The 72,089-nt window shown below is 38.5% G+C and overlaps 2 protein-coding genes and 1 non-coding gene across 3 annotated transcripts in view; 2 read left to right on the top strand and 1 right to left on the bottom strand.

Moving 5' to 3' along the window:
- LOC110153213 (cilia- and flagella-associated protein 47) overlaps positions 1–12,643 on the top strand; it is a gene marked incomplete at its 5' end in the record, with an annotated part of 12,815 nt that extends 172 nt beyond the window's left edge. The window contains 40 exons of the mRNA XM_055166813.1: positions 1–74; positions 155–268; positions 342–567; positions 656–715; positions 797–934; positions 1,005–1,086; positions 1,154–1,249; positions 1,345–1,531; positions 1,614–1,699; positions 2,237–2,353; positions 2,414–2,548; positions 2,853–2,965; positions 3,161–3,308; positions 3,567–3,655; positions 3,749–3,829; positions 4,185–4,228; positions 4,304–4,443; positions 4,573–4,669; positions 4,775–4,995; positions 5,063–5,195; positions 5,331–5,458; positions 5,543–5,608; positions 5,702–5,845; positions 7,051–7,224; positions 7,319–7,430; positions 7,555–7,587; positions 7,663–7,757; positions 8,116–8,291; positions 8,376–8,483; positions 8,597–8,705; positions 9,045–9,149; positions 9,417–9,573; positions 9,655–9,717; positions 9,928–10,075; positions 10,317–10,483; positions 10,538–10,739; positions 11,724–11,740; positions 11,918–12,065; positions 12,182–12,350; positions 12,440–12,643. The exon at positions 1–74 is cut by the window's left edge and continues 27 nt beyond it. Of these exons, the coding sequence (XP_055022788.1) occupies positions 1–74; positions 155–268; positions 342–567; positions 656–715; positions 797–934; positions 1,005–1,086; positions 1,154–1,249; positions 1,345–1,531; positions 1,614–1,699; positions 2,237–2,353; positions 2,414–2,548; positions 2,853–2,965; positions 3,161–3,308; positions 3,567–3,655; positions 3,749–3,829; positions 4,185–4,228; positions 4,304–4,443; positions 4,573–4,669; positions 4,775–4,995; positions 5,063–5,195; positions 5,331–5,458; positions 5,543–5,608; positions 5,702–5,845; positions 7,051–7,224; positions 7,319–7,430; positions 7,555–7,587; positions 7,663–7,757; positions 8,116–8,291; positions 8,376–8,483; positions 8,597–8,705; positions 9,045–9,149; positions 9,417–9,573; positions 9,655–9,717; positions 9,928–10,075; positions 10,317–10,483; positions 10,538–10,739; positions 11,724–11,740; positions 11,918–12,065; positions 12,182–12,350; positions 12,440–12,643 (4,906 nt within the window). The remainder of the gene's footprint in view (positions 75–154; positions 269–341; positions 568–655; positions 716–796; positions 935–1,004; positions 1,087–1,153; positions 1,250–1,344; positions 1,532–1,613; positions 1,700–2,236; positions 2,354–2,413; positions 2,549–2,852; positions 2,966–3,160; positions 3,309–3,566; positions 3,656–3,748; positions 3,830–4,184; positions 4,229–4,303; positions 4,444–4,572; positions 4,670–4,774; positions 4,996–5,062; positions 5,196–5,330; positions 5,459–5,542; positions 5,609–5,701; positions 5,846–7,050; positions 7,225–7,318; positions 7,431–7,554; positions 7,588–7,662; positions 7,758–8,115; positions 8,292–8,375; positions 8,484–8,596; positions 8,706–9,044; positions 9,150–9,416; positions 9,574–9,654; positions 9,718–9,927; positions 10,076–10,316; positions 10,484–10,537; positions 10,740–11,723; positions 11,741–11,917; positions 12,066–12,181; positions 12,351–12,439) is intronic.
- Positions 6,002–6,072, bottom strand: trnag-gcc (transfer RNA glycine (anticodon GCC)). Its single transcript has one exon. It is a non-coding gene; the product is annotated as a tRNA-Gly (tRNA).
- A 6,432-nt stretch (positions 12,644–19,075) lies between the features above and the next one.
- Positions 19,076–45,117, top strand: LOC110153323 (transmembrane protein 47). Its single transcript, XM_020917209.2, has 3 exons — positions 19,076–19,440; positions 39,330–39,470; positions 44,744–45,117. Exons 1-3 carry the CDS (start codon positions 19,212–19,214, stop codon positions 44,920–44,922), a joined length of 549 nt encoding a protein of 182 aa, XP_020772868.1. The 5' UTR covers positions 19,076–19,211; the 3' UTR covers positions 44,923–45,117.
- Positions 45,118–72,089: the final 26,972 nt, after the last annotated feature.

The raw sequence follows: 72,089 nt of genomic DNA, 5'->3' as shown, positions 1-72,089 counted from the left end.
TGACAATTGTCTATTAACAGTTTGGCCGTACCTGGCATTACATCGCTCTGAACAACAAATCGTACTCAAAACAGGTACTGTAGACCATACATAGCTTAGAGGTATAAAGTCATATTCTATACCAAATGACACTGATATGTGTACGCATGTATAGGTGCCACAGCTGTCGAGGCTGTGCTTCAGAATTTTCACATACAAAGTGTAGGATCTTTTTCTTCAATCTCAACCTTTGGTCTCTCCAGCTCCAATAAAAAGCTATCAAGTTCAGGTAATAGTTGTAACCATTATGTTTGTATGTATTCAGAGTTTATATTATTTTGTTTTACATTGACTTCTGTCAGACTCTTTTCCTGGGAGTACTGATACCAGTGATCATAGCAGTAGTGAGGAATTGGCCTCTTATAGCAGAGGAACCTCAACAAACTGCGGTGTTCCAGAGTTTTATGCCTCCAACTCAGAGCTGGGCCTCTTCTACCAGAGTGTGTTGGTTGCGGTGGAAAGATGGTTTAGTTTGTTTGGATGGGCTAATGGACCATATCCGATCTCTGTCCCACATACTGTGAGAATGTAAGACCACTATTTATTAATATGTCTGTATGGAAATGCAACATTAAGACATGTTTTTTGTTTTGTTTTGTTTTTTATCTTTCATTAGAGTTGAGTCAAAAATTCAAACAAATACTTACAATGGGAAAACTCCAAATAAGGGCTTCAGGTCTGTATCTATACTGTATTGATTTGTGTCATTGTAAATTTCACTCTAGAACTACTACTTACAAATTGATGTGGTGCTTAGGTCTGTTGTGGACCTGCTTATTCATCTAACTGGGAAAGAGATTCCTGGAATTCCCCACAGCCAGTCCATTTCAGATGATTTGAATCAGCGTACACTTCAGCTCATACAGCAGTACAAAGCCGTACTTAAATTCCTCAGGTAAATGACAGTAGACCTGGGTAGGAGTATCTTTGTCTCAGCTTTTGGTATGAATATGCTGTGTCCACAGTGTTCAGGGAGCCTGCCTGTCTTACTTGAGGCCAGAGTACTTGTTGGACAAGAGTGAATTTATACACTGGTGCTCTTTGCAGGTACAACTTAACCCTGTTAACTCACACACAAGCTGACTCCTTATTGACTTTTGTCTACTGTCTACAGGTGAAAGAGTGCACAAACCATGTAGACTACAGTAGTATTAACTATGAGTCGATGAGCAAACGTTCATGGACGGATTTGCTGCTACAAATTTATAAGGTTATTGTATGATGTTATTGTAATTATGTATTTGTAGATGTAATTACTACATATTCCCTGCCTTCCAAACTGAAATATCTTTTCTTGTATCTTAGTTGTTTATCTTATGCCGTGTGTCATTCAAAGAATTGACATGCAATTCAGCCCTGAATAAAGTGGCACCCAGCTGCCTACAGCCAGAAGCCAGTAACATCTACTCTCCCTTTGAACTCCAGTTACTTTCATGGCTTAATATGCATTATGAAAGCATGAGGGAAACAGTCTGGACTGCTGGTATAAAATATTGAATCACATCACAAGTATTTTGCAGCTAAGTAGACCAGTATTTGATAATTGCTTTGTCTTATTTTAGATGGTGCAGCACCAGCTCGCTGGATTGTCAATTTTGATTTGGACTTTACAGATGGGCTTGTGCTAGCAGCTCTGCTAGCTGCCTATTGTCCTTACCTGGTCAGTGTGCTCTTGTGTCTCTCTAATCCTGTTCATGTAGTGCAGATTTTCAGTTTGCTTTGTGACAATGAAGGATTGCCGTTAATGTTGGCAAGTGGCACTGTGATTGATGTGATAGGGTTGCAATTAGTTCTGAAATTGATTAGTGTAAGCTCTTATCATGTTAAGTACAATTTGTGTATGATGTGGTTGAATGTGGTGGCATTAGGCATGGCAAGTCACTTTGGAAAAGAGTAAAAACAATTTAGCAATTTAGGGTTTAAATGGTCAAATCTGCAGTTTCTTAAATTTAATTAATTTGTTTGGAGGATAAGCCCCTTGAGATGTCTCGCCATCTCGTTTTCAGGAGTTGTCCTCATAGTAACAACAACAGAACACAGATACAGTAGGGCAGACAGGAGGATACATACATTCAAATAAACATAGAAAAAAAAAAAACTAAATCAACACAACCATACACACACAATTCTATAAATGTCCGTCAGTTTATGTTTATGTCTCATTTACAAGTAATGGATTTAATATGTATCCCACCAGATTTGCAGTCATTTTAGCAGGATGTACACAAAGCCCACCAGCATGGAGGAGATTCTTCATAACAACATCATAGTAGTGCAAGCCTTAACTACACTTTCTCTCAATATTGATATTTATGTAAGTAAACACACAATATAGTAAGTCTACTTGTTCTTGCTCATTTGTTTCTATATGTAGCCCACAGACCTGTCAGATCCCAACCCTGTGCAGATGTTAATGCTGTGTGTTCATCTGAATAAGAAACTTCCTCAGTATCAGCCAACACAAACCATTACCTTATCAGGAGAGTTACACAGCACCATTAGCAAACAGGTACCTGAAAGCACACGGCACTCATTTAGATTTTAATTCACAGAGTTTAATGGTGATTACTTTCTGTCGGCGAATCTGGTTCAGGTTAGATGAATGCATATTGAAAAACTGCAGCTGTGATCCAAAGATGAAGTACATTAATGGGATTATGAGATTATGAACACTGCTAAATACAGATGACATTTGAATTATGCAGTTGAGAATAATTGCTGTCACTGATTTAGCCAGATGAACAGGTCTGTTAGTGTTTTTTATTTGTGAGATGTTAAAACTAATTGTTTTTGTCTGTGTTTGTGTATTGCAGGTCCATTTGACTTTACCAACAGCAAAGCCTATCAAATATAAAGCGCTACTATTAGGAGAGGATGCCTATCTCTTCTCTCTATCTCAAGGGTCATCTTTCACATTTTTTGACAAGTATGTTTTCAGTTGAAACTGGTTATAGGTTAAGAACATTTCAAATAATATATATGTATTTTTGCAACAATTCAATATTTGGTTGTTGTAAAAACAATCAGCAAATGCGTTCTTCCTTTTATAATTGATATGATTATATTTTTATTACTATGTTGAACTGAGATTTTGTATTTGGACATATTTTTGTTTTTGCAGGGGAAGTAGTGATCTGACCATCCAGTACAGCTGTGCATTTCTGCAGCCAAAGGAGGCTGCCCTTCTGCTTGTTTCCAGCTCATCATTTGGAGCACATGGAACGCTGGCTTTTCATCTGAAGACGTGTGTAACACACATGTCTCCCATGGTACGCTCTGAGGAAAGACTCAGGGAAAATGTCTGACTGTTTACTAGATAGCAAGCTGCATGTTATTGGCACGGGGCTGGCACACAAAAGGGTTTCATTTTATAATGGTTGACAGACAACAGTGCTCAGCGTTTTTAGTTATTACCCACTGTCATCATAATGGGTTCTCTGTGTCTGTATTCCCAAAAGCACCACCCAGTGTGCAACACAACAGCACATTATTGTGAAAAATATTTGTTCTTTTTCTCCTGTGTTTAGAAAACTGTCAAGTGCACTTCTCCTTGCTACCAGCTCAAGTCAATCCAACTGACAGTTACTAATCCTTTCAAAAGTAATGGCGACTTCAAGTAAGTGTGGGCAAAGACTATGTTGTAGCATTGTTACATCTATTGTGACAGGAGAGCTCATATAATAATTGTATTTTGTAATTTTTTCTTTAGAGTGAAACTTGTTGATTATGTGAACAATCCTCTGAAGCTAGAGAAGCCAAACCAGCAAACGCAAACAACCTGCAAACCCATGTAAAAGCATGATTTTTTTTTTAACAATAATGAAATATTCTTATTTTGCCCAATGGGAATTAGATTCACTCAATAGAAATATATGAGCTTTGCCAGTATCGCTATATGTAAAACTGATGTCTGATTTAATTTAATCTTGTTCCACATAAGATCTTTGAGTTGACATTAAAGGTGCCTGGTTAGTATGCGTCTCTAACCACCTGAGACATCTTCAAAGCTAAAAATTTCTTCACTTCCTCGTCAGACGTAGATGGTGATGAGGTCGTTGCTGGTTCTTCTCCAGCAGGTTCAGGAGTGTGTTACATTGGAATGAATAATAATTATGTTCTCACTCTTCCTTTTCTCCCTTTACAAGTCCCATAGTGGAAAAGATGACAGAGGGGAAACTGTCAGATCCTCGTAAGTTTGAACACAAGGATGGATATCTGCCATAGCTTGATATTGTTTGATTATTTGTTCTGTTTATGTGTTCAGATGTTGAAGAAAATACTGAGTTCCTTTGTGCAGTGAAGAGTGTTTTTCTGAAATCGGGTCAAGAACATGCTCTCAACATAGACTACTTGCCCTTTAGTCTTGGAAGCAGATACTGTTGTGTGCTGCTCACGTGTCCACAGGTTACTTTGACATTTTGTCTTAACTCAAACTTTAACATTAACTTAAGATAGATTTATCTTGTTAACTCATTTACCATTTAGAAAAAAAATATTACAAATGACTATGCAACTGCATTTGTAATTTTTTAGGTTGGAGATATTGTGTACATGATGAAAGCTACAGCAGATTTACCCCAACCTCTGACACTTTCTGCAAAGCCAAGTGAACATGTTAACTCCAGTGCTGGTAAGATTTGTACTTTTTATCATTAATAATAATAAGAATTATAAAAAACGAAAATCTCAAAATATGCTGTCCAGTGATATGGACTTTTACTTCTCCTTTTCTAAGATACATGTCCATTAGTGTTAAGTCTACAATGCAAAGTGGGTGAGGTGTGCAGAGAAGTTATCTGTTTGCCAATAATTAATATGGCCTGGGAGGAAGCGCTGGCTATATGGGGCCAATACACAATGAATGATGATGAGCACAGGAGGCGGTCTCTGACACACACTTTACACAGTAGTAGTGTGAGAAGAGCCATAGCTTTGCACAAACTTAGAAAGCAACAGGTATGCATATTCGTCTTAGTTAAATCTGCTATGTCTACATATTTTAACATATTCCTTGTACTATCAGGCTTGTTTGAAGGAGCCAGAAAATGGGATCGTGTACAACTTGGAGGTGTCTTTACCACAATACTTCACGTTACCAAAAACGGTTACTATGCCTGTAAATGAAAGCCACAAAATACCATGGGTGAATCCTGCAGGTACATTACTACAGGTTCTGAATTTAAATTTCAGTTCTGACAAATTATACTAGGGTCTAGATTGACAGTGTTATCACTGTTATTTTTCATGTCTGTGTATCCTCATTTTTATGTTTTTTGCACTGTGTTCAATAGACTGCCGGTGTGTTGAGATCCCACTACGCTTTCAAGCTGATTCAGTGGGAACATTCACATGCAAGATGGTCCTTAGATCCTGGTGTGATACTAGAGTCTACATGCTGGAAGCCAAGGTTACATCACAGGTAATATAGTATTCACTTTGTTATAATATGGAAATTATGTGTCACTTTTCCCATCTGTAAAGGTTATGTTTGATATTTGTACAGGAAAAAGCTGCACATCTAGACTTCACTACACCAGTGCACCACTCAGTCACACAATATATACCACTTGTAAGTCATTCATTGGAGTAGAATTCATATGATTGTATGCATGTTTTATAGATTGTTTTCTAACAAGACTAACATGATTAAATTTGCTTATAGCACAATGACAGTGATCAGGATTTGATAATGAAAGCTTCTATCTGTGGAGATGACTTCTCTGGACCAGAGGTTTTCTGTGTCGCTGTGGGTACTAAAGCATGTTATCCCCTGACCTTTCACCCAGCCACACAACGCATTGTTATGGTAATGTGTATATCTTTTCCTTTGAACCTTTGCAGTAGCATTAGTTTATGGCAATAACTTAAGGATTACTTTGCTTTGCTTGTCATATTGTCCTGCACTGTACTGGGTTTTGTTCCCTGTAAGTAAAACAGATGTATAGAAGAAAACTAAAGAATTTGCATTGGCCGGGAATCGAACCCGGGCCTCCCGCGTGGCAGGCGAGAATTCTACCACTGAACCACCAATGCATTGTTGACAGGATGTAAGGGGGGAGGGGCTTTTAAAGGGAACATTCCTGAGGCGGTCCTAGGCACCTGTATTAATTCATTGGTTAGACTGCATTTCTCTGTTGTTCTTGTACTTCTGCTCTCCTTGTGTGCATTCTTTATCTACTCAAGGATATCTGTCAGGTTAGCAAACTAAAATGCACTGTGTAACTTTGTCAGCTGCAACAACAAAGATTCAGTAGCTAAAAGTTTGGGGGAAAACAGAACTGTGGAGCAACTCCTGTGTCCAGGGCTGTTTCTAGGCTTTGGGAAGCTTTGGCAAAAAGCCTCTATTTGCCAAACTTCTAAATGCCTGCAATATCATAATTAATTGAACTTGAAAAAGTCTGCTGTCAATCATGCCTTTCCAATGTGTAGCAGTCAAAAATAAAAAATACCAATGCTTTTAAAACCATGTGCAAAATATATACACGTTATTTTAAATTATTACTATACTAGCAAACTTGTGGCAAACAGTCTAAGAGATCATCTCCACATGTTATACATGCTATCTTGATGTGTTGCCCGCTATGACTAAGACTGAAGCATCGGCTTTAGCCTCTAGAAACAAAGAAAGCATCAGCAGTCACCTCCGATCTTTCTCTGTAAAACCATCAAATCAGGTTAGAAATGTAGGGGTAACACTGGACACAGACACAGACAAACTTTAACAGCCACATCACATCAATCAGCATTTCAGTTTTATCCTGCTAAAATCAATCTTATTGAAGATATGAAACAAATTTGTACTCTGACATTCAAATCCAGGTTCAAAATTGTCTGTCAGTGTTCAGATTTAGGCTAAAAACTGTTCTTTTAAACTGTGCACACTTCTCTTTCATAAAATAATTGTTTTTAGGTTGTTTATGTTTTTATTTGTATTGTGATTTTAATGTCTTAAATAAAATACTGTGTTAAATACTGTGCTGTGCAAATAAACATTTTCCCTAAATCCTCTAGGGCAAGTTGATTTTACATAATGAGTGTAATGGAACTGAGCACCTGTTTACCCTGAAAGGAGTAGGAGAGTGCCCCCTCCCTGTGGACCACCTCTTACTACGCTGTTCTGTTGGAAGAAGCACTGAGGCACACCTGAATGTTCCAAACTACAGCAAGACCAAACTTGCATTGAAGGTATACACATACCCTAACCATATAATGTTGTTGGACAGAACTCTTTTTTTTTTTGGTTCCATTTAATTTATTTATGCACTTTGTGTGAATTTAGGTAGAGACAGATCTATCCATGATAAGTGGTCCCAATTTTGTGGACATTAAACCAGGTCAAACTGCACCCTACAAAGTGATTATATCACCATCAAAACGAGGAACACACAAAGGTATGTTTCTGCCATAAATGTGGCGATCAATGTAACTGGTGTTACAGTAAACAAAATAATGATACATATTGAAATAATATTGTCATATAATATTAATTGAACACTTTTTCTGTCTGAGTTATAGGTTGTGTGTCATTTGTGGAGATGCTCAAGCTAGGTAATAAGCTGTGGTTAGTAAATAGAAAACAACAAATAATGTTATTTGTGCTTTTCACACACTGTCATTTCCCAGGCGAAGAAACCCGCTATGAAGTGTATTTTACCCTAGAGATTATTTGTGAGGCAGCAGAGCCTTTGAAGAATATAAATGTTCAATGTCCTATTCAGGTATGTTTATCTTGTAAATCCAAGTGCCCTTTTACTGTTCTACATTTTTCACCCAATGAAAAAAAGAGCACATTTAGCAGAGGATGGTTTCGATCCATCGACCTCTGGGTTATGGGCCCAGCACGCTTCCGCTGCGCCACTCTGCTGTAAGAGCCATATAGTAAAGGCCATTGTTACATGCAGCCACAGCTTCATGTAGCTCTTAATGCTTATTGATGTATATTGAAAACAATGTAAGAAAAGTCTTATATTCAATGCTGAGTTTAATATTATGGTTGAGCTCATGTGCTTACATTCATGTACATTAAATTATGACACATTGATTATCAAGGTGAATGCAAAACTATTGTGTTCCCAGAGTAATGTTGCCATAGAGATCCCCATTAATAATCCATGCGAAGACCAACTAGACCTGAAGGTTTTTCTTGAAGGACATGGTCTCAGTGGTGAGAAGTCCTTTTCACTCCCTCCACGCAAGACTCTGACCTACAAGGTTATCTTTTCCCCTTGTGTGATAGGAAAGAGCACAGGCTGGTAAGTGTTAGTGCACAATTGCTGTATACATTTTATAACTTGAATTGCAGTGGGCTAAACTTTTGTTTTGATTCTGCTTTTCAGTGTTGCTTTTCAGCCTGAGATAGGAGATGAATTCTGGTATCACCTGGATCTTTATGCCCTTCCTCTTCCTCTTGTTGTGTTACCTGAGGTCAAGTGTCATCTGGGAAAGTAGGTTGGCCACAATGCTACACACCATTACACCGTTTCAGAACAACAAATTTACAAATCGATTAGAACCATATATTTAAAATCTCATATATGTATTTTTATGTACAAATCAGATGGACCAAGATAACCCTTCCTTTAGTTAATCCGACATCTGAGCCAATGGAGTTGACCATATCAAATAGTAACCCCCGAAATTATACACTAGACATGGATTCCAACAATGTAAGTATGGACACACTGGGAGCTACTATCATTTATTCATTTTCATGTATTTGAGGGCTCACTAGAAGAGATTATGAAATTATAAATACTATAATTATTTGGAGCAATTCATTAGAGGCCTTTCATTAGCATACACATAGAAAATGCCACTGTTGTTTTGCTTTATATAAGGCACTTAGAGCATGGTATATTATCTTCTTTTTTTTTTTCACATAATGTTTCTTAGGAAAAGTGTTTGGATATAAAGCTTTGAGTTGCTGAGCTGTGCAATGCAGCGGCTTTGTCTTTAAGAGCATTTATCCTTTGTTCCCACATCACTGTGTCCTGTGTGTGCCTCAGCTTACTCTGCAGCCACACTCCTCCTCGCAGCTTGGCGTCCGATTTAGTCCATCATGCATCGGGGAAAGAGACCACAAATCAGAGATCACTTTTTCATGCCCTCAGGTAATCACACACAAACTGCTTTATATAAATCACCATCCCTGAACTTTTCAAAACACTTTAAACAGATGGTCCCATTTTATTTGGTGCCTTGTTGCTTCAAATCATCAGTATTAAGTCTTGAACAGTTATAAAGCCTTATAAAGCCCTTTATTGGCCAGATGTACCTTTACTCAAGCAAGCATCTTTATTGCTTCCAATAGAATCAATATTTACCAAATGGCAGTGTTTTGTTTTTGTCCTGTCTTTTCCTTGTCTTAAACTCTCTAGTTGCAGCAGTGGTCCTTTTCACTGAGTGGATGTGGCCTTAATCCAGAATGTGAGGAGCCAGTGAGCATTTCAGCCAAGATGGGCTCCAGTGCCTCCATCAACATTCCCTTCACTAACCCCACTGAGCTCCAGGCTGTGCTTCATGTAACACTGACAGGTCACAGGCTCCTCTCTAATGGACACATTCAAAAAGATGGGTCTAACTACATACAGACATGCTTGTTTTGTTCTTTTTCAGATGAATATCCACATGAGAACCAAAACTACTATGGTGGTTTTACTATAATGAGCCATTTCAAAGGTGTGTTGTAATAGGCTAGGGATAGTCATGACACCAACAAATCATACCATGATTTCCTCTTTAATTCAAGTTCATGTACACCTCTTTATAATGATGTAAAGGCTTACCTAAACAAGCCTAAAGCTTATCTATATCATGCTAAATCATTACAACAATGTGTAATACATGTATAACAGGCATGTTATGAACAGACTGTATGTGGTGACACAGATGTACAGATAGATGCTGGAGCCAGCATTGATGTTCCTGTTGTGTTCACACCAACTTCCATGAAGATTGAAAGAGCTCAACTGTGCATCTTTATGGAATTCCCTGGTAACTTTGGCATTAGCTCACCCTCCAGTGCCCATAGTCAGAGGTTTGTTCTTTTTATATTTGAACACATTTACAGATGCAGTAAGCGTTTGAGGAAACAAATCAAGTAATGTTTGAATAAGTGCAGGGAAACAAACCATTAACTTTGCTCATTCATATACTGTTCATCAAGATGATTTTGATGAGTTTCTGACTGTTTCTATGTAGAACTTCTGATTTAGATCAAGTTAGTTATTCCATACTATAAAAGTTAAGTTTAAAATGTGTATTCACCTTTATTTTAGGTCAGCTCAGGATTTGTCCACCATCTGCTGGATTTACCCACTCTGTGGGATTCCCACAGAAGTGCCTGTTGAGAGCCCACCGCTTGGCTTAATTCGGTGTGAAGCGGGCTGCCAGCTGGAGAAGAAAGTGGATGTACTGCTTGCAGGATGTGTTTTGGGAAAAAAAGGTTTGTGGCCTGGAAATTTATTGTTTTAAAAATAATGTGTTTTATTTAAAAGAGACAAAACCAAAAAAAATTCCATGTTTTTAAATGCAGTGACAATGGAAGACTTTGTATGTGAAGTACACTTAAAGCATGAAGAGCTTGAAGCTGAGGAAAGTCTTTGTGCTGTCGTTGAAACAGCAAAGAAAGATCTTGACTCTGGTGAAGTCAAACTCACTCTTCATCTCCTCTACAGTCCACTTGAGCCAAGCAAGTCACAGTAAGATCATCAAAATCTGTTATGAAAAACACATTTTTATGTACTGACACATTTGAACAGTGGACAGCCCACAGATGAAGAAAAGTCAAGTTGTTTTTTTTATCTATTATTCAGAGCAAATGAAAAAATGCATATGCCCTTTTCACCAAAGAGACATAGAAACAAAGCAGAATAACAAACATGTCATCTCCCACTGTGAAGGAAAGCAACTGAAATATGCCAACAATGAGGCAGACAGCACTTCCTTTAATATATACACATCACTCAATAATAACAACAGGAGACAGTCTGTGTGTTGCCTCTAGCCTCTGCTGTGTGAGGTACTGATAATGTACTTGAGCCTTTCTTGGTAAACACTGCATTCATTTTTTGTACTCTCTCTCACCACAGCTTCACACTGTTCCCCTTACTGTCTCCTTAAGGTGTACTTGTCTGCATTCATTTATTACTGTCTGCATGTGCTGACTCTTAAAAGCTAAAGGTTGCCCTGGCCAGCATCATGTTCATCGCCTCCAGTCATGTTTAACATTGCTTTAAATGTAGGTCATATTCCTATACAGCTCACATTTGCTGTACTTTGACTGAAAAATGAGCACCTTTAGTTATCGGTCAGAATCGTTAATGATAAGGCTGTGAAAAGTACCCCGTGCCCCTGTCGTCTGTACTGTACTGTGTGGCACCCGCTGTGCTCAGAGCGCGTTCATTTATCAGCTGCTGTCTTCATCTGTGCAGTCCATTAATGAGGCGTGCCCTGGCAGAATCAATACCTCCGAGAGCTAATGACTTCTACATGAGCAAATGATGGGAGTGTGGGGCCGCTATAGGACCCTCCATTTACATGCTATTCTTTTACCATGGGCAAAGAACAACTAATATATGACTAGAAAAGACAAGATGGGAGTCAGATAATACATACTTACACTTTACCTACATTTAATATGTTTTGGTGATATTGTGGTTAGTTTTTACTGTAATACAATGTAGCAAGCACTCAGAAGTAAGTACTGCATGCATAGAATGTATTTGCAATATTTTATCTTAAAATATTATTTAAGATGCCTGTTTTTCTTCCTCATCCAGTTTGATCAATCACATTCTTCTAGCCAGTTCTGAGCAAGAGTGTTACATTTTCCATTGCATAGATTTTATTATGTATCCGTCAAGGTGCCAAGCATCAGTGATTGTGAAGTGTGTGTCCGGAGGCACTTGGGAGTTTCCAATCACTCTGATTGCTACAAAACCATTATTTGATGATGTCATCCACATTGAGGCGTCGGAAGTTGGGAAAACATCAGCTGTGGGCTTCAGGCTAACAAGCACTTCAAGGTCTATTTAACTAATTAATCATTTTCCGTGATTTGAATTATATTGGAATTCATTTTAATCAAATATTTGAACAGACATTTTAATTATGGTGAGTTAATTTGTGATTTCCCCTGTAGGAGCCCAGAGCCATATACTGCAGTGTTTGTGCCAGGGAGCAGCATTGAGTTTACAGTGGCTCCTGCTTCAGGGATGCTGCCACCCATCAACTCGACTGGTGCACTCATCACAGTGTCCTTCACGCCAAGCTCAAACAGCAGGAGGAGCAGAGCCAGACTTCAAATCAAGGTGCCCTCAAAAGCTTCAATAGAAGGGATGTTGGTGTTTCAAAAGAGACAAATTGTAGCTGGATAACAGGTAGTTGTGTTGTGTTTCAGGCAGCAGATATGCTCTGGACCTATGAGGTAAAAGGAAGTATTCTTCATAACACACCTCAGAGTGCTCCTTCACAAAGCAGTGCATCATCTGAGCCCCGCTCCTCCATTCCTCACTCAGCCAATGTGAACCAGAGGAACTTTGTGGTTCGCAATCTTCGTATCCCTGGTTTGGCCAACTCATCTCCACTTAAAATCTATAGATAAATGTAGTCCATTTGTGTTTAGCCTTTTTGTCACTTTTTAATTGTACCTTATCTTACTGAGACCTGTTATGTTAATTGCTCCTGTTTAAATGTTTTATTTTCTGAAAATTGACCCATCAGTTTATATCACCTCAATACATCTAATTAGATTCCTCTGAATCTAAATCATTAAAGATTGTATGCAAGAACATATAGTCCACATTTCTAATTAAACTGTGCCATAGAAAATGTTGCTAGTTTGCATTGTAAACCCTAATCTGCATTCACTTCACTGTACTGAGATTTAATTAATCTAATTCTGTGTTTTCTACTTTTTTAGAGTTGTAGGGTTATTTATGCTAACCTTACAAAGAGGATTATGATTATGACAACATACCTTAAGTTTATGCTGAAAATTAATACAGTATTCTTGTAATTGTTAGCCTAATTTTTTCCCCACAATCATGTTCTCTACTTCACTTAGCTTTTTTTATCAAATCACACATGCAGGCATTGTCTTCTTTTTTGTACAAAGCCTTACACTAGGGCTGAGTGAATTGGGTAAAATATCAAATTTTATTTTTTCTGACAAGCATGGCTGTAACAATTAGATTGGCAATTTATGTTATAATGATAGGATTCTATCACACATTCAAATGAACTGACCATAAAACTGAAATATATAAAACTAATGTAAGAATTACATTTTAGAACATGTTCATACAGTTCTAAACTATGTTTTTTTATGCAGAAAAAGACAGAATATTGTACTGTTTGTGCAGGAAATTCTTGTTCAAAAATTGCAACCCTTGTGCTTTGCTAATTGAAATTGAGATTTTGATTTGATTGCGTTTAATTTAACCTTACACTGTAACCACTGCTAAAGAACTGCAAAATGAAAATATCAAAAGCCTTTCTTCCAATTATCGGTTAGTGGGTCTTGTGTGTTTGTTAGCTTGTAGCTTCCTGTGCATACACGTATAGCGCTGTCCTATGGCTCACCTTGTGCCTGTGGAATTATTCACAAGGCAGTTACGCTCAGTTATGCGTCCATTAAGCACCATCTGCAGCCTGCTGGGGCAAGAATGGAGGGAGGAGATGGCTACGAAAGGAGAGGAAAGATAGAGAGACTAAGTAATAGACTTGAAGGAGAAGAGGAATAGGTGAGAGATGTGTGATGGAGGGAAAACAGATGAGTGCAGCAGATAACAGTAAAAAAGCACAGTTGGGAGGCAGTCTATATAGTTTGCATATTTACTGTGAGAGAGGCAGAAAGAGTGTGCCCATGTCCCTGTGGGAGTGTCTGACTGAGCATGCACACATTAGGTTTAAGTTGATTTCTGTTTGTGGATTACTCGGTGGGGAACACTGCCCCAGCAACAGATGAGTCAAGCCATTCGTAATTGTAAGTGGGGTCTGATATGTTGCCAGTGGTAACAAGAGATCAGACACACAGTAAAATCATACAGCGATGGCCAAATATCACAACATTTGAACACAACAAATATAGCACAAATAATAAGACTAGTAAAACCCCAGGAGGCTGCTATATGATGTGGATTAATACTGTAAAAGTCAGTGAGTGAGAAGCAGCATTGTAATTCCTGCCCACCAACTGAGTCTTTAGACCTCACCCAAAAAGATTTAAAAGTGTTTATTGATTGTTGTTCAAAATGTGCTACAAATTCCCTGAAAAGAATTTTGAATGAAATTTGAAAGAAAAAAGCTTGACTCACCCTGTCATTTGTTGTTTTATTTCTTTTTTTAAAATACTTAATAAAGTTTACATACATACAGAAGACAACAGATATATGAAGCTAAATATATGGAATTATTTGGTGAAGAAAAAAGTGAAATAAATAATATCTTTCAACAAAGCAAAAGCTAAGGGGCTATTTTTTTTAACTTTTTTTTTCTTTGCTACAAAATTCCATACATCTTACTTAATATATCTGATGTCTTGAATGAGAAGGTGAGTCCTAACTTTTGACTGCTAGTGTGTGTCTTAGTGTATTTTTTCCGCTTTAAAAGGCAACTCCAGTCTATTTGAAAGATGAAGTTTAGATGTTTAATAAAACTAGGTCACAATTTCCCTCTTGAATCTTTAACTAGTCATTTTTGGTTTGGCAGAGGAAAGCTTATACTTTGGCATTAAATCTTCAGTTTTATCTCTGGGACACTGGGACAAAACTGAGCAAATGTATCATTCCATGCATAACAAAATGACACATGCTGACATCTGCTTTCTTTATTAGACTTGTAAATTGCGATTTAAATAAAAGGACAAAAGTAGCGAATGATAATATTTTGAATAACTTTGATAGCATTTGACAGCTGAGCCATATGGGGCTGCATGCACTAATCCCGCTTGCTTCCCGCCATTCCTAAAAGGATTATCTACTTGGATGCTTAATACTATTTCATTTTCATTCTGTCACAGGGAGTCATATTCCCATACATCAGTCACACTGGGATTCAATTAGCACGCTGGTAATTAAGCAGGGGGCTCTCACTCCCTGAAATGCACACAAAACAATCTGACAAGCTGCCAGTCGGAGTCAGCTGAGAAATATGTACTCGTGTTTTTTTTTTGGTGTAAAAGAGCGCGTGGGTGATAAAACATTGTAAGATATTGTCTTTTAACGTCTTGACTCATCATTGAGGGAATTTAACAGGTGTCAAGGAATACGCAGATACACCCACACTGCTCCTTTGAAAAATGAACTCAAGAATTTGGTTGGATTCACTTAAAAAACTGCTGTTTGTTAAATCAAGTCAAATCTCTTACAACAGTAATAATTTTATGTACCACTTTTTGAGTTGAGTACGAGATTTGCATTTTAGCATTGCAAGTAGTAGTAGTCTCAAGAAAAGTCATACATTGTAAAATTAACAAGAAGTTACTTTTTTGTACATCCTCTATTCCATACTATAATTCTGTCTATGCTTCCCGTGATTTTTGTGTGTGCGTGATAGAGTAACTGGTCTAGTTTTACCCTGGTTCACCTGCCGTCAAGAACAACCAATCAAATGTCAGCTTATCCTCCCACTGAAACATGTGAACCTACTTTGAAGTGAAATCAATCAAATTATTACTTCAGTACTTTTATTTTTTTGAATGACAGCCTCCAAGCTTTTGGGTGTAAAAGTGTGATCGAACCCAGATCCAAAGTCCCTCTGATGAGCATGAATCATGACAGGAGACAGGAGATAGAGGAAGAACAAGCTGCTCAACCCCTTCTTCATCTTCTCATTTTTACCGCCTTTAAAATGCAACTTTGAGTCCTAGGAAGTTATGCGTGTGGTTTTAAAGAAGTGTGCAGTGCAGTCTTATTTGTGGTACTTAGTTTGGTCATTGTGTCACATTTTCTACTTGGATATTAGCTGTATCACCTTTATATTTACTGTTCAGTTTTCAATATGGAACATACCACTATACTGAAATCAAAGTTAACGTTGTGCACTTCAGGCTCAGTCTTGAGATGCACTGCTTTTTAAAGTGAAAATCTGTGTTATCAAATGTTATAATGTGTTGTGAAATTACTCTTTAAGTGACTAAAAACCCATAACAGGGTACCACTCCCATTTTACTTTCATTATTTCAGTATTTGAAATAGGCTTATGTCCATTTTTGTGGATAAAAGGTGAATGCAAATTCTTCTCCTCAGTTTTTTGTAGCTAGGCAGCTTGTAGACATGTTTCTCTGGTTGTGTTGATGAAGGATATGTTGAATATGAAAGTTCATAGCTATTTTAAAGCTCCCATGTGGCAGCGTAGATGTTTGCGTCTGATATGGCACTGTTGATCGGCCCGGTTTGTGACAGTTGTGTTTGGATCTATATGCTCTGCCTGCAGCATGCTGCACCTGTGTCTGTGCCTCAGATGGAGACAGATACAGAGGAATGTTCAGCACAGGATATGAAATATGCTAATGAAACACCATTATAATAACCCATCATCACATGCACTGCAGAGGAAAACGAAAAACTTAACACAGGATTTTGTCTCTTTCTGACCTTGTTTCTTGACACAATTGGAATGATCTTGTCCTTGCTGTGGGCAACCACTGTTTTTCAGATTGTTTTTCTTATACAGCAGATAGTGGACTTCATTAGAGAATCAATCATCACAGAAACAAAGTTATTTATTTTTGTTTAAAGGCTTGTTTATTAAAATAAGAACAGTATAAACGTTGTTTAATTGTTGTAAATTATACATTTCAAGATCTGTGCCCTGCACAACAGAAAACTGATAATGCATGCAAAACAGCATACATTTATAGTCCATTCATGTTGAACCAAGCAGTTTTTGAATGTTAGAACTTTGTAAAGTAGTAACGCCCTGGGGTGTCTAATACACAAGTTATTTTATGTATAATTATATTTAAAACATAATACTGAGAGAAAACCATTATTAAGATTATACAGTTTTGTAAGCATGTCCAAAGTGTGAAGTCACTAATGGTACTGTAAAAAGGAGAATAGCGTAAGCAGGTTCATCGTATATATGAAACTTATGTGAAAATTAAAGGAATTTGCTTTGTTAAAGGCAGCTTTTCTTTTTTGGTGGTAAGGTAAACTCAAATGAGTTGTAATGGTGGTTATTAACCCACAAAAATGAAAACTGGTTACTAATTCCTATAGGCTATGTGCAGTCACCCTTTATCTTTAATCAAACTATTATTTCAACTATATATTAAGTGAGTAATTTGTGGTGAAGGTCAACTCTAGTATTTCATTTTAAATAAATGTGAACTAGCTCTATCAATGAAACACACATCGTGATGGCAATATCCATCACCCTGTCTATTTTCTATTGATCCTTTTTATTTTAGTCTGCTGAGTATTAACATTCAGGACCAGCACCACTTAATAAACAAGTGTGTTTTCTACCACAGTAATAATAGGACATTTTCATTTGTGATTATTATGAATATGTTTAATTGTGTCTTTTGGTCTATAGGCCAATGTGTGTAACAGCATTTTATGTGTAGAAGTATAGTTAAAGACACTAAACCACAAGAGGTTTTACAACTCTCATCTGCTATGGTGGTAGGAGCGGCTGATGGCGCAGACTGAGAGTCTCTCCGCCCCAGGGCAGTTGTGGAGAATGGTCACTTACCATCACATGTGTGGACTGAATGAATAATGACTAAGTGTAGCGCTTTAAGAGTAAAGCATTTTATTAAATGAATGCCAAACTCTGTCATTAAGTGAATAGCATATTGATCATTAAAGATTAATCAAGTGTTGGTAAACTATTTGTGTTTTGTGATTATTTCTATGTGCACCAAAAGACTGCAGCACAGCTTTAATTTTGTTACTTTCAGTCAACAAAGCACTTCTCATAGACTGCGTAATTGCCGTTGGTTGACAAATTAAATTAAGTGGGCCTACTCTCTGGACTTCATCAACATTTCTCTAATATAGTCTACTGTTTGTGCAAACCTTGCTTCCAATTCAATAAAGTCCCATTTTATCAGATCTCAAAGAGTCCATGCATCTCGTCGATAAACCATATCCGGAGGCTGTTTTGGATTAATGTGTGAATAACTGATGTGTCTTTCCATTAAGCCCTCTATCACTATTGAGGGAGAGAAAATGTTCCGTTCCTCCAGGCTCAGCGCCGCTTTCACCTTCCCTGGCTATCTGCTGCCCTTGTCGGTCTCCTCTGCTCCTCTCCCCTGCCATCCTCACGTCTCATCATCACTCATTATTGTCGGGGTAAACAAGGCCGCGCTCTTCCTCCCATCACTCTCCGGCTCTCCTCTTTTTCCGCTCGGATAACCATATGGATAGATCGTGCCTGCTGTACACCTCACAGAGATCCTTGTTTAGCTCCGGCCTTCTCCTTGTCTCATCTCCGGGCCCATTAGTATGCATAAAGGAAGAGTAATATTCCTTCTCCTCTCAGTATCCCTCAGCGTCTTATTGAATTTAATTATGCGGCTCGGGGTTCTTAAAGTGGAGAGAGACTAAATGGGCTAATGAGGTGAGATCATTTATCCTGTTTGGACTGTCTGCACAAGGCCCTGGTCAGTTGTTTGATGTTTGCAGGTGGACCTGTTCAAGTTATGGACAACTCAGCCAAACAGACTAGTTTAGTTGTTTGAGAACATGCACTCACTATAGACGGCTTAATCCTGCAGACTGGGAGGCTGCAGCGGCACAAATAATTCAAAACCTCTATCACCTCATGTTGTATGTGAGTCGTGAGATGTTAATATTTGTAAATTTAAGGATAGACTTAAATCTGTATTACTGACTAAACGCAGACTAAATAATCAAAAGCTGTTTTATTCAGAGAGTTGGCGTTGGCTGGAGACTTTTGCTTAGTTTATGATACTGTGGGTCCTTTTGTCCCTTGTCTCTAGGACCCTGTGGCACGTGCCGATCCCTGGGTGCTGTGACGTCAGCGCGCCAGAGTGTGGAGATCTCCAGCGCGCGACGGCAGCGGTGCCCAAAGGCGCAGGGACCGTGCGGCGCTCCACGCACCAGCACCGAGCTGCAGCCGCAGTCACAACAGCCGCCTCCGCCCTCGCCTCTTCTGCACGTATCCTCCACCTCAGCGCTGTTCTTTTGTCTGTCGCCATGTCCTCCGCTGTCACCGAGACCCAGGAGTCCTCCGGCAGCTCCCCGCTCACTCCTCTGAAGCTCGTGGGACTCGTGTGCGTCTTCTTGGCGCTGTGCCTGGATGTGGGTGCCGTGATGAGTCCCGCGTGGGTGACCGCTGATGACCAGTACTACCTGTCTCTGTGGGAGTCCTGCTGGAAACCTGCGAGCACCGAGAACTGGCAATGCAGCAGCACGTTAGGATCAGGTACGATGTACACATGTTATACAGGCTACTACAACTGTACGAGATGTGTTACGCACTTGGGCAATGCGATCCATGTTTTGACTGGACTCTAGTCATTGCTCAAAACTCGCTCTAAAACATATAGACTTATTTTGCTTTTACTCTTAAATCTAAAAAAACACAGTGCTTTTAGAGTTAAGTTCTGGAAATAAGGGTTCAAGATCGTGCTGATTAGTTCTTTTATAGTAATTCCTAAATCTCAAACCAAATCTCCCATGTAAACGGTACAGCAGACTATCCCGAGTTGAGCTATAGGTTTGGTCAAAACATTATCTGTGGGAACACTGTGAAACGTCCTTGCCAGTGTTTAGACAGCGCCATTGAGCCATAACAAAAGCCAGTGTTGACAGCTGTGTCCATCGGTGCCTCCTCTGGGACCTTCACTTTCAATGGCTCTAAAGGTGAAACAAAGGGGTATTGCAGCTATAGCATCTTAATTTCAGACATATGGCCAAACCGCTTTACACAAAATCAGTTTCAATTACTGTGGGAGTCCAGCTTTCCAAATTGAAAGTGCTACAAGTCTGATGTAATTTGTGGAAACCAAATGTTCATGTACTGATTAAAAATTCTTCGTTTATGATTGAGGTTTTGTAATTAATAAGATAATTTATTCTAAACTGTTGCTGTTATGTGATATCCTGTAATCTAAGCATTTATAACAATCAGGATTTTGGTCATGAAAAATTTGTTTTAAGTTTCTGGTGGGGTGTCCGCCACTTGTTTGTCTTCATGAAAATCTTATTACTTTGTTCAGAATGTCCCACAGTATGGCATTGAGCTTATTTATTTGCATGTATAAAGTCCACAATGCTTCCAGGCCATGTTACAGGTCAGATCTGTGAAGAAGTGAGTTCACTCAATGTACGAATGCATATTTTTGATAGTATTTGTGCGCACCTGTAATCCAATAAATACAACATAGATGAGTTTAATGCCATATTGTGAAATCTTTCAGGCAAAGCAATAATATCTCCATGGAAACAAGTTACACAGTGCTCCTTTAAGCTGTTTTTGTTTAGTCTTGTTGTTTTAATAATACATTGAGGTGCTGGATAGGGTGTAATTTTGTCTGTCTGAATTGGTTTGTAGGGAGAGACAGACTTGATGAGCGTGAGTTTAATTGAGACAAAAGGGTTTTATTTATTACCTGTGTGAGAGAGAAGGCGACAGGTGGCTAATCACAAGGGAGCTTTAAAAGTTAATTATTGAAAACTCTTAAACCCTGCAATGGCAATGATCTGCTGATGTGTTTGCTTTTAGATTGGCAAATATCAAGCTGTTATTTTCATGTAATAAGATTATGCCTGTGTGGTCTGCAGATAGTGTCAGAACATTTCTATTTATTTGAGATTGTGCTGAGATGTCCAAACACAGACACTCCCAGACAGTTCTTGGGTGTTCAGCCTCCAGTTGTAATACTCTGATTGACAAGTGGATTTAACCAATCACAGTGAAGCGTGAACTCTCAGAAGATTAAGTTTGTTGTGGTTACCTTTTAAAGCAGACCTATTTAGCCAAATCGACTTTTCAGAGCTTTAAACCATGTTATATTTGTTTCCCCTCACCATTTACTCACCTGAAGTTGCATTTGGAGTGATTCGTGTATGTTTGAGCAATCTTTAATTGCTCCACTCTACCGACCAACTCCTGTTCTCACTGCCACCGGCATACACCCACTGCTCTCTACTTATTTAGTTTTCCAATTTTATTTTCTTAATCTGTGATGCGCATAGGATTCGGCAACACCGTGTAGTCATTTTAGTACAAAATTCTTCTAGCATGATGTACAACTCCCATTGGCACTGTAGTTTTCAATCAACGGACCTCTTTCTTTTATGAAGTCATTTAAGATTATTATAAAATATGCAAATTATAATGTAATGTTGTCATAGATTATAATTATATATCAGGCTTAAGCACAATAGGTCTTCTTTAAAGCAGCTTGTCTTCATCAATCAATGAAAATGCATTTATAGGGCACATTTAAAAGAGCCAAGGCAACAACAACAAGCAGCATTTACAAGAGCTGAATCTAATATTAATTGTCTTGGCACCATATATAATGTAATGCAATATAATGCACAATGGTGGTTAGTCAGTGTATTTTTCAATTTAGTTTTTAATTACAGAGTTTGTCTTTAGTTGTGTCTTGTTTTGCCTTCTATATTAGCACAGAAATGCATTAGATCATGGGGATTTCCAGACTCACTAAGTAATGGTCCTGATGGTGACTTACATTTCTGTGTTGTAATGTTTAGATGCAGTCGATTCACATCTCTCTGTTGTTTTGAATTAAACATTGACCATTGTGTCTCACTCAATTTATTTTCTATCAGCTCCGGTAATGGATAGCATTTACCTCAAGCAAATAGGGCCAACAAGCCTGATCCATATGGCTAATGTAGAGTCAAGTACACCTTACACGCCTCATACTTGTGCTGCCAGTTTGAAACTCACTTTTGATAAGGGAAAAACTCAATACAGATTTCAATATCACAATGAAAAAAATCCATACCTTGCTTTTAATGTATAAGGTACAGTACATACTAGTAGATGCACTGGTCGTACTAAGAACTGGTACTATTAGGTATAATTTAATGTAGTTGTACTTTTTTCTACACAGAATTTCAGATTTTTTTAGTTTGGTCATACTATTTCTGGAAAAAGCTGAAGAAAAATTTGTGTTTTTGTCATGATACTAAAGTTTCAAATTCAATTTTTATACTGAAGAATAGACTCGATACTGAATATTGATTCTGATACCATTTGATGATAATAAAAAAGCATAATGTGATTTTTTTCGGCATAAAATCTTAGTACTTTCTTTTATATTATCATGTCCTATCCCTCAGCCGTCCAGGTAGGTTCCATTGTGCTCCACTGGCGTATACTAGTCTATGTGCTCAGCTCAAGATCATTCTAAATCAAGATCATTCTGTCCTGCTCAACTGAGTATCTAACCGTAGTTTCAGTAGATTTGTATTGTAAATTGTATACCTATCTGCTGTTTTTGTCAGTTTTGTTTTGTTTAAACATTGTTGCCCTATTTTCAGATCTAAGTTACAGTGTTGTTTCCTCATCAGAAACATACCGGGAGTTGTGTTTTGTTTCATTCACAAGTGGTAATACAGATGCTTTGTGTTTTTTTTAAACTCCATACACCTTCACTAGAATCATTTGAATAATTTCAGGTATGTTTTTGAGGAACTAACAACATAGCATAAAGCTCAAAAGAGTCAGTTTTGCATAATATGGGACCTTTAAGAAGGCCAACATTACCAAATAAAGCTGGTATCCTATCATATTGTATTACATTATCTAGTCTCTATAGAACAAACCAGCCTATCCCTGTCCCTTTGTCCCTTGTTTGTGTATCTTTTGTCCACATTTGTTTCTGTTGGCGTGAGAGCAGCAGAAGCCTGGCTGTCCACATGTCAGACCATAAATTGGAGAGTGTGTCTACATGCGTGTGCCAATAAGGCTACTATAGCATGTGGAGCTGACCTATTTCTGGACAGTCTCCTCTGAAGCCCGGGCTGAATATTTTATGTCACACTCTTGATTTCTCCGTTGTTGCGTCTCCCCTGCACCTTCCCTCCCTCCTCCTCCTCCTCCTCCCAGCGAACACCAAAACTGACACCATTTCTGTGGACATAACTTCCAGCCCCTGCTACTTTTTCTATTTTCTCCTGAACCCGCCTGGCTAATTAGATGTCTAGGCGCGACGGGTGAGTGTCTAGAGCACTCACACATCTTAAAAAATAAATCACTTCTTTGCTGTGTATACCAGCTGGTTACCGTATCCCATTAAATCATAGTACTTTCTTTTATATTAGCAAGTGTCCTTAAATTTGTGTGATTTCTCAGTGGTCCAGGTAGAATCCATAATGGTCCATGGGTGTATACTAGTCTGTGTGCTCTTACTTGTTCTGAAAGAGCTCAAGATCACTCTAAAGCTATTCAGAAAATGCTCATTTTTGTCTTGTGAATGTGAATTTCTTAAGTATCGATGATTTCTCAAATGAGTATCTAGTTTCAGTGCTAGTTTAGTATCGATTCATATCAGATTTTTTTTTGCTGCTTATACCAGCTGGTTACTGTATCCATTCCATTCCACCATTGCTAAAATTCCTCACAATTTCTTTCTGTCTTAATAATGTGAAACGAAATTAATTGCTACTAGAAATTTTCCATTTTCCACACCTTCAAAACCCCTGCAGATACTACTTCTTTGTTCATGTGCACTTAGGCAGCTGTGGTCCTGCTGAGCTACCATACTGTCTTAAAGCAATTAGTGGAATATATAGAGCAAGTTACGTCATAAATTCAACTCATTTGCAGGTTTCCTCAGTACAATTTATAGAATGCGAACTGGGCAAAGTGCTTTGAAAATATTATTATTACATTGTTCAATGAAATTACAATGCAGGGCTCATATAGCATCTTACGTGTTGCTGCTGCATAAGCCACAACTTCTTTGATGAATTTTGCCTTTTTCACTGGTAAGTTTAGGTTAAAAGGCCAAAAAAATTACAAAATCTTCTGATCTATATTATAGGGTTGAAAAGATATCCAAGTCTCACTATACAATTTTGTCATGTTACGAACCTCACAGTTCAATATTTATTGCGATATTGTGGAAAAGCTCACGATATGGTGAGGAGGCTCACGATTAGGGTATGATATTTAGTGAGATATTTTAGGCTAACAAAACTGTGAATATGCTACTTTTTCCTCTTCAAATGCATTGACAAGACTTAATCCAAATAACTAAGACTTAAAAGTGCTCAAAAGTGTTATTTATTCTTGTAGTCTACACTGAAATGGAGCAAAGGATCATGGTCTATGTAGTTCCCTGTCTTTTTTTTTTGCTATTGCTGCACCATAACTCTTAATTTAAGCAAACAGACTTTTAATTTGATATATTGTGATGGTCCACGATATTATTGTGTGAACTTTGATGGTACAATATCATGATATTTTGGTTATTGTTACATCCCTACTTTATTATATAATGTTGTCATTGTTACAAACATACTTTGAGTTGTGTTTCCATTCACACACGTTTGACACACCACTTTATACTTTTTACATGAAGCTCTTCTCTGTTCCACCTTGTTATGTCATGTGATAATACAAGAAGTGCTCTACTGTGTTTTTTAACTCCATATACTTTTAGTATAATCATTTCGATAATTTCAGCCCAGGAATTGCCATTCTCTAATGAACTAAAGGTAAAAGGTAGCTGTTAACTTCAAAACTACTGCTTCATGACATCACAATGTGGAACAGAGCATTTTCAGCTTTGAAGATGTAAACAGACTAATAATAAAAAAGGGTTACACAAACATTGTGAATGAAACACACACAACTCTGGGTATGCTTTTGAGGAAACAACAACATTCTAACATAGCTAAAAACTCACAAGAGTCCAATTTACGTAATATAGGGCATTTGAAATCATCACTCTCTTACCATCTATGACTGCTTTATTGAATATCCTGCTAACATGACTGATGGACCCCTTAGACATGCTTTTATCGACATCTTCTGTGTCTGCATATGCAATTGGTAATGTTAAATTAGCTTTAACTTGCCCATCTTTTTGCCTGTTTTCAATTAGCACATGGATAAATCTGCTTCAAAATATGCATCTGAATATATAATGCAATGATTCTTGGGCAGTCGTCTCCAGCAGAACTAAATGGCTGTAGTGCGTGCAGACAGAGCGCTGAGTGATTGTGTAATACTGGGGAAATGCTTGCTTCATAAACATGTACTCTGTCTGCTGAGTAATTAGGCTTGAATTAAAAGGAAAAAAGCTTCGGATGAATTGCAGAACAGAAAATTCAATCTGCGTTAATGCGGCTGTTAGGTTTTCGAATTCGGTTCTCACAATTAAGCATCTGTAATGGTTTGTAAGGACTAGAATGATATCATTGCATTAGAGGAAAACGTGCGGTGAAATATCAGCTTTCAAATAGCAAAAAGCCACACCTGATATTTAACCTACTTTTGTTCTTTGTCTCACTTTCACTACTTCAGGCAATCCACCTCCTTTCTTCCAGCCCCTTTCTTCAAGCTCCTTTTGAAGCTCGCTTATTGTGAATGGTGTCTGGGGTATGGACTGACAAATACAGAAAATCAATGGAAATTTCACACTTGAGTATCATAATTATACACAAAGTTACATGTGAGGATGCTGTGTTATAACATGGATGCCCACGTCATGCTAAAATGTGATTATTATTAGACTCATTTATCCATTATATTGAAATGTGGCTATACAGAGTAATGGAAAACGCCACTGTGTGATGTCATATGGTAATACAGGAAGTGCTCCACTGTGTTTTTAAACTAAGTACACCTTCACTATCATTATTTGGATCATTTCAGCTCTGGAATTGCCAATCTCTATTAAACAAAAGGTAAAAGGTAGCTGTTAACTTGTAAATTATCGCTTCATGACATCACAAGCTGGAACGGAGCATTTTCAGCTTTGGAGATGTAGACAAACTAATGATAAAGGATTACTCAAACATGTGCGAATGAAACAAAATACAACCAGATAAGTTTTTCATGAGGTATCAGCATTCTTATATAACTTAAAGCTCACAAGAGTCAATTTTGAGTAAAGTAAAACCATGGAATATAGCCTAAAGAACAAATTTCCCAAACAAATTATGGAGACAATAAAGCGTGCCTCAAAGTGTACCCTAATGTTTACCTTACGGAGACAAGCAGATGGCATATTCCCTTGTAGTACACCTTTAGCTGTCCAATCTGTAGCACTAACAACAGTAGTTTAATCTCAAAAAGTAAAATTCAACTGAAAACTCAACTGACACATTTTGCTGTTGTGTTACTTGACCTTCACACTTTCACTCTCTCAAAACAAAGTCGCTCTCTTTGCCGTGTTTACTTGTCAACTTTATGGATGCTAGTCTCATCTCCTCTGAAAGAAGTGTTGTTGGAGTAATTCCAGCAGGGCGTGGATCTCTCTGACCCACAATGCCTTGCACTCTGGTCCCTGGCATAAACCATTCACCGCCGAAGACCTTTTGTAAACCGCTTGGCCCAGCCCGCTCCTTTGGCCCCTTCTCATCTTTCTCTATCAGCCGATCGATCTGCACGTTGCGTTTTACCCCTGGAGTCTTTTTCATCTGCACCCTATAAATGAATTGACTCTTTCTCAAGCTGTTTTTGCATTACAATCTCCTCTGTCTACTTCCTACCCGTGGGCATCGCTCCTGTATCTCCAATAATTTTTTCCCCCCTCGCGCAATCTCTCTCCATTCACCCCAATTCGGCATCTCGGCACAGCCCATCTCCCTTCCATATTTTCTTCAGGGTCAGCCGCCCCTCCCCTCTCTCCCCCACCTCCGAGTGAGACGTGCCCCCAGGAGAAAGCGCTTCTATTTGTAGCCTGCTTGAAAACGAGGAATGGGAAATGATGTGGCATTGGTGGAGAGAGACAGACAGACACACAGACAGACTAACTTTTCACAGGCGTACAGACAGGCAGGCAGGGGAGTTGTGCAGAATCTTAAGGGAGGCAGCCCTAATCCTTTTTGGTAAATGCAAATCAGGCATCCTTCAAAGCACTGAGTAGCGCAGCAGTATGGAAGCACATTAAACGAGTGAGCTTTAATATAAACAAATTATCTATGGACTCAGAAGTGCTTAATGTCGCTACATAAGGGATCCACGGGCCATTTTAGTCCTTTTAAAATAAAGTTACTTAAATTAGGGGGTTATGTGTTGTAATTAAAAAGAAGAGATGTTCAACGTGCAAACTATAGGGCCATACATTCCTCTTATTGCTATTAGGGCAAGGATAGAATAGAACCACTTGGTAATATTAAATGTGTGTAGCCTTGACATTTTAATAAAGGGCAAACCATCTTTTAAAGGGCTCATATGATGCTATTTTCTGATCTTTGTTATGATGTTGTTTCCTTATCACGAACATACCTGGAGTTGTGTTTTGTTTCATTCACACATGTTTAATGCACAAATCCTGCATATTTAGGGCTGAGTTCTTCTCTCCAACAGAGAACACTCTATTCCACCTTGCAATGACATGTGGTAATACAGGAAGTACCCCACTATGTTTTTAAACTTCATACACTTTCACTAGAATCATTTGGATCATCTCAGTCCTGGATTTGCTTACCAAAACGTTAACAGCTACCTTTTACCTTTTGTTCTGTAAATTACCACTTCATGACATCACACGGTTGAACAGAGCATTTTGAGCTTTGGTGATGCAGATAGGCAAATAATAAATAATGCGTGAATGAAACAAAACACAACTCCAGGTTTGTTTTTGATGAGGTAACAACTTTATAACATGGCGAAAGCTCACAAGAGTAAATTGTGTGTAATATAGGACCTTTAAAATGCAGTGAAACATGTCCTTCCCTACAAATTTGCATTTCTTTATTTTATTTATTCATACTCGGGTCAATATATGCAAAACAGCTATAATTTTGAGTTTAGTTAGTGTCAGTCATTTAGCGTGCTTGCATGGAGCTGTTACAGGAACATAATTGCCTTATTTAGCTGACCAACACCAATAAATGCAACTCCACCATTCTCTGTGGCTCCAGTGATTAGGGGATACTTAGTGTTTCTAAGATTAGCCATGCACATTACAACATGCAGAAAAGCATTAGCACGTTATATTTAGCAACAGTATTGGTTTTAGACTAATGTAAAGGGGCTAAATTACAACAGCTATAGAACAACAAACACATATAACGCAACACTTAGTACATTGTAAATTATATACTGCTGAATAATATTACACGCAACTCAATGCATTGTCATGTGGACCAACATTTTGGCTTTGGTTTTGTCTAAAGATAGGTTTGTCCCTTTAGGGTTACCATAGTTGTTTACATTAAGATATGGACTTGCAAATTTCAGTAATGTAATGTAACACTTAGAACACTGTGTCAAATGATGTACAGCTGAACAATATTATATGCAAGTCAATATATGCATTATCATTTGGACCAACATTTTGGCTTTGGTTTTGTCCAAAGATAAGTTTGTCCCTTTAAGGCTACCATAGTTGTTTACATTAAGTCATGGACTTGCAAATTTCAGTAATTACATTTAACACTTAATACATTGTGTCAAATGATGTACAGCTGAACAATATTACACACAAGTCAATATATGCATGATCACCTGGACCAACAAGTTTGTCCCTATAGGGCTACCGTAGTTGTTTACATTGAGTTGTGGACTTGCAAGTTTCAATAATCAAATCTGCCCACATTTACAAATCTTGCTAATGTTTTGTAATTCATGCAAAAATAGAAGCAAGACATATCCTTGAAAACGGTAAACATGGAAAACATTTGTTAGCCTTATTTGGCTCGGTATTTAAATGAGTTTTCTTCTCTGAATCCGCACCGTTTCCCATTGGTAATCACATTATTGCATTTGCTTTGAGTCTGCGACTTTTTCATCCTACAAGTTCAACAACACTACTTTAACACTGCCTCGAAGTGCGCGTGAATAAATCTTATTTACCCTAAGTTGTCTTTCCCGGATACACTAAAAAAGATTGATTGTGGGATTTGGGAAGCATTGGGTTACATATAAACAGACATGCACCCCTGATGGCTCCTAGTTATTCCAGTAAGCTTTAGTCTATGGCAAATATGCGACAGCTAATCCTCTCACATGGTCAGAAGATCACATGACAACGGTATGTTAAATCGCGTGAAAGAGGACATGGCATTCCCAAGCTTGCATTTTAGTGTGAGAAAGCTACACAAGTTTGCAAATTAGCCAATGATGGAATGTAACAAAGTAAAAGTAGTAAAGTACTTAAGGTATCTGTACTTAAGTACATTTTAGAGCAGGTATCTGTACTTTCTACTCCACTACATTTTTGAACTGGACTGAAAAGTAAAAGTATTTTTAAAATTTTTAACACATGGGTTTATTTTTTAACACATTTTGTTTTTGACCAAACTAAAATATACAAATAAAAACAGCAAGGGAAAAAAAATCTATTCATGTGTTTCTGTTGAACAAAATCACTGCATTTGAAGCCTTATAAGATCTCAAAATCTGGGCAAAATACTTACATATGCATTAATACTTTTATTTAAAGGTGGATTTTGTAACCGTTAGGTTCATCACCTTCTTGTTTCTATGGATATGTCATTGCTATACCTGGAATGTTCCACAGTATGATATTAAAAAGCTCTTCATTACATTTATTAAATTTCAGGTAGTTTTGTAGCTCAACCATTCTGACTGTGAGCAGGGTCGCCTCTCCACAGATCTGACCTGTAACTTGGTTTGGTCTCCATGAAGATAGAAAGGTTTAATGCCATACTGTGAAACATTCCAGACAAAGCAATAACATCTCTACGGAGAAAAGCATTTGACGGATTCTCCTCCAGACATGTTACACAATGCACCTTTAAGTCGATTTTCTCAAGTGATCTTTTACTTGAGTAGATTTTTGCTCTGGTATCTGTACTTTTACTTAAGTAACAAAACTGAATATTTCTCCCAACACTGAAATTAGCATGCTTGGGTGGTTTTATGCAGGGAAGATGGCACTTGACGCAAGACAGGCTTAGCATATTGTATAAATGATAAAACAGCTATGAGATTCAAAACAGTGAGTATTGGAGTGGGCGAGGAAGACGTGTTGCTCGTAGTATCCAACAGTGAGAAAGCACTTGTAAATGTGTCATGTACTGCAGTCTGCTGGATATCTGCTGTTTCTCTGTCAGCACCAGTTGGAGACCAGATCCCAGTACACATTATACAAATATTGGGACGCAGAAATGCAAATAATGGAGCTGCCAGGAGAGGATTTGGAAATGTGTCAGCGCACAAGCATCCCAGCTCCTACCTAGTCTTATTTCATTTTGTTTATAGACTCTTGTGTGCTAGCCAAATGTGCCATAATTATCTTCACTGTTGCATAGTTCTTTTGCACAACTTGCCAATTTCTGCATACCCCAAAGACATTATCCAGGATTGTAAACATAATTTAGACTCATAACACTAGAGTCGCCAACTAAAAACAACGACTAAGCGACCTCTTCTTTGTAATGTATTTTTATTATAGACAGCATAATTTAGTTGTATTTCCTGTTAGTCTCACAGGCTTATGAAATGATATTAATCTAATTAGTATAAAGTTTTATTTGATATCATTATTTCAGTCCACAATCCTGTAGTAAGTACTTGTAAGTAAGTACCGGTTCTTGTTTAAGAGCCCCAGTAGCTGTCATTATCGGTCTGTTTGATTGTCACAGTAGTGGGAAATAGACATGAAGTCTCTTACCGGCAGGATGCTAACTGAATAAAATATAGAAGCCTGTCCATTTGTTTCAGAGAAATGAAAAACTTCAGTGGTTGATATAACAAATAACAATCCAAAACAAAGTGTTCTATCTTTTGAACATTCTTTAGTCCTAAGCTAAAAAACATGAATAGATAAAGAAACGGTTTTGTAGTTTTGTAATATTTTAAAGGTCATATATTACCCAAAATTGACTCTTTTGAGCTTTAAAACATGTTATAATGTTGTTACCTCATCAAAAACATACCTTGAGTTTTGGTTCATTCACAGGTTTGAGTAACCTGCTTACATCTCCATATCTCAGAATGCTCTGTTCCACTTTATGATGTCATGACGCGGTAGTTTTCCAAGTTAACAGCTACTATTTACCTTTTATTTAGTAGAGATTGGTAATTCCAGGGCTGAAATGATCCAAATGATTCCAGTGAAGGTGTATGAAGTGTTTTCAGGTATGTTTTTGATGAGGAAACTGCATTATAACATCCTCGTCCTTTAACTCATGTATAGAGGAGGGCAATTTCTGAGTTTGTCTAACATTTTCATCTATCTGCATTTGTTTGACAGATCAATTCTTCAAGTCTCCAATGAAGCATTTTTGGGGAGAGCTTACTTCTGTCACTTCAAATCTGTAGTCTAAAGTTGACACATTTGCAAATCATTTTCACAGTTTTATGCTTCCATCTTTTGCCAAACATATTATTTTATATAAACTACATCTTAAAGGGCCCATATTACACTATTTTCTGTTCTGTTATAATGTTGTTTTCTCATCAGAAACATTGCTGGAGTTGTGTTTTGTTTCATTCACACGTTTAACGCACAAACCCTGCATATTTATGGTTAGTTCTTCTCTCAGTCCAGTTTGTGAGATTCTGTGGCAATATAGGAAATGCTTCACTGTGTTTTTAAACTCCATACACCTTCAGTAAAATCATTTGGATCATTTCAGCCCTGGAATTGCCAATATATACTAAACAAAAGATAAAAAGTAGCTGTTTACTTGAAAACTACTGCTTCATGACATCTCAAGTTGGAAGAAAGCATTTTTAACTTTTGGAGATGTAGACTATTAATAAAAAGTTACTCAAACATGTGTGAATGAAGCTAAACACTCCAGGTAAGTTTTTGACAAGGTAAAAACATTATAACATAGATTAAAACACATAAAAACTCATATAGGCCCTTTAACTCAATACATGTATAAGAGGGCTTGTATCTACCACTTTATAGCCAAAATCTGCTTACATATCACTATTGCGCCTTTAAATTAGTGTTTTTAAGAGGTTGAATAGTTTACAATGATCTTATTAGCTGATTTCATTCCACTACATAGTTACTGATGTCTTTCTTTGTGCAAATATTTGAGATAAGGAATTTGAATTAGCTGCTGGCGACTCTACAAGAAGCACAAAAGACATCATGATTTATTAGCCTAGATCCCCAGTTAATTTTGAGTGCACGGAGGAGAAAATTACAATATAGTGGACTGCTGCAGTTTGTTAATTAGACGAAAGCTTGAACTGAAAATTGCTGTGGCAAACCCCGATTCAAAACTTGAGTGAAATCTGAATGTTTCTAATCATTGTAGACAGGCTGGATTGACAGTTGACTCCCACTGTGCCCTTTGATTTGCTTCTTGATTAGTCGACTCCCGCCCCCTCGGTCCCACGCTGGCTCGTGATTGGCTGTGTCTGCTTCCCCCAGCAGGTGCCCAGCGTGTGTATGCCAGTGCCGTGAATTTAAATATGTTGGACTGATAAAGCACCTGCGCCTCACGGGAACGCTGGTTTAACCCACGACCTTATTCCGTCTGTCTCCACTCTCATTACAGCAGCCCCGGTCGCTCCACACTATTTCTGGATGAAATGAAGCAGGAAAAGTGAATGGATCCAGTGCAAATATCTGCATAAAGAAATCATTACAGTAGGTTTTTACCATAAAGGAGTTGAGCTGTCTGTCAAATGCAATTTCCAATGGATTTTCTGTAGATTTTAGTTCCTATTTCCCTCAAGGCTTCTATAGTGTTATGTATTCTAGGTACATTTGTAAATACAGAACAGGCCTATTTTGGTACTTCAGTACTGCAAAGCTAAGTATTCTCCATGCAACCTAAAAGTGAAATGGCACATTATATGACTATAGCTGTAAGGATCTATAGTTTCTCTAGAGTGTAAAGCTTTTTCCTTTGACATATCATATATTCAAGACAAAAATGTCTTGTAACTTTTGACAAAGTTTTACTTTGTTTGACATGCACTTCTCATTTGGCAGGACTCATTTTCTGGTTCATTTTCTGTATGCCCCCAATGTTGATGCAGAGAACCAAATTATCTTATACTTTGTTTAAGGGATGTAACAATAACCGAAATATCATGATATCATATTGTCAAAAGTCTCACAATAATATCATGGGGTGTCACAATATATCAAATTACATTTTCCTGTGCTTAAATGAATGGCAACATCTTTTGAACATCGGAAACTACATATCCCATGATTAATTTCGATGCAGACAACATGAAGATATGTTTTTTACTTGAATTCTTGGGATTATGAAATAATTCACACCAAAATTGTATCTACAATTACATTAGCCTCTCCAAAATATCGCAATAAATATCATACCGTGAGATGCATATTGTGATAATATAGTACAGATAGTATATAATATATACCGAGAGATTTGGATATCGTTACGTCCCTATTTTTTTGTGTTCAAGAAGGCTTTGCAACATAATGAGAATATTGTCAGAAATTTTCATAACTACAATGGTTTTATATTATGTATATTTCTAAACAAAATGTCCAGCATGTAACTAGAAATACTTACATAATAACCCAAAACATGCACAAGAGGTAAAATCCTCCAGCTAAATTAGTCCTAACCAAGCCCTGGCAGAGGTGAGGGATGGGTCAAATGCAGAGGGGACAATAAAGTGCACCTTAACTTTAACATAGATTGTTTGTTTATTAGCTTTTCTGTATATAGACTAAGCCTGTTACAATAATTACAATAGTATCTTACGGTAGTTTTCTGTTCTATGATGCAGATTTGAGCTGTAGAAGGTTAAATTCTGAACTTGTATGACTCATTACAGATACAAACCAGCTACTTAAGTGATGCATTTTGTAATTTATTTATTGCAGCTCATGTTTAACAATATTGTACATTTAGAATACATTTTTTTGAATAATTTTGCTTTATGGTTTGGTTTCAATATTATCATTCATAATTTATTTTTGTCTATATTCACTGCAGCTATATATCACACTTCAAAATTTGTTATTGTAACAGGCTTAATACAGACTTTTGCACACTTTCAGATAGCCACGAAAAAGGCAGAGGCAGAGTTTCTCACTGGTAAGTAATAGAAATCATCTACTAACTAGGGGTGTACTAAAATATCAAAATATTGTATCGTTTAATGTGATGATACAGTATCATTATCGTGGGCTGCTGTATCAATATATCGCCAAGAGTATTTTTTGGTATATTTTACAAAATTATTTTGTTACAGCGCTACAGTTTTGTTGCTTGTTTAGAGGAAGGAAACTCGTTTATGCGACACATTTGACATTTTCACTGTTTTGATGATTAAAATGTTTGTGTTTCATATTCACTTTGCACAAGAAGTGGTTTAACAAAGACTTTTAGTGTCACAGACATGATTTAGCCATTATTTTTTATTGAACTGTAGCAAATTAATTTGAAATATATCATATCGAATCAAAAGTGCACTGTATCAAGATATGTATCTTATCAGGGCCTGTGTATCGAGGTGTGTATCGTATCAGCAACTTCTTAATGATACCCCAGCCCTACTAACTAATGTGGATAAAAACACTTTAAATTGTTAAAGGTGCATTGTGTAACTTTTCTGATGGAGGGTTCCATCACCTTTTTTCTATGGATATGTCATCGCTCTGTCTGAAATGTTCCACAGTATGACTTTAAACAGCTCTACCTAAAATGTATTCAATTACAGATGGTTTTATAGCTCAAAAATACCTAGAAAAATAGGTATTCTCACTGTGAGTGGGGTTGCCTCTCCACAGATCTGACCTGGCCTTGTCTGGTCTGAGTCGGTCTCCATGAAGATAGAAAGGTTTAATACCATATTGTGAAACATTCCAGACAAATCAATGACATTTCCATGGAGAAAACCATCTGACGGACCCTCCAACAGAAAAGTTACACAATGCACCTTTCAAATCTCTTGTTAAATGCTAAAGTGGGACTATTTCTTCTTGTCTGTCGTCACCTGGCGCTCTCATCTCCTCTCATCTTTAATATCCTCTTCTGGTTTTGCCTCCTACGGTCCACCTCTGCATCTTATCGCTCACCTTTCTCTGTCTCTCCACCCTCTCTCCTCCTCCTTCTTCTCCTTCTCCTCCTCTAAATCTTTCATCTTTCCTTATCTGACGCTCCTGACACCCACGTTTCGTCAGCTTCATCACCACCGTATGGCTTGCGTCTCTTGCCTGTGGTATATTTGTAAATTACTCATACACACACCACATTAAATCCACACTCATTCAAATTTCACTTCTTCCACAAATCGCTAATAGTAAAAAAGTCCGATATTAAATGCGCAAATCACCATGACATAAGGATTACCATATATTTCATGTATTTATTAAGGTTCTGAAATGAATCTTGTCACGCAGAAATATATGTGTTTTGGAGCAGGCCCGGCCATCGTGACAGCTTGAGTTTTGATCGCAGCGTGGTGGGAGACAGGTGGAATAAAAGGTTAGAGAAATGGTCAAAATCTCTCCCTGGGCGCGGAGATGGATTACACAACAATATCTGAGCTTGATTGTCTAGAAGTGGGAGGGGGGAAGAGCAGGTCTGTGTGCGATGAAAAAACACAAAGTCATTTCATAGCACATAGATAGCTGAATGGAATTGATAGAAAGATTGTATGCAATTAGTTTGAGATTATGTGGTTAAAGGGCTCATATTAGACACTTTTCTGATCTGTTATAATGTTGTTTTCAGCTCAAAGATATCTGGACTTGTTTTGTTTCATTCACACATGTTTGAGTAACCCTTTATTATTAGTTTGCATTTCCAAAGCTCAAAATGCTCTGTTCCCAACTTGTGATGTCATGTAGAGGTAGTTTTCAAGTTACCAGCTACCATTGAAATCATCCAGATGATTCTTATGGTGTATGGAATTTAAAAACATAGTGGAGCACTTCCTCTATTACCACATGGCATTACAAGGTGGAACAGAGTGGTTTCAGTTTGAGAGAAGAACTCCTAAATACGCACTTAAAATATGCAGGGTTTGTGTGTTAAACGTGTGTGAATGAAACAAAACACAACTTCTGGTTTATTTTTGATGAGGAAACAACATTGTAATATCGATCAGAAAATGATGTAACAGAGGCTATTTAATAAAACTAATCACAACTTTGGTGATCTATATGAAAGTGTGAAAAGTTAAGTGTTTTGCCATAGTGTCAATAATCGTGATTGAATACTGATAAACTTGCTTACTTGATTTATCATTTCATTTTCATGTATTCTCTTTTGAATGACTATCTTAAAAAGTAGCCACCTGCTCTTTATTAACAATTTATTCCTTTCTATTTCCCTGTTCTAATAGCATCTCATTTTACTGCACAAAATTAATTTATAATCAAGGTGTTCATTGCAAGTGTAATTATTAATTCAGAAACTTTGGTGCTTTGTCTTCAGCTGTTCTCAGATTGTCTTACAAGTTTAAGTTACATTTAATTTTTATCCTGTTCACTTCACTTTGAATGTACCAAAAGCTTAAGGTTGATAATATGATTTTAAAGGGCCTATATTATGCTTTTTCTTGATCTATGTTATAATGTTGTTTCCTCTTCAAAACATACCTGGAGTTTTGATTTGTTTCATTCACTCATGTTTAACACACAAATTCTGCATGTTGTGATGTCATGTGGTAATACAGGAAGTGCTCCACTGTGTTTTTAAACATCTTCACTTGAATCAGATTAAAAATTTCAACCTCTTCTGACCTGAAGGGTAAAAATTTGATGTTAACTTGAAAAATACTTTTTCATGACATCACAAGGCGGTTGGTGTCACCAGTCTAATAATGCAGGGTTACTTGTATTAATTTGTCAATGAAACAAAACGCAGCTTCAAGTGTACATTCTAACATGGCTTAAAGCTCACAAGAATCCATTTTGTGTAATATATATTTAAAGTCTATCAGTTAATCTCTGTCTATAATGTTTATGTATATGAATATCAGTTTAAAGATAACACAACATCATCAAAATCACAACTGTACATGCCCTTCACTTGATTTCATTGACGTAAATTTTCAACATCGCTATCAAATTCCCTTTTCGCCATTGTGGTTAACATGCCACTCAACCCAGAATACCCCCTTCCCTCCTCCACTCACCCCTCACCACCTCCTCCTCTGTGTAACCTCACCCTTGTGGTCACTGCTCTGGTCTATCCCTGGCTTTATCCCGTTGCTATTTCCGTGTCATGATGCGCCCTCTATAGTGTAAAAGCTGACAGATTTTTGATTTGAAGCCAGCAAAGCTCTTTAGCCGATGCTTTTTGTCGGCTCAGGTATACTAAGTGCTCTCTTTTTGTTTCGCTCCCTTCATCTTTACCCCTTCTCCCTACCTCCTTTTTAGCGTTCTTTTCACCTCCTCCTGTCCTTGTAACATAACACGGGCTCCGCCTATATCAAAGCTCCGTATCTTATCCCACTTTATAGTGTCTCTTCCCTTTTGGCTGGCTTCCCCTTTTGTTCCTTGATATCTATTGTTTACCTTGGCACCATTTGTTCTTCTTACCAATTCCTTCATTCATCGCTAGATCCACTTTTTCTACCCCTCCCACGCCTCCTCCAATCAGCTCCCACCATAATATTAAATGTCAAATAGAAGAATACGTCTCCCATGGCTCATTGCTACCCCTCACTAAAGGTCTTTTCATTTTTAACACTATTGTATTTATTCATGAGTGCTCCAGCCTCTTTATCATATTTTTTTTGATCGAGCTTCCAGATGTGTAAGAGGTACTGAAGAGAAAGCAACCTCAGACCAAATACTGAAGAAAATCTTTATTTCAGCAGAACAATACTACTAATTTTACCACTTGTACCACCAGTAATACTACTATTGAGTATTTAGTATCAGTACTACTACTACTGCTGCTGCTGTTGGTACTAATGCTACATTGCTAGTGACTACTTACTACATATAACTGCTGCTACTACTATCATTACAACTACGAATACTACTGCTACTACTTTTTCTTTCACTGGTTAAATTACTTAAAAGTCCTATATTGCATAAAGTGTATTCTTGTGAAATCCGTGTATCATTTGTTCATTCATTTTTCAAAATAAAACCAAAAATAAGAAATGAAAAAACAACTATTTTCTTCATTATTTGTCTCCAAAACCAAAATGTTTAAATGAATAATGGAAAAAAAGGTTTCCGTGACTTAAACTGTGATGCCAGACTTTTGCGCCGCATACTGACTGAACCAGGACTAAAACAGGACTAAAGCAGGACTAAAGCAGGACTAAACCAGGACTGAATCGGAACTGAGACCAGGACTGAGAAAAGGACTGAGACTGGAACCAGACCAGGACCAGACCGGGACTGAGACCAGCACTGAGACCTGGACCAGACCAGGACTGAGACCGGAACCAGACCAGGACCAGACCGGGATTAAGACTGGGACTGAAACCAGGACTGAGACTGAGACCGGGACCAGACCATGACCAGACCAGGACTGAGACCAGGACTGAGACTGAGACCGGGACCAGACCATGACCAGACCAGGACTGAGACCGGAACCAGACCGGGACTGAGACCGGGACTGAGACTGAGACCGGGACCAGACCATGACCAGATCGGGGCTGAGACCGGGACCAGACCAGGACCAGACTGGGACTGAGACCGGTTTAGTCCTGGTTTAGTCCTACTTTAGTCCTGTTTTAGTCCTGTTTTAGTTCTGGTTCAGTCCTGGGATTAGTCCGTAAAAAAGTCAGTGCAAAAGTCCCTCAACGCAGTGGTGGGTGTCATAGGGCGGGTGCTCTACACTATTATGCACTTTTAAAATACTATGCAGTTTGTGTGATGCTCTAACATAATTTTGTTGTAATTTTATATGACAATGACAATAAAGGAATTGAATTGAAAAAGAATTGAATGTGTGAGTGTATTTTTACTTTTAACATCGCAAATCGTACCTCAAGTGGTAAATCAGTGAAGAGGATTTACGGGATGAATACCAGTCTCTCACTTTATACTGTCATTGTATCTTTTGGGCACCTAACCCAGAATTAAGATATCAGTAAGGTAACCAATTAATCAATACTACGCATAAATGTTAAAAGATTCCTAGTTGTAATAGCGAACTTTCGTTATTTTGAAAACACACCTAATAACAGATAATTAGATTGACGTTTTGTGTTGTTTTGTTTACATATGACTCATTTGATGGTTTCCCTGTTTTTGTCCTCAGACTGGCAGGTTGCCACGCTGGCCTTGTTGCTAGGGGGCGGGGCCTTGGTGCTGATGTCATTCCTGGTGGCCCTGGTTGCGGTGTGCATCGGGACGAGACGGCGCTTCTATGGCCCTGTTGCTTGTATGCTATTTGCCGCAGGTCAGTGACAGCCCCTCCCTCCCCTCTCACATTATACACACACACACACTCATACGCACAATAAGGCTTAATTAGCTCATTTACACAAGGTAAGCAGAGGGTTGCAGGGTAATCGCATTTGAAACTGACATTAGCATTCAGATGATAATGCTGCATAGATATCTGAAGCCACACACGCTTGGCAATGCAAAAATATACTCTATCGCTTCTCATTTAGTTCAAATCCTATTTTTACCAGTGCAGCTCAGCAGGGTCAAAGCACTGAGCCATGGCTGCCCATTTCATTTAAAATTGGAAAAACTCTCCACTTTTCCTCATTTGTATTGCCGGGAATATTGGGAAAAACTGTGAAAAGTTTAATTTGGTGAAACCTGTCGGGAGCCAGTGAAGTCGTCAAAATGAGATCATCTTAATCCTGAGATTGGTGGAAAAGTCTGGAATGGTTACCAATACCTGATAGTAGTTGTAGTACTTTATCATGGCCAAATATTTCTTCCCACAACTTTGGAATTGGAAATACATTATCAGAGCAATATGTTTTTTAGGCAGCAATGCGTTTATGTAATAATAAAAAGTTACTGTTGTGGCGGATAACTGATATTTGCAGATATTGGTATGAATATATTAACTATACAAAAAGGTACTCACATTTAAGCCATGACAGCATTTTATTTTATTATATTTGCACTGTATTGTGTTAAATTTAAGTCTATTTTCTAATATACTGTACATTGATTTTTGAGTGCGTATTTCTATTCTCTTGCTGTTCTTAAACTCTGGAACTCTGGAATTTCCCCGTTGTGGGTCAAATAAAGATTCTCTTACCTTATACTTATACCTTATACTTTTGTAAAAATAATGTATGTATCCAAAAGCCACATTTTATAAGCTTAACTGCTCTATTTTCCATCTGATGAGAACAAACTGGGAATAACTTCTATGGGCACACAGAGACAAAAAAAATATCAGTTGAATATATTAGGCGATTTCAGATCCAATTTCCATATTTGTTTAATCTTTTCACCTTCAAACTTGTTCTCAAACCAACTGCTTTTTAAAACCCTCATTGTACCACACACAGTTTCACAGTGTCAAATCACGCAACGCTAATAATCAATTCTTCAAAGATGCTTCAGAGGCAATATTTCCTTTCAGAGCAAAGATCAATTATTTATGAATATGTACGACAGACAACAAAAAGCTCCAGAAAGTGCTAGAAGGGACAGGAGCCTTTTAAAGCCAGGACACTCACTGAATGATAAATGTCTTTGTAGACAACATATCTGCGGGCCTGTGTTTGTAAGTATTAGTTTGTGGATATTATGCATATTGTGTTATTTCTTCTATTCACTAAAGTGCCACGGCTTGTTTATGCTCGCCCCAAGATGAATTCTCTCTGAAGAAAACCACGATTGATGGTTTAGTCTTTGTTCCTCTGCCATCTCTCTATCTCTCTTTCACTTGGTCTCTCTCTCCCTTTCTCTCTCTCACTCTCTCTCTGTTTCTCTCTCTCTCTCCCTTTCTCTGTGTGTGTGCGTTTCTCTCTCTCTCTGTGTTTCTCTCACTCTCTCTGTCTGTGTGTCTGTGTTTCTCTCTCTTTCTCTCTCTCTCTGTGTTTCTCTCTCTCTCTCCCTTTCTCTCTCTGTCTCTCTCTGTGTTTCTCTATCTTTCTCTCTCTCCCTTTCTCTCTCCCTTTCTCTCTCTGCGTTTCTCTGTGTGTGTGTGTGTGTGTGTGTGTTTCTCTCTCTTTTCTCTCTCTCTGTGTTTTCTCTCTCTCTCTCTCTCTCTCTCTCTCCCTTTCTCTCTATCTCTCTCTTTCTCTCTCTCTCTCTTTCTCTCTCTCTATCTGTCTTTCTTTCTTTCTCTCTCTCTCCCTTTCTCTCTCACTGTGTGTGTGTTTCTCTATCTTTCTCTCTCTGTCTGTATGTTTCTCTCTCTTTCTCTATCTCTCTATCTGTCTGTCTTTCTTTCTTTCTCTCTACCTTTCGCTCTGTGTGTGTGTTTTTCTCTCTTTCTCTCTCTCTGTGTGTTTCTCTCTCTTTCTCTCGCTCCCTTTCTCTCTCTCTCTCTTTCTCTCTGTGTGTGTGTCTCGCTCTTTCTCTGTCTCTGTTTCTCTTTCTTTCTCTCTCACCCTCTCTCTCTCCCTCTCTCTCCCTCACTCTCTCTCTCTGCGTCTCTCTCGCTCTATCTCTTTCATTCCCTATCACCCTTTTTTCTCTCACTCTCTCTGCATCTCTCTCTCTCACTCTCTGCCTTTCTTTCAGTCTTCCCCTTTCTTTCTCTCTCTCTCTTTCTACTCCTCCTCTCTCTCTCTGTCTCCCTCTATCCCCCCCCTCTCTATTTCCCTTTCTCTTCAGTTCAGTCCCACCCCTTCTCTGTCCCTCTCTCACTCATCCTCTCCCTCTCCCTCTCTTTCTGTCTTGCTGCTGTTTTAACCATCTATCTCTGTGCCCCCTTTCCTCCCTGGGGCTCTTCACCTCTATCCATCCCTCCATTGTAACATCAACTCATTCTCTTCTCGGTGGCCTCTTACACGAGCCCTGTGCTCTCACTATCAGTACAGCCTCTCGCCTGGTCAACTTTGATGAATTTTGTTTTCCTAAAATGTGCTAAATGAAGTAAATAGTTGTAAATGGCACAGGCCCCAGGCGCACTTCCCAGCCCAGCCCATGCTAATTTCTGTTGTTGTTTTCACGCCATCTTTCATTCGCCTTAAATCTTTAGACAGCTCCAAAAAGTGCATCTTAAAGGATTGGAGAAGGCATCTGCTCCTCCCCGTCAGACTAATTAAGTGAATGAACTATTATCGTACTGCACACACCAAAGAAGACTCTCCGTTCTATTCACTTTATTCCGGACGTTGCCGTGGGCGCCGCCATCATCATTCGGGTTTTATTGGATATTTTGCATGGGCCTGCCGATCCTAACAGCAGATAAGTTCAATACGGACTAGAAAGCTGTTTTAAATCCCCCCAGAGAACCGGTGCATTGTTGACTTGTTGGTGCACATGAACGTTCAACATTTTACATGAATGAACAAACTTTATGTCATATTTAATATTGGTGGGTATCATTAAGAAGTTGCTGATACGATACACACCTCGATACATAGGCCACAATTCGATACATATCTCGATACAGTGCACTGTCGATTTGGTACGATATATTTCAAAGTCGATTTGATACGGTTCAAGTAAAAAAAACTCTAAATCATGGCTGTGACACTAAAAGTCTTTATTAAATCACTTCTTGCGCAAAGTGAATATGAAACATTTTAATCCTTAAAACAGTGAAAATGTCAAATGTGTTGCGTAAACGAGTTTCCTTCCACTAAACAAACAACAAAACTGTAGCTCTGTAACAAAATAATTGAGTAAAATATACCAAAGAATACTCTTGGAGATATATCGATACAGCAGTCCATGATTCGATATTTTTACACACCCCTAATATTTAATGTGCAAAACCTTTCTCAGATTCATCATTGATATAAACGGGATCGCCGTTTAAACAGAAGTGCCACCACAACAAAGTGGGGCAGAATACGGTGAATAAGAGGGAAATAAGTGGACTTAAAATGGACATGGACACTTTTTTTTTGACATGTTGACAGGACTGCACTTGACTGACTGTTAATGTTTGTATGTCTTTGTGTGTTTTTATGGGTGAAGAGAGAGATGGGTTGTGGGATGTTTTTTGTTTTGTTTTTGTTTTTTTGTTTTCGTTTTTTGCTTCATCAGTTTTTGTTTTCCTTATGCATAATTTTAAAGGTACATTGTGTAACTTTTCTAGTGGAGGGTCTGTCTCTGTGGAGATGTTATTGTTTAGTCTGGATTTTTTTAATTGTACGGTATCACAGTATTTTTTGGACTATAAGTCTCACTTTTTTCATGGTTTGGGTCGTCCTGGGACTTATACTCCAGTGCGACTTATATATGTTTTTTTCATTCTTCATTATGCCATTTTTGGCTGGTACGACTTATACTCCAAAGCGACTTAGTCCGAAAAATACAATAAACCTTTCTATCTTCATGGAGACTAAACCAAACCAAGTTACAGGTCAGATCTGTGGAGAGGCGATGCCACTCACAGTCAGAATACCTGTTTTTCTAGATATTTTTGAGCTGTAAAACCACCTGTACTTGAATAAATGTAAGGTAGAACCGTTTAATGTCATACTGTGGAACATTCTAGACAGAACAATGCCATATTCATAGAAACAAGCAGGTGACGGACCTTCCACCAGAAAAGTTACGCAATGAACCTTTAATGTTTACCTTGTTTTGTTGCATTGTGTAGTTTTGTGTGTAGAGAGGTGTTTTTTATAGTGATTTTTTGTTGTTTTTTTTGTCAATATTTGTTTCCCTTATGTATCATTTTTAAATTGAAAAAAAATATATATGCGGTATATCTTTGGACAGCTCAAATAGTCTTAAAATGTGTGCAGTCACTTTTGTCGAGTGAAGTGATTCAAGTTCTTCAAAGTAAAAGTCAAATATCTCTAGAGTTGTCTTGGAAAACACCATAAAGCCTCTTGGCAGGAGCAGCGCTGGACAGCTCTGCTATGTCATGGCCTCCTTTTAAATTGCTTATTGATTACTGAGTTTTGAAACCTAAAACTCATCAGGTTTACTACTGCCTAAAGAAACAACCATGAAGGGTGCAGGACTCGTATCTAGTTAATGTATTTAAATGCTCTTGTACAACTGTGGAACTTTTGTATCGCGTTATTTGCAGGAAAGCCTTGCTGTTCTGATTTCAAAACCAAATTAATTTTAACAGTTTAATTTGAATCACTTGGTATGATGATGTTCGTGTGTTAATTGTTATTGCTTTGGTTTTTTTTTGCCTGTTTTTAATTGAGGAAATCCAATTTACAATACAATATTTTTTCCCGTTCATCGTCTTTTCCATCTGAAAGACAAATTAAAAATACATGCAGGTCTGTTTTTTGAAGGATAGTACAAAACCTTCATACAAAATCACTACACGATTCATTTATGAGCGCATTTGAATGTTGCATGCTTTATCTAGAAATCTCATGCATTCTTTACGCTCACATTTGAATAAATCATGTTATAGCTACAATGGTTTGTCTGTGATAGATCATATCATTACAATATTAGACAAGACCATTACACTTGCACAATAGCCCTGATTGAATCCTTTAGTGCGTGAGCTGATTGTTACATACAAGACTGCCATGAAAGATGAAGTGATCTGAAATAATACTGCATTTTTTTTTCTGTGTTTTTTTTTTTTTTTTTTTCTAGTTGTCCTTCAAGCCTGCAGTCTGGTCCTCTACCCCATCAAGTTCATCGAAAGCATCAACCTGCGAATCTACCACGAATTCAACTGGGGTTACGGTTTGGCCTGGGGAGGGACCATCTTCTCTTTCGGAGGGGGGATCTTGTATTGCCTCAACCCCAAAAACTACGAGGATTACTACTAACTGAAACTGCAAAATCCCACATTGGTAAAACTGTTTTGTGGCTTGACTTCCATGACTGCGAGGAACTGTCCGAGCTGGATCCAAGCCGCTGATAAGTGTCCACCTCTGCCTCCGAAACGCTAGCACTGTGACTGGTTCCTTCGCCAATCTGCGCCAAACGAGAACCGAGATTTACGCATTCATTCAGGGGTAGGGTGCCGGGTGGGGCGGGATGGGTGTCATCTACATACATGCATGACACCCCAAGCTCTGACCGCGTGGACTCATGCCATACACATCCGTACAATTGAATCAAGAGACTTTTAAAAACTACAGCTATTCTTACATCTCCTCAGAGTGGAGTATTAAAGGCACTGGCTCAATATTCTGTGATCGACCCAAGCGGCGGTTACCTGGGCGACCAGCGGGGGGCACTCACGCGGCTGTCAACATTGATTAGCTGTGGTCGGAGGTGTGAGACTGGACTGAGCACAGGCGTCTCTAAAGGCCCGGCCAGACTTCGATTTGCGTCAGGGGAAGGATTTTCTAACCTGAAAAGTTTAAAGCATTTTCAGCTCTCTGGGAGGCTCGTATGAGTTGGATATGATGACAAATACAGTTGTAAAATAGCAAAGAAGATATGTATAACTTATTATTATAAAGAGAAATGAGCGATTGTAGGTCAAATTATCAGCACCCGGCAACAACACTACTTCCTACCTGATTGTATATCTATGGGTTTTTTGCTGAGTCGTAGTAAAATGAAAAAATATTTATAGATAAGGCATTGGAGACAGAGTTGCGGGTGGATATCTCTGACAACATGTTAAAAACTCCAAAATAAAATGAATGTTTTAGAAAGGTAGAGATTTGTGTCTCAATGCTAACACTAATGTTAATTTTGAGGCATACTAAATATTAAAACAGCACCACAAACTGAAGTATTTTACACATAAAAACAAAACAAAAAAACTTGGGTAGTCTTGAGTTTAAAGGTGTACTATGTAACTTTTTGGTTTGAGGTCTGTCACCTGCTTGTTTCTATGGATATGGCATTGCTCTGTCTGGAATGTTCCACAGTATGACATTAAACAGATCTACTTTACATTTATTCAATTACAGGTGAGTGCTCTGACTGTGAGCAGGTTTGCCTCTCCATAGATCTGGCCTGTAACTTGGTTTGGTTTGGTCTCCATGAAGATAAAGGTTTAATACCATATGAGAAAACGTTTTTGTTTACATCCAGCTTTTCTGCACGTGCGCAGTGGCTGGTAGGCAAAAAGTCAGTGGAGCCGCTCGTTTGTGTTGACAGTTGCATTGCGTACGTCTGCCATGAGATAACTCGTCTTATTTTGAAGTAGGTTTTGCATTTAATTGTTTTGACAAGACATCATCATCTTACTCTTACGTCACTGTTGAGGATCAAAAACGTTACTTTGAAAAGTTAAAACTCGACGATAACTGTTGACGATGTTGATGTTGTACTGTTGTATGACGATTGTTGATGCTGTACGCCAATAACTGTTGATGATGTTGATTCTTGTATACAGTGAAACATTCCAGACAAAGCAATAACATCTCCATGGAGACAAGCATTTGACGGACCCCCACCAGAGAAGTTACACAGTGCACCTTTAATTAATTAGAATTTGAATAGGTTGTTTATATTTTACGATTTTAATACAAGTGGTTAGCTTTGAGACACAGTGAACTGTAGTTGTCATGGAAATGTAAAGTACAAGAGTATTGTAATGAGAGCAGACTGATGCCTTGTCCACAAATGATATATTGTATCTCAAATTGCTGTTTTCTTTTTCCTGTGTTTTGAATCTGAATCTACCCAAGAATAGATGATTTTATGACACAAAACGCTTATGCAGTGTGAAACAGATCTTTTTATATTGCAGTGACACACGAGTTGGATCTTTGCATGCTGGTGATGACTATTCAGTGTGGCACCACCAAAATCTGCTAATCCACAGTGACAACACACACATACATAACCCACCATTTTGACAAATATTTTTCAACATTTCTTCTACCATTAGAATCAGATCTGTTTTATTTATTCCAACGTTGATACTTTGCAGCTTGTGTCATCAACTTTCCTTGGAGGTGTGAAACTAACTGAAAGCACTGCTCTGTTAGACGTAGTGTTTATTTCTCAAATTAGACCTTTAGCCAACAAGTTTTCAGTTAGTCACTCTCATGAACACTTTCTATTGTATTCACAGGCTGCTGAATTTTTAGACAATCTTAAAACTTTTTTGTCAGTGTTCGCTAATGTGTACATTGTGTCACCATGGTAACTGCTAAGTGCAACTCGGTGGAACGTTTAGCATGATGTCAGTGCAAAGTATCAATACTATATGGTAACAAACCCAAATATGCTATCATTTTATAACTTCTACTACGGTAGTATGTTTGTATATTTTCATTGATACCCCCACAATTCACTTCCTAACACTTTAATTTGCAAGTCTAGTAGCATCTATATTCTCTAGCTGACATTTTCTGGATGTGATCGGGGCTCTGTCTGGTCTTTTTATCATCACATATTTTCCAAAGGAGCTGTCAAACAAGCATCTCCAAAAATAGTTGTCCGCTCTGAATCCCTCGTCTCCACAAAACGGAAAACTGAACATCTGCCATTCACGCACAAATGCTTGATAGAAACGCATTTCTTTTCAGCCACGTCACGGCTCACAAAAATACTCAACTTCTTGTTATGAATTCACTGTATAATCTAAAAGTAGTGCTATGACCAAATGGACAGAATGTATAATCATTTATTAACAATGTTCCTTTTCTTTCCAGTTGTAATGTGGAATTGGCAGCTGCTGTTAGCTATGAATGAGGTCCATATTTTGCAGGTATTGGGACTAGAAAGCATTTGCATACAATGGAAGCAGTGTATGACAGATCCCACGACACCAGTGTAGAGGGCCGCGCTTGTTATTTCTGTATGATCAGCTTTGTAAGGTTTTTGCCACTAGAATCGTGTGTACTGTGGTGGTACTAGAAGAGCCTTAGGTGTTTACACTGTAACGGATATGGGCTGAAATACAACAGAGGCCTAGGATTACTGCATTTGTAATGTAGAGTATAGGGACGTTAGAGAACCCGGATGTCCCCTGTTTGAACTCACAATGGGTAGTTGCAAACGGAGGTGAAGAGGACGTGACATCCATATATGGAGAAAAAATATAGGTTGACACTGGCTAGAAAATGCTATAGTAGTGTGTACAGTTATGGATGCAATTGGAGCTGTAAAAATGTTGCGCAGACTACTATTTTTTAACTCATTCTTGATCCTATATATTCCACAATGTCAGAATGTTCTACCTCACCAAATCTAAACTGGGAAAAATTAAAACAATAAATTAAACTGGGACTAAACGTCTAATTTTCCCCAACATATGGCAAATAGAGCTGCTAAACTGGGCAGTATCTGGAGGACTAAAGAAAAGAATGAGAGGAGAGAAGAGGGCAGAGTCTGGACGTATGAAGAACTCTGTGATTGGTCAAACAGGTCTCCACACTTCAAATTCTGCCCCTACAGTCAGGCGTTTGTCTTCAGAAATACCTGGTTATGGATTATTAGGAAAGTCATACGTGATGTCACATTGTACTTAAAACTGAAGTGGCCACTAGAGCAGAGGTGTCAAACTCAAATTCACAGAGGGCCAAAATTAAAAGCTGGGACTAAATTGTGGGTCAAACCAAATATTTATTGAAAAATTTCAACAACATGTGCATGTTTTCTCTTCTTTCAAGATATGTAATGTTAAACCTTTTCTTATTAAAATAAATGTTTAATTATAGTTTTGCTAAATAATGTCTCTATAGCCTATCTGTAGCTGGCGGGCCAGCTCTAATCCATATCTGATATGATTTTGCGGGCAAAATATAATTATATAGTGGGCCAAATTTGGCATCCAGGCCTGAGTTTAACATGTCTGCACAAGAGGAAGCACACAAACACAAAGCAAAGCAAATTTACCTAGTTTGTACTAAAATTGCAAATAAAATAAAATAAACTGTAAAACAGTCGACAATTCTACAGAAAAAGACCATATATGCAGTTTAGTAGCCAAAAAGTTGATTTAGTTCCACTTTAAGTAAAAGAAATAACATCATAATATAGAAAATAGCTGCAGTTGTCTATATTGCAGTAGGCAAATACGGTTTTAGAATTTTGCTTTTGCATTGTAGACACCAGCTGCAACATTTTAGAACATTTGCTTCTTATTTCCATCCTAGTTAATGTGAAAAGATTATGTGCATTTGAATGAATTGTCATTCAGGCTTCTTGCGGCTAACCTTTAAAACCAGTTTGTTCCCTCGCATGGTCCAGGTTTCTGTCCAGCATTTTCACCCAAGACACTTTGTCCTATTTTTATTCAAACAAGCATGATCCTCTCACTATGAAACATTTATTCTTTTAAAAGTGCTCTCTAGTCTTCGCTCTTACCGGTTGCTAGAGCACCTATTTCTCCATTCAGCTTCCAGACACACCCCCTCTAAACCAGACAAATATTCTGCCAGTAGCTTTTACATCAAACATATCATGGCCCTTCTCCGAAACGTTAAACAGCTCAAATTAAACACGGCGCTTGTACATTTTTCCTGCACACAGCTATTAGCGAACAGATGTTGTTAGCTTTCTTATTTGCGAGCTAAAATCAATGTCATGCCAGTTGTAATTATAGGGCTGCTCCTCTAAGTGACAATGCAAATAGAGCTGTGGCCTACATGCACTGATTTTTAAATACTTGGTACAACCTCCATGTATTTCAGCCCATATCTGATCTATTCTAGACTTTTGTTTGGTTCAGTAGCAGCTTGAAAACAGACACATTTCTATGCTTTGAGTGAAGATAATGGTTTACTGATGGGCAAACTGCTTGAAGGTCTCATATTATGCACAATGTTTGATACCTCGTCAAAATACATACCTGGAGTTGTGTTTTGTTTCATTCACATTTGTTTGAGTAAATCTTTATTATTAGTCTGTCTGCATCTCCAAAGCTCTAAATCCTCTGTGCGAATGAAACAAAGCACAACTCCAGGTATGTTTGTGATGAGGAAACAGCATTATAACAGATGAGAAAAAGTGTAATATGGGCCCTTTAAAGGTGGTATAGTGAAAGACAGCCTGCATGTGTGTTCGGGGCATGTTTTAGATGCCATTGTAGAGATGTCAGTGATCTGCATTTATCTCTTTGTACATGGGCACATTAAAGCACTTATGATAAAACATCTGTGGACTTTTTCATTCTGATACAATTTGAAGTAAAGGGAGCATTAAACGGCGTATATAACACTATTTTCTGATATATTTTATAATGTTTCCTCATCACGAACATGTATACTTGATTTATGACAGACTAATAATAAAATGTTACTCAATCATTTGTGAACAAAATAAAACACAACTCCAGGTATGTTTTTGACCAGGTATTATAACATGACTTAAAGCTCACTTTGGTGTAATATAGAACCTTTAACCAAGTGCACTTCTAGGATGAGATGTAATAAAACCCAGCAGAAGAATCCAGGTCAGAACACATGGGCTGGTGCAAAGTCAAAGTGGTTTCCTCATTATAATGAGGGAGTTTCACAATGGGAGCTTTTCAAGTGTTAATGATACAGTATTATGTCAAATTCAAGGTTGAAGCCATTCATTTAGAAACTGCAACTGGAACGAATACTCTGTGATACAAATGTGGCAAGGAGGCTCTGGTCTCAGCCTACAATATGAACAATATACCTGATTAAAGGTCCTATTTTATGCTATTATGTTTTATGTTATGTTATCAAAATGTTATCATCAAAAACATACCTGGTGTTTTAGTCCAATGAGGTTCACTTGATCTTTTGATATTTTATGTTATTAGGTTCTTTTTTCAGACCAAGAGATTGTTTTCATACCTGACAGTTTCGACTGCTCACTAGGGGTCTTCCTCAGAGTGATCACGCTCAAATTGCCATCTCTGACCAGTGTAAAAGAGAAACACATTCTGGACTGGGGTGGAGCAAACATGATTGGGAGAGAGGAAAAAACAAACACAATCACTGGATTAAAGAGGCAATCAAAATACGGAAACGTGCCCACGGGACTATAAACCAGGACGAGGGGACCTTTTTACTCTCACACACTTGATCTGAAAACATAACCTAATAACATAAAATACCTGGTGTTTTGTTTCATTCACACATGTTTGAGTAGCCCTATGTTATTTGTTTGTCTTTGCGTAACCAAAGCTAAAAATGCTCTGCTCCACTTTATGATGTCACGAAACAATATTTTTCAAGTGAACAGCTACCTTTTACCTTTTGTTCAGCAGAGATTGGCAATGAAGGTGTATCGAGTTTAATAACACAATGAAGCACTTCTGTATTACCACATGACATCACAAGGTGGATTATTTTCTGTTTGAGAGAACTACTAGTATACAGTGTTTCTGTGTTAAGTACTGAATGAAACAAAACACAACTCCAGGTGTGTTTGTGATGAGGAAACAACATCATAACATAAATCAGAAAATAGTGTAATATGGACCCTTTAAGAACTAGTCAAATGTGAATTCATTTCTCATTCATTCACAGCTAAGCATACCTTAAATGCAACTTACTTATGGATGAGCACTTTTGAGTTAACTTACAGTGAAGTAGCCTATCTATCACTTATGGAGTGGATACATTTAGGAGATTAATTTGGTACAATGTGAGTAGCACATATAACTCAGAGAACCAAAGTTACAATATGTAACTTGGACCCATTGATACTTATTTTTGTCTTTTATGTTTAAAACGTTTTACTGCTGTTATACAAATAATTATGTATATATGAAAGTTCAGACATTTGTTTGGGAATTGCAATGGAAAAAATACTGTAGCCACATAGTGAACACAAATGACTGCATCATCACAATTGATTCTGTGTGCGAGAAACTGTTAAACTGGAGTTTGTGTAATGGGCTTCCCTCATTAAAAACTAAAAAGTGTGTGTATCTTTTGGCACTTTGAGGCTTGTTTACTCTCAAGACTTCCTCTTAACAAACACTTCTCCTGCCAATTAGGAGCAGTTCTGCCAATTACAGCGCCCGGCCGCTCCTCTCCGCGCACTCCGAACACTTGACCAAGAACACGACAACTCCCATGAATGCGTCGCTCGGTTTGCACTGGCTCTGGTGTTATTTCTGGCACAAAACGGGTGCGTAAACAGCCTGCCAGCGACAATAAGTGCGTCTTCAGTGAAGGGCTTGATGACAGACAGGCTTCACTGCAGGGAGACGTCAAGATCACGGCGAGAAGTTTCATCAACTTATGTAAGCGGCCCCTGTTGGATGCGCCGCTTTTGTGCAGTTTAACTTTCAACACAGCGTGCGTAAATGTCTGTGTTGCTTTATAAATCTCCCCCGGATTGAGAGATGTATTTATGCTTTTCTCGAATAGGCCAAACGATCCAATGAAACTGCCCAGCGTGGCTTTTTATGTAGCTCGTTTTTCATGTGGGAAAAGCACACACACAGCACAATTATTGCTGATCATTTTTGGTCGCCTCGGAGTGACTCATCATGAGCGTGCCAAAAAGTGCATCTAAACGCCTGCCACGCGCCGCATCTGTGCCGCTCCGCCCGCAGCGCACCGGGGGGACTGGCGCATCCCACAATAACATGGGATGGAGGCAAAATGATTTATCGCGCTGTTTAGTTGTTTACAATCAGCCACGGATTCTTTGTTGTTTACTGAGCCTTGAGGGAGGGATCTTCAGAAAACACTTGACAAAAATCTCTCACTCGGTTTTATGCTGCAATTCAGGACTGAAGTGTTTTCATGAATGGAAGAACACTGCCCCCGTGTGGTCATATGAGTTATTAACCTGGTTTCTATCCAAAAGTAAAACCATTCATTAGTTAGCATACTCATTCATTAGTCACGTATTATATTATTATTTTGTAGTTTTCATCTCCCTTTTCAGTCTTTCATTCGTAGCCCGTTTTGCAAACAGAAAAATAGGGGGGGAAAATGTAAACATAATGTGAAATTAATATTAATTTAATCTTAGCACATCACTCGCATCAAACTGTCAAGCCTAGATTTGTTTCAGCCTAAAACCGCATATTTTTGTCAAGACAAAAACAAATCAAGTGATGACTAATAGCCTTGTAATATATTTCCTCTCCATTCACCTTTCTGCAAGTTAAAACTCCACAGTTAAACAAACTTTATAACGGGCTACAGTAAGAACGTTTTCTTTTTTCTTCTTTTTCTTTTACTAGCCTATATATCCATCCATTCAGCTGTCCATCAACGCCACGTCTCCTTGTTGCCGCAGACAGCCGTGTCCTTGTCCAGGGTCCAGACAGTACTGAGCTCCACACGCCGCCGCGCGCGCACTGCAGAAGCCTGGATGATGCGCGCGGATCACATTCTGTTTTGGAGGCGCTTCACTGACTTAACAGCGCCTCGTGTAAAGTTTGATGGAACCCGAATCCTTCCCATCACCACTTTCTATTTATAGCCCCTCTCACTTAGATACCTCCATTCAGAATTTGTCAACCAGAAATTCAACCTTTAGCCCTCACCGAGTTTACAACAACTTTCACTTAAATTCAAGTTTACTTTTTAAGTTCCTGTTTACGTTATCTCTTGTCACGTGACACCCACCCACCTGAGGTCATTTGTATTTTTTTCCCTTATGCTACAAAGTGCTCCATCCACATTCAGGAAATAAAACAAGCGCGCGCATCAGTGTCGAGTTTTACGCATGGCGTCCTCAGAGCGCCACTGGGGCCTTCACCTCCTCGTTGACTATTTCGAGGTGGGAATGCTCCCAGGGCGACACCCAGCCCCCTTCCGCGCGCACACCTGCTCCTCTCCGTCCTACCCCAGCGTGTGACAGCCGCGCTCCCCCCGTACATTCAGTCCAGTGTCACTCTACATCTACGCGTCCTCTTGTCGCTCTTGGATTTGTCCCTCTATCCCCCGGTGGTGGATATATTTTAACATCATTTTTTTTTAGTTCATTTTGTTTATTTTGTTGTGGGGCTCGTGTCATGGCGGAGGGTGTGCGCCCCGAGGACTACTGTGACGAGCCAGTGGAGGACGAGTTTGGAGAGATCATCAAGTGTCGATCCGGTAGGAACAACATCACTGTGTAGTCTATTTTGTTTGCGCGTAAAAGCGGACTGCGCATGTCTGAACACTGCAGAAGTTACTCCAAACTTTTTCCATTGAGTTTAGTGGAGCCTATACCCCAATAAGTCCATAGCTTTCAATGCTGTCTGTTATGCAATATAGCCTACTTCAGTTCTGACTGGCAACGTTATGGCATGTCCAGTGTCTGGTATGGGACCTGCCATAGCCCAGTGTCAGGTTTTATTGGGTCTGCTTTTGCCTGGGTATTTACATGTAGATGATGTTTGAGATTAGCCTATTTCAGAGCTGTCTATATTGGAATAACAGTAATTGAAATGCTATGGAGATGGAAAGACTGATTATTGCGGCTGCTATTAACATTGTGAGCTGGTAATATGTAATAGACTGTGGTATTTAGTGGTTATCATGGTTTGGTTACTTATATAAGATTGAGTCAACTGGCTGAAGCAAGTTTTAAGAAGCCATGGCCAATCCACACATGTATAGAAGACACATACACACATTCAAATTGGGATGCTCATAGTCATGCCTGGACTTGTACTATTGTGTTGATAGCAGGAAATTCTGAGGTGAAAATTAGTTTTGGAATCTTTCAAATTTATAGTCAAAACCATTTATTCAAGATGTGACCAGGGTGATAATGAACAAGTCTATGGGGAACACAGGGGCAGTGGAGTCAAGAAGCAACATGAAGAGACTGTCCTAATGATTAAGCTAGTTTAAAAACACACACACACACAGACACAACACAGATATTGATTATATACAATGTTCTTTTAACTAGAATACCAAGAATAATCTGAAAGCTCAAGAAAAATAAATAGAAAATTGATTTGAACAACACATTTTCTGGACACTGTGATCAATTTGAGCATATTTGATGCTGCTTAAGTTATTGACAAAAAGATGACTGAGCTGAGCCTGATTCATCAGCCGGTTTCACTTCGTGGAAATTGTCTGACTTTGCAGCATTAAGATTCTGCTTTTTTAATTTAACCATTCACTGCTATTTGGTCGTGATGTATGTAATGTGCCACTAACTCGTATATTATGCTCTTCCTAAATCCAGTAGGCAGAAGGGCAATAATGTCATTCCCCTTGATAAAATTCACGGAACATTCTCTTTCCAGCTTTAAATCCTCAGTCTTGGGATTCGTTGCCAACACAGAATGTATGGCTCTTCTCTGATTGGCTGGTGCCCGGATTCGCACTTCTGGGGTTCTTGTGGACCTTCTAGTGTATTCTGATTCCTGACCTAGTTGCTGGAGAGAAATGAAATTGAACAGAGGCACTAGGTGGTGCCAGCCTGGTTAGACTAAGATAGCTTGTGAATATTGTTTTGTTTTGGGGTTTTTTTGAAAGGGACTTGATAACAGTTAAATCATCTCCCCTGTTGTAACTAAGTCAGTTTTACGGTCAGATTGTGTTAAAACAAAGCTCATATTAAAGTCTTAACTTGAGCAACAAACCTTCAGACATTGCAATACTTCTAGTTTGCTTCAACAGAAAACCTTGTCCAACACTGAGAACTAGGAAATACATAAACAGAACATTATTTCAGTAAAGATACAATGTTTTACACTTTAACATATGTTTACTTAATATATAGGCCCTATAACAGATTTCTGCAGTGTAAAAATGTAGTCTAATCTGCATATTTACCAGTGCAATGAGTTCATGCTTGGTTTGAAATACCACTTTAAATAGTCTGGCATAACTTTCCCATTTACAACACCTCTCCTAAACTAACATATTAGCTTTAGTCACTCATCTGTAGTCCACTTTTTACCCCTGGGGCCAAACAAACATCTCGACTTTGACATTTGATTTCTCTTTACTTGTAAAACTCAACAGATCAGAGTTGGCAGTGGAGTAAAGTGCTGTTGTTCTCTTGGAGGTGGGGTATTTTCTTGTGTTTTGTTTTGAAGTGTCAGTTTAAGTGAAGTCTGGATAAGTGCACATTCTTCACTCTCTCCTCTCGTAACTGGTGTTGGGCTCGTCACACACTAGAAATAGCCCTCAGCTGGTCCAAAGACTTGTGTGGTTTCAAATGGCAACGATGTCCTACCACCCACCACTTTCTATACATTGTTATTGTGTTATATTACAAGTTTACTTTTGACCTATCTGACTCTTTTTATTACATTTGAATATATGAGTTGTATTTTCTTTTTACATAGTTGTAGAATGACAATATTTCTGTAGTAGTATGGAGTATGGTTGGACTTGACCACCCAAGAAGTTCCTGTGTGGCTCAGTCGCTAAATGTGGATGGTGTGGTCATAGGCTGGCCAGTATCCCATGGAGACTAGTGTGGTCCATGGGAAAGCAATAAATATTTAACTTGTTTTCCCCTATAATATTGGAAATGTAGGACCATAGTTGGTTAACAGTGGCTACTATGAGTGTGTAACATAAGGGTAATCATAAAGCCTGTTTACACAATTCTTTGTAGCCTACAATTACAATTCAAAAATCTTGTTTAGAATAGAACGTTAAAGGTCCCGTATTACACAAAATTGACTCTTGAGAACTTTAAACCATGCTATAATATTGTTTCCTCATCAAAAACATACCTGAAGATGTGTTTTGTTAGGCTCATAATGCTGTGTTCCACCTTGTGATGTCATAGTAGTATAGTTTTCAAGTGAACAGCTACCTACCATTTACATTTTGTTCGGCAGTTCCAGGGTTGAAATCATCCAAATGATTCTAGTGAAAGTATGAAGTTTAAAAACATAGTGGTGCACTTCCTGTATTACCACATGACATCACAAGGTGGCACAGAGTGTTTTTAGTTTGAGAGAACATAGAGCATAGGGTTTATGTGTTAAACGTGCGAATGAAACAAAACAAAACTCCAGGTTATTATAACATAAATCAGAAAATAGTGTAATATATCCATGACAACTATAAACATTTAACAATATATAGATGGCACAATAAAATAAAATGCCTTTTAAATTTCTAACAGTTATCTTGTATCATGCCTTGTTTACGACCATCGCTGTTATTTATTAGCAATAGATGAAACTGTAATTTAAAACTGAAATCTCTGTGAAGCCCTAAGCAAAACATGAACACAGCTAATCTCCTCACACAAACATGGAATCTTTTCTTGCCTGTGCACTTTAAATAATGTTTGTGAATTAGCTTTCACCCAGTGCTTTGAGCCACATAACTGAACTGTGTCACCTCCTGATAGATCTGCTCCTTGGGTGATCCTGGTCTCATGGCTTTTGTGTACTTTTGTTTAAACAGCAGGATTTATTAGCATGGGGGGAGCTCTCGTCGCATAGGAGGAGCTGGGGTGAAATACAGCTGCACATGTGAAGGCCTGTCTGTCTGGTGTCACCGCTCTGAGCCCAAATATTACCCATCAAGCCTCTGGGGCAGGCATCAAAGTCCTGAGCTAATCCACAGTGTACAGGCAGAGAGGTGGATGCAGGCATGGAACAGGCAGCTTGGCGGCACACTGCGGTATTGTTGCTCAGAATCATTTTTATGATAGTTGATAAAATGTATATTGTATCATATGTTCATATTCTCTCAAATATATAGCTTAGCACTAACAGTTAGATGGAAGTCTGACCTGAATGCTTAAACTTCCACACCACCTCTTATCAAATAAAACAGCCAAAACCATAATAGAATATCAAAGGTATAATTAACAATATTCAAAAATTAACTGGTTTATATTAATAAGTGCACAGATATGCTTTTTTAAGGGGAGAGTCTGCCACCTGTTTGTCTCCATCGAGATGCTATTGCTTTGCCTGGAATGTTCCACAGTATGGCATTAACCTGCATGTATATACTGTCTTTAAGGGTTTATGTAAAAAACAAACAAAACAAAATAACAGAAAAACAATCATTCATACTGCAGGGGTGGGGACTCGCAAGTTGTGACTTGGACTCGTGTCACACTTGAGTCACTATTTTTAGGACTTGAGACTTGACTTGATAAAATGGCCCAAGACTTGGGACTCAATTTGGACTTGAAGGTCAATGGCTTGGTGACTTACCTCGAACTTGAGGTCTGTGACTTGAGAAGACTTGAGAAGCACTTTAAATCTGAATTCGTTCTGTATTCTGAATGTAATCATTCACACGAAAATCTTGTCAAGACATTTAAAAAGGAAAAAATTCCATTCTAAACTCTTATATATATTGACTTGGACTTGCCTGTATTTGACTTGGGACTTGACTCGGACTTGAGGTCAAAGACTTGAGACTTACTTGAGACGCGCAAAACAACGACTTGGTCCCACCTCTGTCATACTCTGAGCTGACTTGCTCATCTAACCTGTCTCCATGGAGATAGATATGTTTAATGTCATACTGTGGAACTTTATTGCATCTTCACAGAGATGAGCAAGAGGCAGTACCTGCACTAGGAAAGTTACACAGTGCACCTTTAACCAAATCCTACCCTGTAATTTGTCAATTAAATGGCCTCATTGCTCCCTCAAGCGGGCATGTATTCTGGAATTAACTACTGGAACAGTTTGTTAGTTAAAATATAATATAATTTATTAACAGGCCCATTTTAACAATAACAACTTCATCAACTTCTGAAATAGTAATGACTCCCACGGCCACCAGATAGCGCCAGAGTCGGCAGTTTTACGCGTGCGTCCACCTGCGCGCCCTGAGGAGCCGGTGCCACAGATGATAAATGTGTGCGCGCGGATGAGGCACGGATCCGGCTCTTCTGTGGAGACCCGAGCGCAAAGACGGTTCACCCACGCTAAACAAACACGAAGCAGCTGTTAGCAAACCTCCAACGGCACTACCAGATCTGTAAGTGACCTCAAACACGCTAACTCATGGATTCTTACCGCTTTGACCCGGATAATTTTTAGGCCAATTTATTCCAGGACTACCCCCGCCCTCCCGATCGTAGTTTCACCCATATTCTGTCGCCTGTTTCTGGGTTAGCGTGATAGGAAATAATTCTGGTACCGTTCAAGTGGGCCGAGTCACTTCAGGTCACTTCAGGGGCCGTGTGGGGGTGTGGGAAATCTCGATACCGGCTGATTGCAAACATTGGTGGTGGATTAGGGAGGCTTTTCAACTCAACAGTGCCGAGATCAATAGGTTTAGTTGACTTTCAAATGTGCAGAAGCAACGTGGCGCGGTCAGATAAAAAGTTTGGAAAAGTTGCGTTTTAGGTACTTTGGTTTCGTTTTTCAGAGAGCATTTGTCAAATAATAATGATTGCATTCTCCAATACTGCTAGGACTATTTAAGAGCCCATATTACGCCATTTTCTGATCTCTGCTTCACACCTTCAGTAGAATAATTTGGATCATTTCAGCCCTGGAATTACCTATTTCTACCAAACAAAAGGTAAAAGGCATCTGATAACTTGAAGACTACCCCTTCATAACAACATCACAAGTTGGAACAGAGCATTTTGAGCTTTGAGGATGTAGAAACTGGTTAAACTTGGGTTCTTTTTAAAGACAATGCAGTTAAGTGTATTTACCTTGTTGACATGTGTCAGCTGCTAGCTGTAACCCATCTGTGTTTTTGTGTTGGTGGTGACGTGCCGTGTCTTCCTGTAGGTGTGGTCAGCCTGATGGACCTGGCAGGTCGCTCAGATTGACCATGCTTCCCTTTGCCCAGTGTTTTCTGGAGGAGGGTGTCTCAGGTGTGTGAAAGGAGGAACGCCCCATCATCACGATTAATGCTGTCTGTGCCTTGTTTCCTGATTTCAATAGCCTCCCTGATCTGGCATTTGAACTTGTTGTTTTCTGATCCATTGACCCGAGCCCTGTCCTGATCCATAATGGGCTTATTTCTTTAACAGTGGTCTGATACAGTGGATTTTAGGTTTTCCTTTTCTACTTTGTCTTTTTGTGTTCTGGTGAGTCTCCCTGATGTTTCCTTTTCACATTCCTTATTTCGGATATGAAATGCCCGGCCTGTTTCCCCTTATGTATGATTTATTCCTGGATTTGCATTGGATTTCGTAGATGGCGTTGCATTTTTGTTCTTGTGGGATTTTATCTTTGGGGTGTACTAGCTCTTGGAAGAGTTTTGTCAAAACGAGGCACGGACAGCATTAACTGTGATGACGAAGCATTACTCCTTTCACATACCTGGGAAAACACCCTCCTCCAGAGAACACCGGGCGATGTGAGGTGTGGTCATTCTGGTGACCTGCCGGGTCCATCAGTCTGACCACGGCTGCAGGAAGTAACAACAGCTGATATACGGCACGTCACCACAGACAGTTCTGAAGATGGCTTGCAGCTAGCAGCCGAAACATGTCAACAAGGTAAATTCACTTTACTGCATTGTCTTTAAAAAGAACCCAAGAAGTTAAAGTGCATAAGAAGACAAAATGAACATTATAACATGACTAAAAGCTCATATGAGTCAATTTTGTGTAATATTGGACCCTAAGGTTTCACTATAATTTAACACACAATAACAAGAAAATGTGTGTATTACCCAGTAGAACAATTAGTAGCAATTAAGTGCTCAGTTTGTCCAATTTGGGCTCCCATAGACCTTTTTTTTCTCATTTTCTACCATAATTTTGATTTAATTTGCTTATAACTCATATTAATTAAACAGTCTCCTTGGGCCAATACTACTACTACTACTTCTACTTCTTCTTTATTCAGTACATAATAACCTTGACTACCTCGCATAAGGCTTTCATAGGGTTAAACTATTTTGTTAGCAGAAGTCCAGCCTGGCCCTGTTCTGTCTGTCTACCTGTGTGTATAATAGTCCTGTGGTACGATGCACATTGTGATGGAGAGACTTTAATTTCAGACACTGATATCAGCTCCACCTGCTCCCAGAATGCATTTCCCCTTACCCACAATCCCTCAGCATCTGACTGCAAACTCTGCGTGTATCGCCCGTGGAATTCTAAACAACATCTGCGCACTATTTGGAGCGAAATAAGCAGAAAAGTGCTGAGGTAAGGATACACATGATTTGAAGTGTCATGGCCAATCAGATTCAATATTGTGGTTCTATTTTGTTCTCATAGTAATATTTTTTTGCCCTTTTCAGCATAAGAATTCTTAAGGTGAATTGTAGCTGTTGTGATTGAAAGTTCAGAGTGGTAAAAAATACATAAAACCAAACTTTTGTTCTACTAAAAAAAGTGCAAAAATATCTATGTACTTTTTGCAATAAGCGGTCATTTTTGTACAATAATGATAAATAAGGGAAGACCCAGGACACGCCAGAGGGACTATGCTTCTTGGTGGGCCTGAAAACACCTTGGGGTCCCACCGGAGGGCCTGGAGGAAGAGTCTGAGGTGAGGGAAGTCTGGGAATCCCTGCTTAGACTGCTGCACCTGTCACTCAGCCCTGGATAAAAAAAATGGCAAAACTGGCGCAGATATTGTTGTTGTGTTGTGAAATTTTCATCCTCTCTGCCTCTAAGTTAGGGAGATGGCTGTTGAAGTTGGTAGTGTAGTTTGAGAAGCTTTTGGCACAGAATAGCAGCCACTTTTGTGTCAGATTGCCACAGGGCAGGCAAATTCATGAACGATATACTTGCTTGGAATGATGTACTGTTAAAATGTGATTCTGCAAGTACCCAGAATGGACAAACTTGGCAGTCTTTATACATTGACCTTAAGAAGATGTTCAAAAGTGTTGCCTAGAAACCATTTTTCATACAGATAATAGTTTTCGATGCTACGCTTTTGACCAAGAAAGTGACCACGACTAACACAAAAATTTATTTCTTCAATTTTCAACAATATTTTGACTCACTCCATTCATTCCTACTATGTTATGGTCTAATCCATTCTCACATGGCAACTACTTTCTCATATATATTTCTCGTAGCTTGCTTTCTGGACAAACATTCCTTGAAAATCTAAGTTGCAATAAAGAAATGTGGAGAGAGAGGGAGAGGGAGTATTTTCTGAAATCATAACTGCGCGCCAATGTCCGGGGGGCAGATGGAGCCCGGTTGGAAGGTTGAATAGATCAAAGATGGTAGAATATGAAGGAGAGTTAAAAAAAAAAAAAAAAAAATCCAAAAGGTCACAAAGTCAAGGGTCGTAGGTTGGCATCCGTGGGTGATTGGATGAAGGGGAGGCGGGTTACAGAGTGGAGGGTACGGGGTAGATCCTCAGAGAGCACAGGAGCAGATGGAGCGGTTCTGAAATGGAAATCTAGCTCTTGTGAAGGTCAGTGGATAAGATGGAAGCTGTATGGATTTCAGGGGCAATTTCTGGGGTCAATGACGAGTATAATTAACACTGGATACAGAATTATGAGGCAAAATGCAGTAGTAATTGTTAATACATGCTGCAGTGGCACAGAGGGTTAGGTGGTTACTCACTAACAGCAGGGTTAACAATTCAAACCTCACTAGAGTGCATTTTGTTGTGTTTTGGGGCAATGCACACCAAAAAAAGCCACAACGGAAGTGTCCGCGGGACTCTATATTAATGCAAACGCCACAACATAAATCCGAAGGCCACAACACAACAAAAAGCCACAACGGAAGTGACCGTGAGACCAAGCGAGGGTCAGACAGTGACATCGATCCTGGCCACAAAACAATAAATTACTTTTACTTACATTTCCAAGTTTGTTCACTTCTCCGTTCCTTTACTTTTCACATTGTTGTTCTTCTTCAACTTTTCCCATTCACTTCCTGCTTGATCCTTTAATGTTTTGCTTGGTCCATCGGAAAATAGTTCCGTTCCATTGAGGCTTTTTGGTTTGTTGTGGCTTTTGCATTTGTGTTGTGGCGTTTGTATTTGTTGCAGCATTTGCATTAAAATAGAATCCCGCGGTCACGTCCGTTATGGCTTTTTTTTTGTGTGTGTTTTGACTTTTTTGGTTTGTGGTGGCTTTTTGTTGTGTTGTCGCATTTGTATTGTATTTGTTGCGACGTTTGTGTTTGTTATGAGCCCTCACAGCTTCCGTACACTTCTCCAAACACTTTAAATTGTGTATCAAACAAACACAAAATTGACTCCTGTGAGCTTTAAGCCATGTTATAATGCTTTTACCTCATGAAAAACATAACTGGATTTGTGTGTGTTTTTTTTTTTCATTCACGCATGTTCGACACACCCCTTATTATTACCGTAGTTTGTCTACATCTCCAAAGCTCAAAATGCTCTGTTCCACCTTGTGATGTCATGAATTGTTGTAGTTAACGGCTACCTTTTAACTTTAGTCCAGCAGATGGGCAATTCTATGACTGAAATTATCCAAATGATACTAGTGAAGGTATATGGTGTTTAAAAACACAGTAGAGCACATTACAGCACACAGTGGAACAGAGTGTTTTCTGTTTGAGAGAACAACTCTGCCCAATAAATATGCAGGATTTGTGTGAATGAAACAAAACAAAACTCCAGATATGTTTTTGATGAGGAAACATTATAAAAGACCAGAAAATAGCATAATAATGAGCCTTTAATGAATACCAGTTGTGTTTATTTTAGCTTTTCAGAAACTGTTTTGTGTTTTTTACATGTATTTTGCTGTTTTTTTTACTTTCACTTTCCTCCAGCCATTACTGTCCCAGCTTGAGTTCAGTCTCTACATTCCCCTGGTCGTCCCCCTGTCTGTTTATACACTGTTAGGGCTTTTAGCTGACAGTGGTATTGACTGAATGTGAGCCCCCTCTCCTCTTATCTCCATTACAATATGCTGTGTACAAGCTCGTCCCTGCTGATCCATGATAATACACACACAAAATAGGCTGTTATACTTGTAAACATGTTGGATTGTAAAAAGATTTGGCAATTTACAATTCATTTTGAACAATTTGTGGTTTTGGAGAGCAATTTCTAAAACATAATTTAACCTGAGTGAGTTCGAGAGATGAATTTGTCGTACTGGTAACAGTTTTAGTAGTTGGAAGTTCGGATAAAAGTAGCAGTTGTGGTAGTAGTATTAGTACAAGTAAATAGTGGTGGTAGATAATAATTTATACTTGACCCATTTTTAGTAATAGCTCAGTTTGTGTACTTGCTTTTAGGGTTGTCAAAAGTATCGAACATCAGATACTAATTGATACTTAAACAAGTATCGAAACTAGATACACATTTGAGCAAGTATTGATACTAAAGGAGTCACATTCATAGGACAGTAATGAACCTTTTCTGAATGGAGTTAGAATGATCTTGAGCTAGACTAGTATACACCCATGGAGTACTTTGAGTATCTGTTAGGGGTGTAATTACATCCAAGTCTCATGATACGATATCGTCACTGTATGAACCTCACAATATTTATTGCGATATTGTGGGAAAGCTCACAATATGGTGGGGAGGCTTACTATTAGGGATGTAACAATATCCAACAATATCCAAATCTCTCCATACTAAATTTTCGCAATATACATCTCACGGTATGATATTTATTGCAATATTTTGTGGAGGCTAACAGTTAAAACTGTTAATATGCTACTTTTTCTTCTTAAAATGCCTTGATAAGACTTAATCCAAAGAAGTCAGACTTAAAAGTGCAGAGAACCGTTATTTCTTCATGTAGTCTACACTGAAATGGAGCAAAGGATCATGGTCTATGTAGTTCCCTTTGTCATTTTTGCTACTGCTGCACCATAACTCTTAATTTAAGCAAAGAGACTTGTTCGATATATTGCGATGGTCCACGATATTATTGTGAGAACTTTGACAATACGATATCACAATATTTGAGTAACTGTTATATCCCTAGTATCTGTTCTATCTTGTCATAACAAATCACTATAAACCATTAGAATATGAATCCTGCATATGAGGAGCGTGTGGGTGGGCAGGGAGCGGGGGGATGTCAGGCCTCTTGATTGCAGTTAATTGCGGTTTACATGCAGCGAGATATAGACTGTAATTCTACCTCCGGCCTCAAGGGGGCACCCCAGAGCCCGGAGCTGCAGTCTGCCGTTTATTATTAGTAAATAGATAATGTTCCGCTGGAGCATGATGCACGCCTCCAAATCAGACAGGGAGCAATTGGGAAGTTGCATAACCCAGAGATAAGGGAATATAAATAGCTTATTGGACTATCTTAATGCTATGTGATATGGAGGCATACGTGACCCCAGTGCACTTATTCACATACTGGCTATCAGCTGATGAGAAAAGCAAGTATTAAAGGGCGTAATAATACCTGTTGTAAATATAAATGATAGTTTTACACAAATCAAGAAGCTATTTGCGAAGAAAAGTTGAAAAATATTTAGAAAATTCCAGGAAGTAGAGCGATCTTTTGATCTCTTTGTGGATAAAATCTGCCGCCTTTTTTGCATCTACATAAAAAAAAAACAACAACTCTAATTTATTTTAATATGGAGAGCTTTGTATTGTGTTTGTGATTATTGACTATTTGCAATATCAATATGTTTAAGATGTATTATTCAGCCCTATCACTCTAGATAGACATATAGAGACACTTTAAAAAACATCACGCACCTTTGAGCAGACTTTAAATACTGTACATGCAATGTACAATACAATGTGATGGTAAACTACTTCTCTTCCCATCTACTGTAGCCTTAGCTCATAACGCTGCTCCTATGGCTTTGATAGTCACTCCCTCCGGTTCGTGAAGCTTCTGTTGGAGTAAGTTTTAAAGTCTCTGTAGAAGCATTTGACCCATCCTTCAATGCTGATGGAGCAACCTGTCATGAGCAGTGAGCACCAGGGACCCATCTCAGTGATCTTGAACTAGGTTTGATCAGTATTATCTGGCTGGGGAAAACAAAATACTCTAAAGGGCAAATATCGGCCAACATATATATCGGCCCATCTATGTTTATCTCTAGTTAATACACTATTTCTTGTAGCCCATCCTTTAAGTAGCTGAAATATGCTTGAGATTCTTCAAAGAGAGCAAAACTTGTGACTTTTAACTGATTTAAAACTAAGTGATGTTGTATTCTAATTACATATGGTACAGCATACATAACATAATCTCTTGTACTTTACATGATCATTTACCATAGGAACTGACTGTTACATGACAAAATATGGATCCTGTACTCGTGTTATCCACTCACCGCCATGTAGAATCTCCTGACGTGATCATCCACTCTCCGACAGTTCCTAAAAATAAGAGTTGTTCTAATGAGCCCTCAGGTTGTAGCTCCTTTATGTTTGTATGGATAATTTAGCAGCGCTTTAGCGTCTCTGTCTTTGATCAAAATGAATGCAGGAATGGGATTTGTCTCAGGTTTAAATGCTTTAAAACAATCATCCTTTCAGACAACAACACAAGTTTATACTGATAGGGATCTGAACAATGAAGAAGCAGTCCCGCTAGACAGGCTCTGACACCGCCTTTAGTCAAAGGAATGGAAAAGAGTTTGGATTTTCTTTAAATGCATGTTTCTATTTTTGTTTTTGTAAGTATAATACAATTGGCACTGGCAACATCAAGTGTCTTATGGTAGTTTTAAAGGAACATTATGTAACTTTTCTGGTGAAGGGTTTGGAGATGTTATGGCTTTGTCTGTAATGTTCCACAGTATAGCATTACATTTAAAGGTGCACTGTGCAACTTTTCTGGTTGAGGCTACACAACTGTGTGTATCACTTTGCCTGGGGTAGGGTTGCAAGAAATGTTTCACAGTATGGCATTAAATTTATATCAAATATTCATGTGTTTTTATCACTGAAAAATACATGAAAAAACATGCATCTTTAATTGAGGGTGAGCTTGCCTCTCTGCAGATCTGGCCTATAACTTTACATTACCTGCTTGAATTTAGGCAAAGCAATAATTTTCATCAAGTAGACAAGCAGTTGGCAGGCCCTACACCAGAAATGTTACGCAATGCTCCTTTAACATACATATATTCAATTACTGCTGTTTTAATTGCAGAGATATCTTGAAAAACTTGCATTCTTTTGTGGCGCCTCTCCACAGATCTGACCTCTGATTTGGCCTGACCACATTACCTGCTTATCTTCATTGGGAATCGATCAGTTTAATGCCATACTGTGGAGTTTTCTAGACAAATCAATACAATCATTAAGAAAAAAAAAGGCTTTGGACCCTCCCCCAAAAAGTTACCCCTTTAAGTGCACCAAAAATAACCCTATCACAAAATGTATTACTAAGGAGCAGGTTTTGCAGTCTCTGGAGCGTGCTCAGTTGTTTTTTTGTCATTTATAGATCGTTTTTTACCCTTGAGTCTCATTTTAGAAACTCTGCTGGAACTAATTATGTTTAATAAATATTTGTTTTAATGAAATCAGTTTTTGCCCATTAGATTAAACGCTAAAGGAACAACTTGAGTCCAATTTGGTTTGCTGCCAGTCCTATAAACAGTCTGATGCAATGAGATGTACAGTTTAATTTCTATTAGTGCTATAATTTCCTATAGGATACTTATGCAAACAGATTAACACGAAAACCAAATGATATTAACAGAGAAATAGATTAGTCCAGTATCCACACAGGTATACAGTAATTAAATTGACTTTGAAATTTGAATTAAAGATGCTGCTTGCAGTGTAATAATATGTCTAGTTAATGCTCTGATAAATTCGGAGTTTTCCAAATGATTGCAGAGGCATTGAACGCACCATGGCACGTTTGCTGACTCCAGGCTGTCACAGGTTAATTGTGTTTGTGTTTGAGAAAGTCTGTGCGGCATTTTTGGAGGGACTACGCTGCTAATAAATAAACAAAACAATTATATTAGCCAAAGGGTGCACAGACTCAGAGTGGGAATTTCAAAGTATTTATTAAGTAAACAGTACAAATGATGGGATTCTGGTACTACGCAGGTTGTGGGACTAGAGGGGATGCTGTTGTTCAAATAGGATTAAATGGGAGTTTGTATGGAGATACATTTGGCCTTATATAACACCAGAATTACATGAAGATATCTGATGCATTTGCAATTCAGTATTTACACAGCCAGAACCACAAGCTTTGACAAATCTTTACAAAGACGAGTGCATTTGGAACCATCCTGCCTCCCGGATTTCAGAGGGCATGATTGACAGATAGATTAACCAATCAGAGAGATGCATGCTCTGTTTGGGTAAAAACTAACATGGTGATTTATGCTAAAAAAAGGGGGGAAAACATAACACAGAGGACTAAAAAACAACAACTGAAGCGCCAGACTTATTTATCTTGCCTAAAAGAAATTATATATTTTGTTCTGAAAAGAGTTTTCAAGAGGAAATGTCTTCTGCCTTTGAGAAAATGTGTCATGATACAAATAAGTAGCTGTGGTTGGACTGACCGTTTAGGGCAGATGTTTTTCACGCTCTATGGTTTGATTCCAGACCGTTCAGGATTGGAACAGAATATAGAGGGGACTGGCTGCTTGGCATGACTTAGTCCTCCATGAAAGTTAGAGTTGGTGCATAGATTTTGTACACTAAGGTATATTTTTTATTTTTATCCAGTCTGTTTGTCCTTCTAACTAGCCCAAATATTGGCAACAATTCATACTGTGGTTGTGTTCTTGGAGCCTAACATTTCTTCCATCTTACCTGACTCTGTAATGTATTTGTTACTATGTGATTAGATGTACCGTATTTTTCGGACTATAAGATCAGAGTATAAGTTGCACCAGCCAAAAAAGTAATGAAGAAGAAAAAAAACATACATAAATCACACTGGACTATAAGTTGCACTTTTTGGAAGAAATTTATTTTATAAAATCATAGACCAGAAAGGGGGTGCGGTATCTCTGCTGTTGAGCCTCTATACCGCACCGCAGGAGAAATTCCCTAACCGCGACAGCCCTAGTTCCAGTTAGAATTATTCTGGCCTTTCTGAATCCTGACAGGATGATTTTGGTTGTCACTGAAGTCCAGGCTTTGTCGATTCATGCAGTGACTTCCAGGAAAGTTGCATGGTGCACCCGCCTGGTTACTGTGAAGCTGTGTTCTCCATCCCCGCTTTCCACCAGTCCCTCACAAGTTTCTCGCTCACTCCAAGTTTTGTTTCTGCTGCTCGATTACCTTTTTTGACTGCATAGTTCCCTACTTGCAGCAGGACAGCAGCTTTTTGTGCAGGAGACATGCGCAGTAAAGAGCGAAGTGATGGTGGTAGAGAAGTAATAGGAGCAGCAGATACTGGCCCACAAGCCTAGAGCCTCCTGTGGCTGCCAGTGTGAAAATTTTAATATATAAGTTGCAGGACCACTTAAACCATGAAAAAAAAGTAGACTTATAGTCCGAAAAATACGGTAATCGATTAATCCCATAATACTGCCATGCACTTAATGCATAATGCGCTTCACAGGCTCGTTGAACTCTCTCAAAGCTCTACAGTGTCGTCATTATTCATTCACACCATCCACGGTGGTGCTATGGTGTCCTGGAACAGACTGTCACAAGTGAGGCTGCCAATCTGCACCATCGGCCCCTCCGACCACCACCAATCATTCACATGCACAACACTTTCATACTTGGCAATGCGGGTGAAGTGTCTTATAAGGACTCAGTGACAGAGTCTGGTCCAAGCTGGAATCGATCCTTTGACCTTCAGGTTGGAACTCTAGGTCAGCTGTGTCTGCAGAAGTGCCTTTAAACCACCACTGAGGAATAGAATGTTGTGTTTTTGTAGATCTAGCTGTAGGAGATGATACAATTGTAAATAGATAGGCAATATGGCAAGTCAAATTCAACTTTTATGAGGCTTAGCTAAATTGAGGCTTTGTACAGAATTATTTGATCATGTTGAAAAAGATGAACTGCCATATTTTCTAAAGTTCAGAGATCAGTGTTTAAAAAAATCATATCTAAACATAGCTAGTGATTTGTTTTTCATTAGCGCCTTGTGCGTGCGCCGTGGATTCACACATGGATTAACATATGCAAAGTCATTTACCAGCTCCACTTCTGGCATCCTGACACACAGTTACTCAGCTGGAATATCTCCTCTTTTAATGCCCCATTAATAATCTCTCACTTGGCATGCGGTCATATGAGAGCTATATTTACACAGACAGGCTAACATGAGATAAGCAAGGCATTCTGGGACTTTTTTTTGCTGGTCAACTGGTCTTGTCCACTACATTCAACTCAAAATAAAATAACACCGCAGGCTAGCTTTCAACCGAAATTCTTGTCACTTCCGATCCTGAAATGTGTCATCTCCAGCTGGTTGCACACACGCTGGGAGGTTTTTTGGGGGGGAAGTGCCCAGGTTGCCAAGTCCCTCCCCAGCTTTTTGTACGCAAGCTACAGTTGCCATGGCGCCGCTATTGTTGCAGGAAATAATTCTATGCATGCCCCCCGTAGAGATGGGTCCCATAGATGGCGCCAGCGAGGACACACATGAATATGCATAGGGCCTGGCACGCTGGTACGCTGTAATTAAAAGCTCTTTACGGTTGGCAGAGTGGTAAACAGGCAAGTCAGCTGGAGCATCCTGTGCATCGTCGCTGTGGATTGTGGGTAAGGCTGAGATCATGATATACTGTAGACCTCCTGTTTGTTTTCAAAGGGAAGTTGTTAATTATTGCACAATACATGCTGCGAAACAGTATTAAAGGTGCACTATGTAACTTTTCTGGTGCCAGTTTGTCTCCAAGGTGATGTTATTGCTTTGTAGTATTGCATTAAACCCAGCTATTTCTATGAAGACAAGCTGCACTAGGTAACTTTTCTGCTGGAGGCTCTGGAGAGGTTATTGCTTTGCTTTGATTGTTACTCAGTATGGCATTAAAGGGTCAGTCTACCTCAGTTCACCCAATGAGTTAAACCACACTTTGAAAAAATTTGATGAAACTTGGGATATAGGTAAATCATGGCCTGAAAAGCCAAAATTTCAAATTTTTGTTTGATCGGAACTTCCGAGATATCACAATTTAATTTTTTCACTTTTTTGAGTGGCTGCCGAATTTCAAATTGCATTTACTCAGCAACTACTGGTCCGATATCAAAAACCAAGGTGTCTCTGGAAAGGGGACATCATAAGGAATTCAAATCTGTGTGTGTATAACACATGTACACAGAATGGATATTTGGCACGTCTTAAGAGGGGCAAGTCAACCTCTAGGTAAAATTGTGTGAAAACAAAAAAGAAAACCCCTCCAGATTTTTTATATATTGTCGTAGATTTATAGGGCTACATTTTTTCTGTTGGTGTCATTGAGGTTGGGTGAGTCCCTTATTGTCAATTTCAAGGTCAAAATATAGGTCAAAAGGTAATTCATCTCAAAAGTACTCAAATGCAAAATAAGGATTTGGATTCCTTATGATTCCCCTTTCAAGAGATACCTTGTTTTTTTTTTATATATATCAGACCAGTAGTTGCTGAGTAAATGCAATTTGAAAGTGGCGAAGTGAAAAAATGAAATTGCAATATCTCGGCAACCGTTGGTCCGATCATGCTAGAATTTTAGATTTTGAGATTTTGAGAATTTGAGATTTTGACTTGGCTCTGACTTGCACATGCACCAAATTTCTTTGCAAGTGGACAGTGTGAGGGTTCAAATTGCAATTTTTTGGGGTGAATTGAGATGGAATGACCCTAAACATAGTTATAGATAGGGCTGGGCGATATGGGAGAAAAAAGAATCATCATAGATATGTGGACTTCAGGTTCGAGAGCACGGTGTTGGGATCACTGCAGTTTTATTTCACTTTGATGGGACCAGTAATTCTGCAGAAACATTTAAAGTTTGGAGTTTGTACAATATATTAAGCTTAAAAGGTTGTGTGGGTTACTGCTACCGGCAGTATGCACTAAATTAAGTCTTAAGTTTTACTCACAAATTATAATAAAATAGTCGTTTACTTTTCTTAACTTGGATTATATTGATGACACACACCAGAGGAGAGAAAGAGGAGGAAAGATGAGAAGCTCTGGTTGAATCGGAGAGGGAGGGGTAGCGGGGGCAGATGCTTTTACAGGATTGGCCGTAGACTTATCGATTATGAATTGAAAATGTTTGTTTTCTTTTTGGCACAGCCCCAGTAATAGACCAAGGTCAGTTCAGATCTGTGGAGAGGCAAGCTCGGTCACGGATTGCAATTTTTGTAAACACCTATAATTGAATAAATGCAAGCTAGAAAGATTTAAAGCCATACTCA

Source organism: Boleophthalmus pectinirostris, unplaced genomic scaffold (assembly GCF_026225935.1).
Source record: "Boleophthalmus pectinirostris isolate CB_2022bp ecotype Guang Dong unplaced genomic scaffold, ASM2622593v1 HiC_scaffold_11, whole genome shotgun sequence".
NCBI lineage: Eukaryota > Metazoa > Chordata > Actinopteri > Gobiiformes > Gobiidae > Boleophthalmus > Boleophthalmus pectinirostris.
Note: the sequence above shows the minus strand (reverse complement) of the source record. Positions and strands in the feature narration are given on the sequence as shown.

Coding starts and splice junctions, on each gene's coding strand:
- LOC110153323 (XM_020917209.2), top strand. CDS start 19,212: ATGTCCTCCGCTGTCACCGAGACCCAGGAGTCCTCCGGCAGCTCCCCG. Junction 19,441..39,329: donor CAGCAGCACGTTAGGATCAG/GTACGATGTACA, acceptor TTTTGTCCTCAG/ACTGGCAGGTTGCCACGCTG. Junction 39,471..44,743: donor TTGTATGCTATTTGCCGCAG/GTCAGTGACAGC, acceptor TTTTTTTTCTAG/TTGTCCTTCAAGCCTGCAGT.